Source organism: Callithrix jacchus, chromosome 17 (genome assembly GCF_049354715.1).
Source record: "Callithrix jacchus isolate 240 chromosome 17, calJac240_pri, whole genome shotgun sequence".
In the NCBI taxonomy this organism is placed as follows: Eukaryota; Metazoa; Chordata; class Mammalia; order Primates; family Cebidae; genus Callithrix; species Callithrix jacchus.
Genome location: NC_133518.1, coordinates 5,365,609 through 5,423,532, shown reverse-complemented (window position 1 = coordinate 5,423,532; position 57,924 = coordinate 5,365,609). Strand labels below are relative to the sequence as shown.

General features: G+C 40.8%; 1 protein-coding gene across 1 annotated transcript; it reads left to right on the top strand.

Moving 5' to 3' along the window:
* Positions 1-1,021: 1,021 nt before the first annotated feature.
* Positions 1,022-30,762, top strand: LOC128931306 (uncharacterized). Its single transcript, XM_078355010.1, has 2 exons — positions 1,022-11,127; positions 30,263-30,762. Exon 1 carries the CDS (start codon positions 1,022-1,024, stop codon positions 5,297-5,299), a length of 4,278 nt encoding a protein of 1,425 aa, XP_078211136.1. The 3' UTR covers positions 5,300-11,127; positions 30,263-30,762.
* Positions 30,763-57,924: the final 27,162 nt, after the last annotated feature.

Genomic DNA, 57,924 nt, shown 5'->3' with positions numbered 1-57,924 from the left:
TACTCCAGAGATGCAGCTCTAAGAGTGCCGCCGGCCAGCCACTGTGCTGTGCATACAGAGACATCCACAGAGCATGTGGAAGGGGTGGTTGATGCCTAAACAATAGCCATGTGGGGAGAGATAGGGGACCCAGCACTTTCCAGAAAAGAAGGAGGAGCTGTGGGGCCCCACAGGGGCTCATTATAAATAGGGCTGACCAGAAAGTCTCCCTATGTCTCTGTGCCAGGGAAATTCCCGAGAGAAGCTAAGTTGCCAAGTTATGGTTTCTAGTTGTTTCCCTGAGTCATGCAGGCACCAAGCCTACTCAGAGCCCCTTCCTGTAGAAGCCACTCCTCCCTCCCACCCACAGGCTCCTGGGGAGGCCATGGCTCCTTCTTCAGGGCACTGCTGGCACTGGCTCCCCATCTGAGAAGCACCCCCCATGCTCACCGATTTCAGGGGTTGGGAGTCAAGTGGAGGGGTCTACCCAGTGTACATTGCACGCTGCCATCCTCCTAAATCTGCCTCCATCACCCAAGGCAGCATCAAGCCTCCACTGAATGGGTGGGCATGGAGGCATGAAGGCAGGTGGAGCATAGCATTCCCCCAGGGAAGAGGCAGCCGGTCCTTTCTTCCCTTCCTTTGTGGTGGGAAAGGAGAGAATACAGACATGGGGCAGCAGTGCCTTAAGTCCTGTGGCTTCCTGGCCCCTTGGTGGCTGAAAGGCCACTCTGCTAGTCGTGCTCTCTACTGACATCCCGGATAGATTCTAGGAGGACAGCCTGCTCCACTTGTCCCATTTAGAATTAGACCCACAGGGAGTGATGTGCCGTGATTCAGCCGCATTGGCTTGAGGTGACCATGTGCTCCTGGTACCCGCTCACCCTTTTCCTCCCTCCCTCCTCTTCCCTGCCTGCCCTGTCCCTTTCTCCCTTCTCTCTTTCCTCCCTCTTTGTGTCTCCCTTCTGCCCTCCCTTTCCTCGCTTTCTTCCCCAGATATTTATTGAGAAATGTTTATATGCCAGATACCAGGAATGCAAAGATGAGTGAGACACGGCCACTGCCCTCAAGGAACTCGGAGTGCTGTGGGGGAGACAGACGTGGAAAGCAATGGCTGCAGGGCGAGAACTCGGAGTGCCCCGGGATAGACAGATGTGGAAAGAAATGGCTGCAGGGCGAGAACTCGGAGTGCCGCTGGGGAGACAGACGTGGAAAGAAATGGCTGCAGGGGGGAACTCGGAGTGCCGCTGGGGAGACAGACGTGGAAACAAATGGCTGCAGGGGGGAACTCGGAGTGCCGCTGGGGAGACAGACGTGGAAACAAATGGCTGCAGGGGGGAACTCGGAGTGCCGCGGGGGAGACAGACGTGTAGACAAACGGCTGCAGGGGGGGAACTCGGAGTCTCCGGGGGAGACAGACGTGGAAACAAACGGCTGCAGGGGGGGAACTCGGAGTCTCCGGGGGAGACAGACGTGGAAACAAACGGCTGCAGGGCGGGAACTCGGAGTCTCCGGGGGAGACAGACGTGGAAACAAACGGCTGCAGGGCGGGAACTCGGAGTCTCCGGGGGAGACAGACTTGGAAACAAACGGCTGCAGGGCGGGAACTCGGAGTCTCCGGGGGAGACAGAGGTGGAAACAAACGGCTGCAGGGCGGGAACTCGGAGTCTCCGGGGGAGACAGACTTGGAAACAAACGGCTGCAGGGGGGGAACTCGGAGTCTCCGGGGGAGACAGACTTGGAAACAAACGGCTGCAGGGGGGGAACTCGGAGTCTCCGGGGGAGACAGACGTGGAAACAAACGGCTGCAGGGAGGGAACTCGGAGTCTCCGGGGGAGACAGAGGTGGAAACAAACGGCTGCAGGGCGGGAACTCGGAGTCTCCGGAGGAGACAGACGTGGAAACAAACGGCTGCAGGGCGGGAACTCGGAGTCTCCGGGGGAGACAGAGGTGGAAACAAATGGCTGCAGGGCGGGAACTCGTAGTCTCCGGGGGAGACAGACTTGGAAACAAACGGCTGCAGGGGGGGAACTCGGAGTCTCCGGGGGAGACAGACGTGGAAACAAATGGCTGCAGGGCGGGAACTCGGAGTCTCCGGGGGAGACAGACTTGGAAACAAACGGCTGCAGGGCGGGAACTCGGAGTCTCCGGGGGAGACAGAGGTGGAAACAAACGGCTGCAGGGGGGGAACTCGGAGTCTCCGGGGGAGACAGAGGTGGAAACAAATGGCTGCAGGGCGGGAACTCGGAGTCTCCGGGGGAGACAGAGGTGGAAACAAACGGCTGCAGGGGGGGAACTCGGAGTCTCCGGGGGAGACAGACTTGGAAACAAACGGCTGCAGGGGGGGAACTCGGAGTCTCCCGGGGAGACAGACTTGGAAACAAACGGCTGCAGGGCGGGAACTCGGAGTCTCCCGGGGAGACAGACTTGGAAACAAACGGCTGCAGGGGGGGAACTCGGAGTCTCCGGGGGAGACAGAGGTGGAAACAAACGGCTGCAGGGGGGGAACTCGGAGTGCCCCGGGGGAGACAGAGGTGGAAACAAACGGCTGCAGGGCGGGAACTCGGAGTCTCCGGGGGAGACAGAGGTGGAAACAAACGGCTGCAGGGCGGGAACTCGGAGTCTCCGGGGGAGACAGACTTGGAAACAAACGGCTGCAGGGCGGGAACTCGGAGTCTCCCGGGGAGACAGACTTGGAAACAAACGGCTGCAGGGCGGGAACTCGGAGTCTCCCGGGGAGACAGACTTGGAAACAAACGGCTGCAGGGCGGGAACTCGGAGTCTCCGGGGGAGACAGACTTGGAAACAAACGGCTGCAGGGCGGGAACTCGGAGTCTCCCGGGGAGACAGACTTGGAAACAAACGGCTGCAGGGCGGGAACTCGGAGTCTCCCGGGGAGACAGACTTGGAAACAAACGGCTGCAGGGCGGGAACTCGGAGTCTCCGGGGGAGACAGAGGTGGAAACAAACGGCTGCAGGGGGGGAACTCGGAGTCTCCGGGGGAGACAGAGGTGGAAACAAACGGCTGCAGGGCGGGAACTCGGAGTGCCCCGGGGGAGACAGAGGTGGAAACAAACGGCTGCAGGGGGGGAACTCGGAGTCTCCGGGGGAGACAGACTTGGAAACAAACGGCTGCAGGGCGGGAACTCGGAGTCTCCGGGGGAGACAGAGGTGGAAACAAATGGCTGCAGGGCGGGAACTCGGAGTCTCCCGGGGAGACAGACTTGGAAACAAACGGCTGCAGGGCGGGAACTCGGAGTCTCCGTGGGAGACAGACTTGGAAACAAACGGCTGCAGGGGGGGAACTCGGAGTCTCCGGGGGAGACAGACGTGGAAACAAACGGCTGCAGGGCGGGAACTCGGAGTCTCCGGGGGAGACAGACTTGGAAACAAACGGCTGCAGGGCGGGAACTCGGAGTCTCCGGGGGAGACAGACGTGGAAACAAACGGCTGCAGGGCGGGAACTCGGAGTCTCCGGGGGAGACAGACTTGGAAACAAATGGCTGCAGGGCGGGAACTCGGAGTCTCCGGGGGAGACAGACTTGGAAACAAACGGCTGCAGGGCGGGAACTCGGAGTCTCCGGGGGAGACAGACTTGGAAACAAATGGCTGCAGGGCGGGAACTCGGAGTCTCCGGGGGAGACAGACGTGGAAACAAACGGCTGCAGGGCGGGAACTCGGAGTCTCCGGGGGAGACAGACTTGGAAACAAACGGCTGCAGGGCGGGAACTCGGAGTCTCCGGGGGAGACAGACGTGGAAACAAACGGCTGCAGGGCGGGAACTCGGAGTCTCCGGGGGAGACAGACTTGGAAACAAACGGCTGCAGGGCGGGAACTCGGAGTCTCCGGGGGAGACAGACGTGGAAACAAACGGCTGCAGGGCGGGAACTCGGAGTCTCCGGGGGAGACAGACTTGGAAACAAACGGCTGCAGGGCGGGAACTCGGAGTCTCCGGGGGAGACAGAGGTGGAAACAAACGGCTGCAGGGCGGGAACTCGGAGTCTCCCGGGGAGACAGACTTGGAAACAAACGGCTGCAGGGCGGGAACTCGGAGTCTCCGGGGGAGACAGAGGTGGAAACAAACGGCTGCAGGGCGGGAACTCGGAGTCTCCGGGGGAGACAGACTTGGAAACAAACGGCTGCAGGGCGGGAACTCGGAGTCTCCGGGGGAGACAGACTTGGAAACAAACGGCTGCAGGGCGGGAACTCGGAGTCTCCCGGGGAGACAGACTTGGAAACAAACGGCTGCAGGGGGGGAACTCGGAGTCTCCCGGGGAGACAGACTTGGAAACAAACGGCTGCAGGGGGGGAACTCGGAGTGCCCCGGGGGAGACAGAGGTGGAAACAAACGGCTGCAGGGGGGGAACTCGGAGTGCCCCGGGGGAGACAGAGGTGGAAACAAACGGCTGCAGGGCGGGAACTCGGAGTCTCCGGGGGAGACAGACTTGGAAACAAACGGCTGCAGGGGGGGAACTCGGAGTCTCCGGGGGAGACAGACTTGGAAACAAACGGCTGCAGGGCGGGAACTCGGAGTCTCCGGGGGAGACAGACTTGGAAACAAACGGCTGCAGGGCGGGAACTCGGAGTCTCCCGGGGAGACAGACTTGGAAACAAATGGCTGCAGGGGGGGAACTCGGAGTCTCCCGGGGAGACAGACTTGGAAACAAACGGCTGCAGGGGGGGAACTCGGAGTGCCCCGGGGGAGACAGAGGTGGAAACAAACGGCTGCAGGGGGGGAACTCGGAGTGCCCCAGGGGAGACAGAGGTGGAAACAAACGGCTGCAGGGCGGGAACTCGGAGTCTCCGGGGGAGACAGAGGTGGAAACAAACGGCTGCAGGGCGGGAACTCGGAGTCTCCGGGGGAGACAGACTTGGAAACAAAGGGCTGCAGGGGGGGAACTCGGAGTCTCCCGGGGAGACAGACTTGGAAACAAACGGCTGCAGGGGGGGAACTCGGAGTGCCCCGGGGGAGACAGAGGTGGAAACAAACGGCTGCAGGGGGGGAACTCGGAGTGCCCCGGGGGAGACAGAGGTGGAAACAAACGGCTGCAGGGCGGGAACTCGGAGTCTCCGGGGGAGACAGAGGTGGAAACAAATGGCTGCAGGGCGGGAACTCGGAGTCTCCGGGGGAGACAGACGTGGAAACAAATGGCTGCAGGGCGGGAACTCGGAGTCTCCGGGGGAGACAGACGTGGAAACAAATGGCTGCAGGGCGGGACCACAGGATGACTCAGAAATACCTGCGTCTGACTTACAGACAAAGTGCACAAGAGGGAGGGCCACTCCTTTTGGGTGGGGACAGGGGATGTATGGGGACTAGAGGTGCCTACTGGCTCTGAAATAAGCCTGCTTTAACGGGACTCTCCCTCGCTTACGTTCACACAGCGTGACAACGAGCAAGTCTCTTAATGTCTCCTGATCTCAGTTTCCTCAGTTATTAAAAAGAAAATGTTTGGAGCTTACCACAGAACGAAAAGATGTGAAAAGTCATGGGTTGTGCCGAGTATGAGGAGATAGTTAGCCAGCTCTCATTTGTAAAAACAGCGAATAGGACACTGGAAATTTTGGAGGCTGACAGGCTGCTCCTTCTCCTGCATCCTGTGTTATGAAATGTTCCTTAGCCCAGGAAAGGACTGTGGGCGCCTCGCAGGGAAAGGAGAGTGAATTCACAGTTACAGCCCACTCCTGTCTTCTGTCTCCTCTTTCCTTCCCACCAGAAGTATCCACTGGGTTGATGTGGCACGGCGTCAGTTCTAGAGATGAACCAAGTACCTTGTTTTTGGGGGACTTTGCATGGTTGTCAAGATGGGAAGGAAGCAAGGGCAGCCTGGGAGAGCTAGGGACCACAGGAGCCTGGAGACAGATCACCTGACTTTCTGTTCTCCCATTGACCAGACCAGAAACCTTCCCTGTCTCCACTGCGGGCTCACTCATAGAGTGGCCTCTGGTGAGCCACGGGTCTCTCAGGGCTGTAAAACCAGACTCTTCCCCTCCTGACATGTCTGGGCCATGGAGAAAATGAAACAAGACATGCTCAGAAAGAACCCAAGTCTTCTAGAATAAAGGGTGTGGGAGAGATGTAATATCATCTAGTCAGGTTTATACTATTCAAAGTAATCAAGTACTTAATGCATTATATGGTTATGAGTCCTGTTAACCAAGTTTATTATCGCCAGCTATTGTAGTAGAAAGCTCTGGACTTTATCGTGGGAAACTGCAGGTATTGTTTCCTGAATTAGAGCCACTTGAAAATTAAATCGCTTGGATTCATAGCGAGTGCCTAGGAGGCCACCCCTATGAAGCCACCCCTCTCATTGACAAGGCCAGCTTCTCAGTGGCCAAAACTTCATAGGGCCAGCCTTCCCCTCCTAGGCGAGAAGTTGGCTGCAAGGTGAAACAGTCGCTATAGTCCAGTGGTTCCAAGCCCAGACTTGGGAGCAGCATTCAAATCCCAGCCCTGCTACTTTTTTTTTTTTTTTTTTGAGATGGTGTCTTTCTCTGTCACCCAGGCTGGAGTGCAGTGGTGCCATCTCAGCTCACTGCACCCTCTGCCTCCCAGGTTCAAGCACTTCCCCTGCCTCAGGCTCCCAAGTAGCTGGGACTACAGGTGCGCACCACCACACCCAGCCAATTTTTGTATTTTCAGTAGAGATGGGGTTTCACCATGTTGGCCAGGCTAGTCTCAAACTCCTGACCTCGTGATCTGCCCATCTCAGCCTCCCACAGTGCTGGGATTACAAGCGTGAGCCACCGCACCCGGTGCTGCTACTTTTTAGCTGTGTGGGAACTTAACCTCTCTGTGGTTCTGCTTCCTCATTGCACAGCAGGGGTGACAATGGTACCGACCCTGCTGAATTGTAACTGAGTCCATTTGAAGCACTTGACCCTGTGCTCAGAGATCCTCTACCTGCTCTGTCCAGCCACTGCTCCTCCAGTCACCTCTGTCCCCTTCTCTAAAGCCAGGACAGACACCTGTGAAATCTCCTAAGCACTGGGAATTGGACTCTAAGGACATATTGTCTTTGGAGAAACACTTCTTAGCTTCTCCCACATAGCGACTTTCAGCTTCCCCCAGGCTGCAGAAGGATATTTATCTTGTCAGCAAAGATACCCATGCACGCAGCTGTACCCCACATGCACCCCTGTGTGTATAAGTGTATGAAAGAACACTTTTATGTAGCGCCTGTGTCAAGTACTTTTCCAAATGCTCCATGAATATTAACAAACGCAGTCCTCACAACAGCGATGTGAAGTGGATGCTGTTAATCATCCTCATTTTAAATTTAAGAGATGGAAGCAGGGAAGGACTAAATGGCTGAGTCAGGATTCTGATACTGTGTGTGTGCGTGTATTTTAACAAAAGGATCCCGAAATAATACTTATCCTTAGCAAGTGCAGTGTACACTATGTTCTATTCTGTTCCATCCAATTTTTAAAAATGCATTTCTCCTATGTGCCAATTTGGATTTTGTTTTACTAATCTGGGCTCCCGACCCACTGATGACTCCAAAGCCACAGTTTGAAAGGCAGGGTAGTGAGAGGAAAACTTCCGAGGAAAAGAAATGGCAGATTTCCTCCGTGTGGCCTGTGTTCAAAGGTGGGTGGAGCTCTAGCCGGGAGTGTTGGTGGGGCTCTGAGATGGATCAGAAGGTGCTTCCTGTTTTCAGATGTGAGATTCTAAAGAAAATAGGCCCAGACCCTCAGAGCTGGTTGAGGGGGCAAAGGCTACAGATGGGGCCAGGCTTGCATTCCTGGTTGGGCAGATGCTGCTGATAAACCTTCGGAAGAGGCCTGGCTGCCGGCACGTGCTGGTTGTTATCTTATCCTTTTCCAGAGTGAAATCAGGAAAGGCCTTGTAAGCTGGAGCCCCTGACTGGAGCTAGGACTCAGGGCTCAGGGCTGCTTGCTGTGCCTGGGGGCCTCTTTCGGCCTGGACTGGTATTCTATCAGTAGTATTCTATGCTTAACTTTTTAAGACATTTTTCTATTTACCAAGTTATTTTATGCTCAGAAGAGCTGAATTTGGCAAGCGTAGGTTCCATTCCATTCTACAGGTGGGGAGAAGAGGCCGAGAGATGCTTGGTGACTTGGTCCAGGCTGTAGGAGACTGGAAGGCACCTCCAGACATCCAGTTCTAGTTATCTCTGCTGCAGATGGTGCGGTAGATTATGTGATTAGCCTTGGAGACGTTTAAGGAGGAGACACGAACAGGAGGCCACTTTACCTGTCTGGGGTTTGTCATCTGGCTCCTCTGTTCTTCAGCTTCAGTTGCCCCTGGCAAAATACAGTAGGGTTGATTGAGGCCCACCCTGGGATATTCTAACTTGAGGCCAAAGGAAAGAGGAATGAGCTGATATCTCTGTTGATTCCCTAGTGGGAAATGGGTTTAAATAGGTACGTTTGATATCTGTCTTGAGTTCTCCAGTGGGGAATGGGCTTACGTTGCAGTCGGCCAGAGAGAAGTTAAATCAAAGACTGGGAGGCCAGGAAAGATGGAAACCGAGGGAAACTGAGCTTTTAGAAGGCCCTCCATCTCTGCGGAATAAGTTAGCTAAGTCAGTGTGCCAGTGAGTCGGGAGGTGGGGCAAGCTCAGCTCTGGAGGCTCAGCCAGCTCTGGGTGGTGCTGAGCGAAACTTACCCCTGCATATCCTGCACTGGTGCTGGGAACAAGGGGTTGGGTACCCCTGGACTCACCCATTGGAAGCATTTCTCCCATGTCCCTATTCTGAGTGGCCTGCAGCTGTCTTTCCCAGCAGCTGTCCCCTGAGCCGACTTGGGTTTCTTGTGGGCACAAGGAGTGCTCTGACACCCACTCTCCACATCCTGTATTGAGAAAGCCAGGTTCTTACCCAACAAGGGCCTCTCCTCCCCTCCTCAGTCCCGGGGTTTCTTTTAATAAAATAAAAAGTGAGAAAAATATTTTTCAGAGCTTCAGTTGCTCCTGGAAAAGTCTAGCTTCCTCCCACTGGGAGTGAGCCTTCAAGGACCATCTATCCATTGATCAATGAAAAATATTTATTGAGCAGGAGCCACTTCACGCATTGTATTATGTGTATCCTGAGACTCCACAGTCTGGTCCCCAAATACCCGTCCAGCCTCATTTGGTTGTGAGGAATAATCAAGCTCATAAATAGGAAGCATTCCCACCGTGTCCATAGTAAACACAGAGTAAATGCTTCTAGAATTATTGTTACTTCCCAACACGCACCTTGACCTAGTCTAGGGACCCCAGCCATCTCCCATCTCCTTCCTGTGACTCCCTCTGGAATGCCCAGCCTCCTCCTCTCATGCTGTGTGGCCATGCTGTGGCCTCCCCTGGGGCCTCCCTGGCTCCCCACTCAACGCTGTCCTCATCCCAGGCTGCCTCTGATGGGAGGATGGCTTTGTTGGTTTGCTTTTGTCAGTATCCATTCTCTAGGTTAGGGTTTCCTTGAGGGCAGGGCCCACCTCTCTGTTCAGTCTCTAGCACTGTCATGCTCAGGACATTTCTAGGGAATAACTGGCTAACCTATGCCTACAGCTTCACCATGGAGGGGGTTATCTGTGGGCTGGGGGTGCGTAACCGAGGCTTTCTGGAAGAGGTGGCATTCGAGCTCAGCCTTAACATGGTGTCCACCTTCCTTCTCCGGGAAGATTTGGATTTATAGGCATCTGGGGGAGAGGGAAGGGGAAAGACATAGCCAGAGCAGGAATGCCTAAGGTCTTTCGGGAAATATTGCAAAACTCAGTCAGGTTGAACTAGAAAACTGCCACATGGAGCCGTAGAAGATGACATTTGAAAGATGAGTGGGGACATGCTGCTGTGGGCCCTGGGTGCCAAGCCCTGGAGGTAGACCCTTCTGTAGTAGGCAGGGGAGGGACGACCCCTGAGGATTTCTGAGCAGGAGAGTCACTTGATGAAAACAGCTATTAAGCTGTGGTCAATGGAGAGGAAGTTGGCTTCAATTTTAAAGCCCAAGGACAGAGTCCTAAATGTCCTCTTATCACCCATTTCAAGTGCTTCTTGGTGTCTAACCTAAATCAGTCCTGCTGCAATCAAAGTCCAGTTCATCTCACGGGAGTCAGAAAACTGCTGGACAGGGCTGTGGTTCTCCTATTTCTGCCAGAGAGAACCCACATATCTTGGTGTGGAGCAAGACTGTGGGTCAGGGTTCTGAGCCAAGCTGGCAGAGCTCTGGGGCACGTGAGGGCACTGAGGCCTGTGTTGATACCTCTAGGGGTTGGGTTTAGAGCAGTTGAAGCCCCTGTGGAATGAGAACCCCTGGACCTGTCCCTGAGGTACTATTCCCTCCTCCCCAGTGCCGGCATACGTGCTGTCCCTGTTAAAAGCTTGTCGGCTTCCATACTGGCATCTCTGCTGCCCTGTGCCATTGTGGAGGTAGGAGATGAGGTGGATAAAGGTCTCTGAGGCGGGGAGATAAGGACCTAGAAGAAAAACAAGCTTGATTCAGGGAAGGGCACAGGAGAAGAAGTTAAGGAGAGTTCTCCTATTTTCTTTTTTTTTTTTTTTTAAGAGATGGAGTTTCACCATCTTGGCCAGGCTGGTCTTGAACTTCTGACCTCGTGATCCACCTTCCTCAACCTCCCAAAGTGCTGGGATTACAGGCATGAGCCACTGTGCCCGGCTGCTTCTGCTATTTTCACCCCAGCTTGGTTGGGGTACCCGTCTGACACCTGTGAGGTCTGCCAGGAGCTACAGAGGCAGCAGGTGTCTGTCTGTTCCCCTCCAGTCTCCTTGGTTAGACCATCCCCGGGCCAGGGGGAGTGGTGGCTGGTTAGGGTCAGTCTTGTCCTTCCAAGGTCCTTCTCTGCGTTTGCTGTTAGCCAGTCACTCCGCTGTCATCTGAAGGGTTATTGGATGGAATTCCAAGGACCTCGGTCTCTAAAGAAGAAAGCTTTTCTTGAACAGGAAATTTGTTTCTCCCCTGGGTTCACAGGGCAAGTGGAACATTCCATTTAAAGGGTGAAACAGGAACAGGTGAGCTACAGTGCAGACAACAAGACCTAGACACAGGTGAGGGGAGTGGCTGAGCCACTCACTCTGCCCACCTCTGCCTCTGCCATCTTCTTAACCTCTTGCTTCCTGTCCCCTGATCCCAAAATGCTAGGATGACAGGATATGGATATGGGACTCCTAAAGAAGCCAGGTAAGAGGGCATCCCTCAGAAGACCTTGTCCCTCCCCATCTGGGGACCCTCACTTTCCCACCCACCAGTGCTGCTGTGTCCCACAATTCTGGGGGCACCATTCATATTGTGCTATATGGGAATATTACCCCCTGGAGTTGTGCGGAGGCCAGGAAGTCTGTGCCAGCAGATAAGTAGGAGGGCAGAATCGGACACTTTTCTGTATTCTAGGCAAACAGTAGACACCTTTCCAGGAAGCTCAGGGGAGGGAGCTGCCTGTAAGAGAATCCCCTGGTGGATGCTCTGTGGGGTGGCTTGAACGGGTTTCTGCGTTTGCTGCTGCTTGCTTAATTAGACACCTACATGGTGCTCTCTGCTAATGACCATGTCTCCCAGGGAGATGACAGATAGATGGGTAGCTGCGAAAGTCAGGTGAAGCTCTCCGGGACAGCCACCTGAGGATGGGGGAATGGAGGTGGAGCATCATGTGATTTCCATGGGCTAATCTGGAATATAGACTGTCAAAGAGACCATTTTCTCCCCAGGACTGGGCAAAGAAGCAGTAGCCTCGAAATCTGATTCTGTCTTCAATAGTAACATCTTGTGTGAGCTCTGAACTCCTGGCTGTGGTTTGTGCTCTTGAGAAATGGAGAGGTCATCCCTATGTCCAGGGAATCACTGAGGCCAGATGAGCCCAGGAACGTGCATGTCTCTGGAGGCAGGCATCCTGGAGTGGAGGACAACCGGGTGTCTTTCCAGCACCCTGTATGTTAGGTTGAAAAGATGAGCCACGTGGGGAGGCCTGACTGCTGTGTGGAGTGCGTCAGGAAGATGGTGAGCTCCAACTGGACATATTTGTCAGGAAACATCCTGCGATTTGGAGCTGAGCTTTGGCTAAGGCCTGGGCAAAGTGGCTCACGCTTGTAATCTCAGTGCTTTGATGAGCTGAGGTGGAGGAACGTTTTAGGCCAGGAGTTCAAGACTGGCCTGGGTAACATAAGGCAACTGTCTTAAGAAATGAAGAAAAAGGAAGGAAGGAAGTGGGGGAGGGAGAGAGGGAGAAAGAAAGGAGGAAGGGAGATCAAAGAAAAAAGTAAAAAAGGGAAAGAGAAAAAGAAAGCAAGAGAGAAAGAGAAAGAGCAAGGGAGAGAAAAAGAGAAGAAAGAAAGAAAAATAAAAATTAAAAAGAAAGAAAATAGGGAGACAGGGCACGGTGGCTCACGCCTGTTACCCCAGCACTTTGGGAGAAGGTGGGTGGATCATGAGGTCAGCAGTTCAAGGCCAGCTTGACCAACATGGTGAAATTCTGGCTCTACTAAAAATACAAAAATCAGCTGGGCATGGTGGTGCGTGCCTGTAATCCCAGCTACTCAGGAGGCTGAGGCAGGAGAATTGCTTGAACCCAGGACACCCAGCCTGGGTGACAGAGTGAGGCTCTGTCTCAAAAAAAGAAAAGGAAAGGAAGTGGGCTAAGGGCCTTGGTTCAGATGCTCTGGAACTTCTCAGGGAGTGCACTAGAAGCAAATTGATTTCTGCCGATGACTCGGGAAGTGGCTGCACTTTGATGTTTGTGATTCTTCTGTGCCTGCCCCCAGCACACTCTAGCCCATCTTTGTAGAACTGGGATTGTTGGGTTATGGGGAAAGAGGCCTTGTGGTCCTCACCTGGATGAGCCAGCCAAATATTACCAAAAGCAGAGCTGCAGAGACAAGGTGCCAGGACCCGGGTTAATGTGTTTGTGCTGCCCAAACAATGCCATGCTTCATAGGCTCCTGAGCACCCCAGCCCTGTGGTAAGGCCTGGAGCCAGGCCCGAGCAAGGGCAGGTTGTAGGAAAGCATAGCCTGTGTGCTGCTTGTGAGCCAGAAAGGTGCCACTCTGCCCTTGAGTGTTTCCGGGATGCTTTGAACGGTCTTTGCTCTTGTTTCCTCTATCCCGGGAAGGCCTGAACACCTCCAGGGGGTGGAATCTGGAACGGGACTATAGGATTGCTGTGTGCTGTTTATCTCTACCATGCTTCTGATGGAAATAAGCATTTCTGCACATTTCAGGGACGGAGTGAGGTCGGCGGAGATGATCAGCTATCATGGAAACCTGGGACTGTAGGGGAAAGACCAAGTTTTGAAGCTGAGCCGATGTAACTGAATTTTGGCTGTGTCACTGGCTAGCTGTGTGGTGCTGGGCAAGTTAGCTAACTCTTCTAAGCATGAGTTGCTTGTGCTGTAAGATGGGAATACCACCACCCATCTCCAGAGTTCCTGTGGGAATTCAATGAGACAATATGTCTAAATTATCTATCCAGTGTTAGGCACTAGCGTTTTGTCGTGTAGCACCAACTTAACGCCTACAGTAGGAAGGGTAAGAAGTGGGCTGAGACCAGAGGAAGCACTTTGGCTTGAGAGGTTCAGTTTAGATCTTAGGATGCATTTCCTGTGTTTAAGGACTTAGGGCCCATGTGGCCATGGGTGATTGTGAAGTTTCGTCCTCTAAAGAAATAAAATGGCTGGGCGCGGTGGCTCAAGCCTGTAATCCCAGGACTTTGGGAGGCCGAGGTGGGTGGATCATGAGGTCAAGAGATCAAGACCATCCAGGTCAAAATGGTGAAACCCCGTCTCTACTAAAGATACAAAAAATTAGCTAGGCATGGTGGTGTGTGCCTGTAATCCCAGCTACTCAGGAGGCTGAGGCAGGAGAATTGCCTGAACCCAGGAGGCGGAGGTTGCAGTGAGCCGAGATCACGCCATTGTACTCCAGCCTGGGTAACGAGAGTGAAACTCTATCTCAAAAAAAAAAGAAAAGAAATAAAATTATTCCCTTCAGAGTGTAACCTTAGGGCTTTCATATTGAGAAGTAGAAAAAGGAGTGATATTCAGCTTTCTTCAATAAACATTTTTGAGCAAAGGTACTTTCAGTTCCAAAGAGTTGATGATTTTGGGTGTTTAAAAACCCTTTGAACGTCTTGGAAGAAAGAAGTATTGAAAACTGTATTATATTTGGCAGTTATCATTTGTATTTTTGTTACACACTCAAGAAGCCCTAATCTGCTTAGTTCTGGAGGTAGAAACAATGAGTAGAAGCAGGACTTTCTATCAGCACTCTTCAACAGTGGAGCAGGCTACCTTACAAAGTAGCAAGTGTGCTGTCCCCCAAGAGTGTGAGCGGCCCAGGGATAGTCATCTTTCATAGTTGTTGCAGAGGCCTCTTCCTACACCAGGTGGGAGGGCAGACTGCTTGATGCTGAGATCCCTCCAAAATGTGGGAGGCTCTCATTCTGGTATCACCAAAATCTCCCAGCTGAGGATAAGGGGTTTCCCTATACTGTATGCTAATGCTCTAGAGATTGGAATTAGGGCAAGTTCCTCCCCCAACCTGTACCACCACCAGAGGCCTTCTTCCTGACTTCCTTCTCCAAAGCAGAGCCTCTTTTCCTGCCTAATTGTCCTTTACTATAATTTCCGCCCCCAAAGTCTTTGAGATTTTGTGCACTCTTGCCCTGCTGCATGTCTCAGAACGAGCTTTTATTGTAGGTGAGTCTTTGCCCTGTGTTTCTAATCATCTCTAGCAGAATGAGCTTTTATTGTAGGTGAGTCTTTGCCCTGTGTTTCTAATCGTCTCTTGCAGGATGAGCTTTTATTGTAGGTGAGTCCTTGCCCTGTGTTTTTAATCATCTCTAGCAGAATGAGCTTTTATTGTAGGTGAGTCTTTGACCTGTGTTTCTAATCATCTCTAGCAGAATGAGCTTTTATTGTAGGTGAGTCTTTGCCCTGTGTTTCTAATCGTCTCTAGCAGGATGAGCTTTTATTGTAGGTGAGTCTTTGCCCTGTGTTTCTTTTTTTTTTTTTTTTTTTTTTAATTTTTTATTGGATTATAGGTTTTGGGGTACATGAGCAAAGCATGCAAGACAGTTGCGTAGGTACACACATGGCAGTGTGCTTTGCTTTTCTTCTCCCCTTCACCCACATTTGGCATTTCTCCCCAGGCTATATAGGTGGGTGATGAAAAATGAGAACACATGGACACAGAAAGGGGAGTGCCCTGTGTTTCTAATCGTCTCTAGCAGGATGAGGGTTTGACAATCAAGCAACTATTTATTGCATGCCTGCTATGCACAAGGCACTGGTATAGGAGCCGAGAGGGAAGGCAAGGAATTGTGATAGATAGTCCAATCCTTAAAGAGCTTCAGTCTCTCTTTTGGAAAGACTTTTTTGGAGTAAAAAGTCAGTTGAGTGTCAAGGTTGTGTGTAAATAACAGTTGAGTGGTAAAGACAGTAGCAGGAGTAGAAGAAGGGGAGGGATGATGGCCAGTAGGAGGCTGAGGTGCTTTGGTGAACTGGGCCAGTGGATTTCGGACCCGACTGCTGTTGGAATGAGAGACTGAGATAGGAGAGTAAAAGTTGACCTGGAGGTTATAAGCCTGTTTAACTGGGAGAGTTAACGTTGATATTGACAGAAGTAAGAGTCAAGTTAGATGGAGAGCCCCTTCATAATTGATTTTTTTTAACCATGCATGCATAGTAGTCAAACAACACAGAAAAATGTTCAGTGAAAGTCCCTCTCTTGATCCATCTCTGATCTACACCCAGTCCCCTCCTTGGAGATGGTCACTGTTACTAGTGTCTACTGTGTCCTTCCTGAGACGCTGTAAGCCAGGGGTGAGCCAACTGTGACTCATGGGCCAAATCCAGCCACTACCTAATTTTGCATGACTCTTGAGCTAAGAATGGTGTTTATATTTGGTGCTGAAAAAAAAAATCAAAAGAATGATATTTTGTGACACATGAAATTCAAATTTTAGTGCCCATGACTAGACTTTTATTGAGATGTAGCCACACTCATTTATCTGTGCTTTTTTTTCTGCTCATTTGTTTATTTATGGCGGCTGTTATTGCCCTATGATGGTTACACTGAGTACTACAGGGACTTACAAAGCTAAAAAATACACATCTAACCCTTTACAGAGAAAGTTTGCTGACTCCTGCTCTAGGCAAACATAGTGACATTGGCAGTTGTTAATAGAAATGATTTGTTAGTCCAAGAAATGTCATACAAAATTGATACTATCTTCATTGATCGTACCTTGGACAGTTCCTGCCTAATACGATGACGCGTTACTTAATGTTGGGGATACATGCTGAGACGTACATTTTTGTTTTGCGATGGAGTTTCGCTCTTGTTACCCAGGCTGGAGTGCAATGGCGTAATCTCGGCTCACTGCAACCTCCGCCTCCTGGGTTCAGGCAATTATCCTGCCTCAGCCTCCTGAGTAGCTGGGATTACCGGCATGTGCCACCGTGTCCAGCTAATTTTTTGTATTTTTAGTAGAGACGGGGTTTCACCATGTTGACCAGGATGGTCTCGATCTCTTGACCTCGTGATCCACCCACCTCGGCCTCCCAAAGTGCTGGGACTACAGGCGTGAGCCACCGCGCCCGGCCAAGAAGCACATTTTTAGGCAAGTTTGTTGTCGTGTGAACATGACAGTATACTTACACAAACCTCGACGGCTTAGCCTGCTACTCACCTAGGCTTCACGGTGTAGCCTATTGCTTAAACCTATGCAGCATACTGCTGTACTGAACACTGTAGGCAACTGTAACACAATAGCGTGTGTGTATCTAAACATAGAAAAGGCACAGTAAGGCCGTACACGGTGGCTCACGCCTGTAAGCCTAGAACTTTGGGAGGCTGAGGCAGGCAGATTACGAGGTCAGGAGTTCAAAACCAGCCTGACTAACATGGTGAAACTCTGTCTCTACTAAATATACAAAAATTAGCCAGGTGTGGTTGTGGGTGCTTATAATCCCAGCTACTCAGGAGTGTGAGGCAGGAGAATTGCTTGAACCAGGAGGCAGAGGTTGCAGTGAGCCGAGATTGCACCACTGCACTCCAGCCTGGGTGACAGAGTGAGACTCCATCTCAAAAGAAAAGAAAAGAAAAGAAAAAGTACAGTAAAATGCAGTGTTATAATCTTATGGGATCACTTTTGTATATGTGGTCCATCATTGACTGAAACGACCTTATGCAGCATATGATTGCACTATGAAATCATCAGTGAGTGGCTGGTCAATCTTAATTTGATCGTAGACATGTTGAGTTTAAGGTGCAGGTGGGTTACCCGCAGGACAATGCTCAGTAGGTGGTTTGGCTCATGGGACTGAAGCTTGGAACCTGGAGGTTAAGATGTGAGGACACCTGCAGGGAGTCTTCAGTGTGAATCTGTTTATGATATCAGCCTGCAGGTCAAAGGTTTCGCTGAACAAAAATGAAGCATTACATGCTGAGCACTGTACGAAGTACACTATGGATGTTAATAGAGTGACAGAAAGACAGTGAATGAGAAACATGAACCAGTCCTGAGGGAACAGTAAATACCACAGGCAGTTTAGAATGACCTTCCTGAGTCAGCTGGTAACTGGTGAGCAGAGTGGGAAGAGCAATGGGCATTTACTGAGTGCCTACTGCATGCCTGCTGTTGTATACACGTTACCGTATTTACTGTGACTCAGGTGGGATCCTTAGCCTCATTTTACAGATAAGGAAATAGGAGCTCAGAAAGGTGAAGTGATTTTTTTTCTTGCAATCCGTGATCCAAGTAAGTATCTCGTTGTATTAAAGCACGATTCCAACTGACCTTGACTGACTGATTGATTGATTGACAAGGTCTCGCTCTGTCACACAGGCTGGAGTACCATGGCATGATCATAGGATCATAGCTCGTGGGAGCCTCGAACTTCTAGCCTGAAGCAGTCCTCCAAAGAGTTGCGATTACAGGCATGAGCCACTGCTGGCTTTTAAGCCTCTTGTTTCCCTCCTACCATCCAAGATGCCGAATCGGGCTGGGAGTCACTCCTTGGCTTTGCCAAGCCATTTCATTGTCCTGGCCTCAGCTCTCTCATCTGCAAAATGAGGCATTTGTTACCACAACTGCTACAGTCCCTTCTGAGTCTCACCTGGCCTGATTCTATTATGGGTGGAAACGTAAGGGTCAGGGGTGCACCATAAGAATGATGTGCAGAAAATTGGGAGAGGTGAGGAAGGCGAATTTAGCAATTTGTATATGTCAGTCCCAGTTATCTGGAATCAGATCCTTAGGAGAATATTCCCTAATATGAAGGAATCGTCTAAAAATCTCTGCTCCCAAGCTGCAAACTTGCCTGTTGCCCTTATTACCAGGATCCTGAGTGCCACTTAATCACCTGGACTTGAGCTGCTGGAGGGGTTGGGGCTGGGAGAGACCGTGGACGTACCTGGCAGGTCTCTCTCCTGATGCCTGCTCCTCTGGGCTCAGCTCGGCTGGGCCTGCTGGGCTTAGGGTTTCAGGAGGAGCTGCAGCTAGAGGGCTGACTGATGTTTTCAAGGAGCAGGAGGGGTGGGGAGTGAGGGGAATGTGAGGGCCTGTAAGCCACTAGACCTGAGAAACTGGGGGTGTGAGTGTGTTTATATAGGACTCACCAACCTGCAGTTTCAGATTTCAGAGCCGGCTTTACTGAGAGACATCGTCTAGGTTTTCAGTTAGCACTGAAGCAAGGAGAGAGCTGACACCAGAGTCTTCCTGGAAGGCTGGAGGAATTCTGGAATACTGGGCTCTCTCCCTGTTTCCTTCCTTCTCATGGGTGTTGCATCGGCCACCCTTGGCAGTTTCCTCTGATCAGGAGTATTGCTTCACTCCTTCCAAGTTGGCAGTCTTCGTCTCCCAGTTGAGTCCTGACATCCAGCATGGAAGGTAAAATCTAGGGTCCTGGGGATCTCCACCAGGAAGAACTGGGTCCAGACAAACTTTCAGTGGAGAGGACCCGGGAGAAAAACACACATGTTGGACAAAGAGGAATACTTCACAGTAAGGCAGATATGAATGAGTGTGTGTGCGTGAGAGTGAGTGTGTGAGTGTGTGTTTGGTGCAGGTACTTCTGTTAACAGTTGGGACGCAAATCTTTTACCTCTTCTTCCTTCATTTATCCCCTTTCTCTGCTAGCAAATAAGAATATTGCATAAATGTTCATCTTCCTCAGGGTCTCTCATCAAACAGTTAAAGAAAGTGTCTGATTTCTGGAAGGTGGCTACCTCCTCCCTTGGGGGTAGGGGGCTGCAGAGAGAATTCAGGGATGTAAGTACAGACCTGTGTGTATCCAGAGGACTGATGCCCCTGGGGTAAGCCCTGGATTTTGTAGGTGCTTAGACCACTTCTTTCTTTTTAAATTTTAGATGGTGTGTGCAGGGTACACATGCAGGTTTGTTACATGAACATATCGCATGATGCTGAGGTTTGGGTCCCTGTAGAATCGGTCACCCAAAGAGTGAACATAGTACCCAGTACGTTGGTTTGCAACCCCTGCCCCCATCTTTTCCTCTCCCATTTCGGAGACCCCAGTGTCTGTCTACTGTGGTTATCTTTATGTCCTGGAACATTTCTGATAAAGCTACCTGTAAGCCCTGTAGCTGTCTGCTGGGAAGTGAAATCCATATGGATTCCAGCATGGTCTCCATGTGAAATTAGTGTGAACCAACCCAAGGGATCAAAGCTATGAGGGGCAAGTGGCAGAAGCACCTTCTTCCCAGTGCCTCAGAATTGGGCAGGATGGAGGCCAAAGCCTTGGAGAAGGGGGAAGAGGAATTGCCATTTTGCTGAATGCAGAAATTTGGGGGGGGCAGGTGATTGGTGGGGGGTGGGTAAGGCTGGCTGAATGTGGCCCCATCTTCCCAGGGTCTGTGTGGTGTTTCTTGGTGGCAAGGAGCAGCGATCAGAGACCTGCCTTGTGCAGGGGCTGGTGGGTGGGAGGCCTGGCCTGGCTGCTTCGTGCAGGGGCTGGTGGGTGGGAGGCCTGGCCTGGCTGCTTCGTGCAGGGGCTGGTGGGTGGGCGGCCTGGCCTGGCTGCCATTTGAGCAGTCACCAGTGCTGTGGGCAGCACACGCTGTGAGGCAGGGTCTTGCAGGAATGGTGGGTGGCCCAAGTGAAGGTCTATTTTCTGTTTCAGAGATGGTGCCTTCTTCCTGTCATCACATGGTAGAAGGGGAGAGCTGGTTTCCTGGGGTTTCTTTTATAAGTGTACTAATCCCATTTATGAGTGTAGGCCCTCATGACCTAAGCATTCGCCAAAGGCCACACCTCTTAATCCCTTACCTCCTAATACTGAATACTTCCTAATACCCAATCATCTTGAAGATTACAATTTCAATATGTAAATTTTAGGGGACATAAACAATTAGAACATAATATGATTATTTTTCATAAAGTATATATTTTTCTTTACTCTTAATGCTCCCCCTGTTTAAATATTTTGTCAGTTTCTGCTGGTAGTTCAGTGTCACTAGGTCTGAAGTTTGACTACTCTACCAGAAATCTCTCTGTGTTGTTCTTTCCCACAGATAAATTTTCAGTTTCTTGTTCAGCTTATTTTTTACTAAACTCTAGTTTTAGGAGAGTGCTAAAGAACACATTTCCATAGAACAGTAAAGAAATCTGGTGTTGTTTTCATGGCCTTGTGATATGGCCATGAAAGTGTGGCAGGCCCTCTGCTTCCTTCTCTCTGGTCTGATGCTTCTCTACCAGATCTTAAGGTTCAGCCTAACCCTGAGGTTATCATACTCCTAGCCCTTCTTGAATCAGAAATCCCCAGTAGACATGAGAATAAAAAACTTTTATGGAAATTAGATTGTTATCTATATAACTTTGAGCATCAAGCTCTTCCCAGGATCCCACCTTTCTGACTCTGTTCCCCATGAATTTCCACAATCCAAAAGGCAGAAATTATGCACAAATCCCCCTTGCTGAGATACAGAGAAAGGCCATGGCCTCACTTACATTGAGTTGCCACATCTTAGGAGCCGTTTGGCCCCTTAGGAATCCAACATCAGGGAACTGGCAGGAGAGGGGAAGGGAAGACAAAAGCTGTATTTCCTTTATGCAGAATTCACCCATTTTCCTTGTCACTTCCATCCCATCTCCTTCTATGAAGACCCTTCTGTACCTTCCTACATTAGCTTGGAGTATGCCCTTTGGGGATTTCCAAATGGCCCTATAAACATGGACAGTACTTTTTAAAAATCTAAATAGCATTTTCTTTTTAAATACCAATATTAAAAATGTCACAGTTTTTATATACAGAACTTCTAGATAGAACACAAAATATCACAATAGATATAATCAATATTTTATGATCTAGAGAGCTAGTTATCTTTACATGAACTGAGAAGGGAGAATTCAGTCAAATCTTTTGTTTTGTTTTGTTGTTGAGACAGAGTTTTACTCTGTTGCCCAGGCTGGAATGCAGTGATGTGATCTGGGCTCATTGCAACCTCTGCCTCCTGAGTTCAAGTGATTCTCCCCTCTCACCCTTTTGAGTAGCTGGGACCACAGGTGTGTGCCATCACATTCAGGTAATTTTTGTATTTTTAGTAGAGACAGGGTTTCACCACACTGGTCTTGAATTCCTGGCCTCAAGTGATATGCCCACTTCAGCCTCCCAAAGTGCTGGGATTACAGGTGTGAGACACTGCAGTTGGCCTGATAGACCATTTTTAAGGTTCATGTGTTATCATTTGCCTTTATGCTTTAAAAGACAAGGATTGGGGACTTCTGCCAAGTTGGCTGAGATTGGGCAACTCTGGAGTGCAGCTCCCAGTGAGTGAGACACAGAGGGTGAGTGGATTCCAAGTTTCCAAGCGAGGTTCATTTCGGTGGGACTGGTAGGACAGTGAAAATAGCCCAGGGAAGGCAAGCCAAAGCAGGGCAGAAGCAGCCCAGAGAGGCTGAACCAAGACAGAGCAGGGCGTGTCCCCACCCAGGAAGTGCAGCTGGCCCAGAGGGTTGGAGACTTCATGCCTTCTGTGGTCCGATTTAGATCCTGCGCTTCCCTCCTGCCTTCTGCAACCCACAGTCCACAAGAGCACCATTGAACTGAGTGGGGACACCGGTTTTTGACCCAAATCTGAGTGACAGCTCTGGCCCGCCCAGCACCACAAGTTGTCAACACGGATCTGGGAGGAAGTTTTGAGTAATTCCAGCAGGATGGAACTACCTGTCCCACAGAAAGTGGCAGAGTTGAAAGCAGGGAAATAGGCCATATGGTTTGACAGGTCCCACTCATAAAAATCCCAACAAACTGAATCCTGAGCGCTAGAGAGTTTTGCAGCCAATATACCAGTTTGACCCCAACTGGGAAGATGGAGCTCAGGGAAGGAAAGACACCTGCCATTGGGAAGGCGGAGCTAATCTCACCTGTGTAAACAAACTCCAGGGGAAGACTACCCAGAAGCCTGACTGAATCCTAGGCAGCCCATCAGCACCTCTACAGGCCAAAAAAAAAAAAGCCTCATACAGGAGATATAGCTCCAACTTCAACAGAAAGGACATCTACTCAGAGATTCCTCCCAAAGTCTCCAACTTCAAAGATCAAAGGGAGACAAATCCATGAAGATGGGAAGAAACCAATGCAGAAAGCATGAAATCATCAAAAACCAGAATGCCTCTTCTTCTCCCAGGGATCACAACTTCTCACCACCAAAGGAGCAAAGCAAAGGAGAATGAGTTTGATGGATTGACAGAAGCAGTCTTCAGAAGTTGGGTAATAAATAACAGACTTCTCTAAGCTAAAAGAGCATGTTCTACCCAATGCAAAGAAACTAAGAACTTTGTAAAAGGTTAGACAAAATGCTAACTAGAATAACCAGCTTAGAGAATAACATAAACAATTTGATGGAGCTGAAAAATAGTATGAGAAATTTGTGAAGCATACACAAGTTTCAACAGCTGAATCGATCAAGCAGAAGAAAGCATATCAGAGACTGAAGATCAACTCAATGAAATAAAACAAAAAGGCAAGGTTAGAGAAAACAAGAATGAAAAGAAATGCCTCCAAAAATATGGAATTATGTGAAAAGACCTAATCTACTCTTGATCGGCATACCTGAATGTGATGGGGAGAATGAATCCAAGCTGGAAAACACTCTTCACAATACTATCCAAGAGAACTTCCCCAACCTAACAAGGCAGGCCCACATTCAAATACAGGAAATACAGAGAACACCACAAAGATACTCCTCAAGAAGAGTGACCACAAGGCACATAATTGTCAGATTCACCAGGGTTGAAATGAAGGGAAAAAAAATCCTAATGGCAGCTAGAAAGAAAGGTCAAGTCACCCACAAAGAAAAGACCATCAGACTCACAGTGGATCTCTTGGCAGAAACCCTACAAGCTAGAAGGGAGTAGGGGTCCCTTAACCCTAACATCTTTAAAAAAAGAACTTTCAACCCAGAATTTCATTATCTGGCCAAACTAAGCTTCGTAAGTGACGGGGAAATAAAATCCTTTACAGAGAGGCAATTGCTGAGAGTTTTTGTTGCCACCAGACCTGCCTTACAAGAGCTCCTGAAGGAAGCACTAAACATGGAAAGGAACAACCAGTAACAGCCACTGCAAAAACATACCAAATGGTAAAGACCAATGACACAATGAAGTAACTGTGTCAACTAATGGGCAAAACGACCAGCCAGTAACAAAATGACAGGATCAAATTCCAACATAACAATATTAACATTAGATGTAAATGGCCTAAATGCCCCAGTTAAAAGACACAAACTATCAAACTGAATAAAAAGTCAAGACCCATCAGTGTGCTTTATTCAGGAGACCCGTCTCACATAAAAATACTCACATAGACTCAAAATAAAGGGATGGAAGAAGATTTACCAAGAAAATGGAGAGCAAAAAAAGAGCAGGGGTTGCAATCCTACTCTCTGATAAAACAGACTTTAAACCAACAAAGATCAAAAGAGACAAAGAATGACATTACATAATGGTAAAAGGATCAATGCAACAAGAAGAGCTAACTATCCTAAATATATATGCACCCAATGCAGGAGCACCCAGATACATAAAGCAAGTTCTTAATGACCTACAAAGAGACTTAGACTCCTGCACAATAATAGTGGAAGGCTTTAACACTCCACTGTCAATGTTGGACAGATCAATGAGACAGAAAATCAATAAGGATATCCGGGACTTGAACACAGATCTGAACCAAGAGGACCTAATAGGTATTTACAGAACTCTCAACCCCAAATCCACAGAATACACATTCTTCTCAGCACCACATTGCACTTGCTCTAAAATTGATCACATAATTGGAAGTAAATCACTCCTCAGCAAATGCAGAAGAATGGAAATCATAACAGTCTCTCAGACCACAGTGTAATCAAATTAGAACCCAGGATTAAGAAAATCACTCAAAACTGCACAACCACATGGAAACTGAACAACTTGCTCCTGAATGTCGTCTGGATAAACAATGAAATGAAGGTAGAAATAAAAATGTTCTTCAAAACCAACAAGAATGAAGACACAGTGTACCAGAATCTCTGGGAAACATTTAAAGCAGTGTCTAGAGGGAAATTTATAGCACTAAATGACCACATGAGAAAAAAGGAAAGATCTAAAATCGACATCCTATTGTCAAAATTGAAAGAGCTAGATGACCAAGATCAAGAAAACTCAAAAGCAAACAGAAGGTAAGAAATAACTAAGATCAGAGCAGAACTGAAGGAGATAGAGACACAAAAAGCCCTTCAAAAAAAATCAATAAATCCAGGAGCTGGCTTTTTGAAAAGATCAACAAAATAGACCACTAGCCAGACTAATAAAAAATAAAAGAGAGAAGAATTGAATAGATGCAATAAAAAATGATAACAGGGAGATCACCACTGATTCCTTGTAAATAAAAACTACCATCAGAGATTACTACAAAGAGCTCTATGCACATGAACCAGTAAATCTGGAAGAAACTGATAAATTCCTGGACACTTGCACACTCCCAAAACTAAAGCAGGAAGAAGTTGATATCTTGAATAAACCTATAACAAGGCCTGAATTCAGCAGTAATTAATAGCCTACCAACCAGAAAAAGTCCAGTTCCAGATGGGTTCATAGCCAAATTCTACCAGATACAAAGAGCAGCAGGTAGCATTCCTGTTGAAACTATTCCAAACAATACAAAAAGAGGGAAGCCTCTCTAATTCTTTCTGTAAGACCAACATCATCCTGATACCAAAACCTGGAAGAGACACAACTAAAAGAGAAAACTACAGGCCAATATCCATGATCAACATTGATGTAAAAATCTTCACTAAAATACTGGCAAACTGAATCCAAAAGCACATCAAAAAGCTTATCCATCACAATCAAGTAGCCTTCATCCCAGGGTTGCAAGGCTGGTTCAACATACCCAAATCTAAAAATGTAATCCACCACATAAACAGAACCAAAGACAAAAACCACATGATTATCTTAATACATGAGAGAAGGCCTTTGACAATATTCAACAGCCCTTTATGGTAAAAGCCCTCAATAAACTAGGTATCGATGCAACATATCTCAAAATAATAAAAGCTATTTATGGCATACCCACAGCCAATATCATATTGAATGGGCAAAAAACTGGCACTAGGGGCCGGGCGCGCTGGCTCATGCCTGTAATCCCAGCACTTTGGGAGGCCGAGGTGGGTGGATCACGAGGTCAAGAGATCGAGACCATCCTGGTCAACATGGTGAAACCCCGTCTCTACTAAAAATACAAAAAATTAGCTGGGCACGGTGGCACGTGCCTGTAATCCCAGCTACTCAGGAGGCTGAGGCAGGAGAATTGCCTGAACCCAGGAGGCGGAGGTTGTGGTGAGCCGAGATCGCGCCATTGCACTCCAGCCTGGGTAACAAGAGCAAAACTCCGTCTCAAAAAAAAAAAAAAAAAACTGGCACTAGACAAGGATGCCCTCTGTCACCACTCCTATTCAATATAGTATTAAAAGACCTTACTAGAGCAATTAGGCAAGAAAAAGAAATAAAGCATATTCAATTAGGAAAAGAAGAAATCAAATTGTCCCTATTAGCAGAGGACACGATCTTATATTTAGAAGACCCCATTGTCCCAGTCCAAAACCTCCTTAAGCTGATAAGCAACTTCAGCAAAGTCTCACAATACAAAATCAATGGCAGAAATCACAAAGCACTCCTATACATCAACAACAGACTAACAGAGAACCAAATCATGAGCAAACTCCCATTTACAATTGCTACAAAGAGAATAAAATACCTGGGAATACAACTAACAAAGGATGTAAAAGACCTCTTCAAGGAGAACTACAAAGCACTGCTCAAGGAAATAAGAGAGGACACAAACAGATGCAAAAACATTCCATGCTCATGGTCAGGAAGAATCAATACCGTAAAAAAGGCCATACTGCCCAAAGTAATTTATACATTCAATGTTATTCCCATTAAGCTACCACTGGCCTTCTTCACAGAACTGGAAAAACCACTTTAAACTTCATATGGAACCAAAAGAGAGCCTGCCTACCCAAGACAATCCTAAGCAAAAAGAACAAAGCTGGAAGAATCAAGCTACCTGACTTCAAACTCTACTACAAGGCTACAGTAGTCAAAACAGATATAATAGACCAGTAGAATAGAACAGAGACCTCGGAAACAACAACACACATCTAAAACCATCTGATCTTTGACAAATCTGACAACAACAAACCATGGGGAAAGAATTCCCTTTTTAATAAATGGTGTTGGCAAAACTGGATAGTCATATGCAGAAAGCTGAAACTGCACCCCTTCCTTACACCTTATACAAAAATTAACTCCAGATGGATTAAAGATTTAAACATAAGACCTAACACCATCAATACCCTAGAAGAAGACCTAGGCAACACCATTCAGGACATAGGCATAGGCAAGTACTTCATGACTAAAACACCAAAAGTGATGGCAACAAAAACCAAAATAGACAAATGGGATCTAATTAAACTCCAGAGCTTCTGCACAGCAAAAGAAACAATCATTAGAGTGAACTGGCAACCAATAGAATGGGAAAATTTTTTGCACTCTACCCATTTGACAAAGAGCTAATATCAGAGTCAACAAAGAACTAAAACAGAGTTACAAGAAAAAAACAAATCCATTCAAAAGTGGGCAAAGGATATGAGCAGATACTTTTCAAAAGAAGACATTTATGTGGCCAAGAAACATGAAAAAATGCTCCTCATCAGTGGTCATTACAGAAATGCAAATCAAAATCATATTGAGATACCATCTCATGCCAGTTAGAATGGCGATCATCAAAAAATCTGGAGACAACAGATGCTGGAGAGGATGTGGTGAAAAAGGAACACTTTTACACTGAATTAGTTCAACCATTGTAAATTAGTTCAGCCATTGTGGAAGACTGTGTGGCCATTCCTCAAGAATGTAGAAATAGAAATATCATTTGACCTAGCAATCCCATTACTGGTATATACCCAAAGGATTATAAATCATTATATTATAAAGACACATGCACACATTTGTTGCAGTGCTATTTACAATAGCAAAGACCTGGAACCAACCCAAATGCCCATCAAGGATAGACTGGATAAAGAAAATGTGGCATATATACACCATAGAATAGTATGCAGACATGAAAAATGATGAGTTTGCATCCTTACTAGAAACATGGATGAATCTAGAAACCATCATTCTCAGCAAACTGAAATAAAAACAGAAAACCAAACACCACATGTTTTCACTCATAGATGAGGAACAATGAGAACACTTAGGCACAGGGTAAGGGAAAAAAAAGACAAGGATTAATTACCTGCTTACGGAATGACAATAAAATTTAACATCATCTTTGTTTACCCCTTAATATAGAATATCTTAATACATCAACCTTCAGGTATTAAAGTAGATTCAGGAAACATGCAGTCTTTAAAACTGTAGTTCTCTTCTCACATGAAATTAACACACACACACACACACGCACACATACACACACATACGCAGAGGAGGAAGAATATTTCAGAAAGCATACCTTTAATCATTTCACATTAGATTTATCATTTTAACATATTTACTTATATTTGAACCATAACATTAGATATTAAATGAATTTATGTTTTCATCATACTTACATGTGAATATATTTAAATCATTTATAATTTATACAATTTATAATACAAGTCATAATTAAAATGCTGTTAGAATTTATTTATAAATTATTGATTTTAATCATCAATTTAAACCCTCTCCTCCCTCATCATGTAGTTTTACCAACTACATGCTCATTCTAGCTATTCTAAAATAATTTCAGAATTAAAAGAAAATGCTTTCATTTATACACCTTAATCTTGACTTTTATATGAAATAAATAAAAATCACTATAGTAATTAGTAACATGCTTTAGTGATAAAGATAAGTAATGATCTGAACTTGGTTATTTGGAAAAGATAACCACAAATTCATTGAGCTTATGACATTTAATAATGTTGTATTCCTGTTCTTTTAACAGTTTAAAAAATATATATTTCATCTGTCTAAAAATATGAAATAATGTCAAACGCACTCTTAATTAAAATTTAAACTAATATCACCTGATCTTGAAGAGTTAAGCAAATGTGTAGACAGATCATTTTTTCTTTTGAAAGAATCTATCAACCACCATAGCACACTTACTCTTTAACAATATGATTTAGAAATTCAACTTAGCATCTTATCTTTAGGGTTCCTCTATATAAATAATTTTTTAAAGCTACTAAAATGTGAGAGAATAAAAAGAGTGAGGATTCACTTTATTCATTTTGGACTAAACCATAGAAACTAAAGTTTGAAATAGCTAATTTTGGTTTATATCTGTAGAAGACATTGCAAATGACAGATCAAACAGTGATGAACCTAATCTGTGTTTTTGCCAATATGATCTTAAGAGGGACATGGTTTGCAAGCACAGGAGAATCTGATGGGTGCTTTCCTGGGGTGATTATTGAAATGTTATGTATAAATAAACAATCAGTACATACATTTATAAAGACTTCTAATCAAACACTATACCATCTGTGATTGCAATCAGTCTATTTATTAAGACTTGTTTATGACAATGAGACATGTTTTATAGCTAAGAGTTTTTATTCCAAATAAGGTTTTGCACATTATTTTATTTTTTTCTTAATTCATTTAATAGCATAGTTCAGGTTGATTGCTTTATTTTATTAGATTTGCAGTCTGGGGTCTTTATTCTTTATCTAAGTAGTAATACTGCTTGTTCAAAAGCAAAATATTAAATGCAACACAATACAATTTAGGACATGAATTCTAAAAAATGCAATCAAAAGCGATATTCCCATGAAAGGCCCCGGTGGTAACATAACAGCTGAAACTATTCTGGTTATAGTTAAGTTCTGAAAATATCATCCCATAAGCAAAATCACTTTGTGAACATCTATACTCTAACATAAACCTGAATAAAAATATTTTTCAATATACAGCTGTTACTTACAATAAGATGACCTTTCTAAAAATGAGTTTATAATGCTCTACTTCTTTACAATGTTCCAAAATCTTCAATCATGCTATTCAAAAACTCATAATGGAAAATGCCATAGTGTATCAATGAAATATTAATTTCTCAAGTTATCTGAGACTACTGCTTAGCTCTTCATAATATTACAAAGTTCCATCTTAAAATATAATCTATTTTTAGCATCTGTAGAACATGCCACTTTGAGTGATAGTTGCTAGATGCAGTAAATACTAAAACAATATTGTGAAATGTTAACTAATAATAAATAGTATTCTATAAGCATAATTTTGAGTGTGCAACATGGAATGTCTGTTTAGAAGTTCATGTATTAAGTTAATGATGCTACAACGTTTGGCCCATTATGGAGTCAGGAGGTGAAACAGAGCCTGGCAGTCTCTAACAGACTGGTCTGCTTACAACTTGTACTAAATTGGTAAAGGATAGACTAGAAGAGGAAGCTTTGAGTGTATTGTATGTTTTGCAGAATCACCTATTTCCTTATTTTTGTTTACTTTTATCCTCTGCAAACGAGAATAAATCCCCATTAAAAAGAATGTGAGAAGACAGAAGGTAATTGCTATGGTTTGAATGTATTCCCCCAAAAGCATGTGCCAGAAACTTGATCTCCAGTGCAACCATGTTGAAAGGTGGGCCCTAATGAGAGGTACTTAAGCCATGAAAGATCAGTGAATGAATTGATGCTATCATCTTCGGAGTGGATTTGTTATAAAAGGGGAAATTTGCCCCCACTTTACACACACCCATTCTATCTTTTTTCTCTCTCTCTTCCTTTCTGGCCCTCCCACCACCCACCATGGGATGATGCAGCAAGAAAGCCCTCTTCAGATGCTGACCCCTGTTTCTTGGACTTCCCAGCCTCCAGAATTGTAAGAAATAAACTTTTGTTCTTTATAAATTAATCAATCTTATTTCTGTTTCTTATAAATTACTCAGTCTTAGATATTCTGTTACAGTAGCACCAAGTGGACTAAGACAGTAATTCTGTATACTCACAAAGATTACTGGTAAGGAAGTGAATATGTTAAGACAGAAACTTCAGTAAAATTAAAATGTTATAGGGCATGATGCTAGTTTATTTTGTTATATGTATACAGTGAGAATAATGTATTACATGCTGCAAAATATATTTAGAAAGCAATATGTGTGTTATGTGATGCACTCTTACTCTGGGCTAAGAACATTTACCCACCCCATTGGTTTCACCACATGGCTTCCTTTGACCAGTGGAATGATATTGTGATATGAACTGAGGCTTTTAATGAATTCAGCCAGTTTAACTTACTACTTGCCTCTGGTGAACCTGCTTGAGAAGAGGATGTCCAAGTGGCCTGGAGCCTGGGCTTCTGCAATAGGAATAATAAGGGTCCCCCAAAGTCATCTATGCCCTAGTCTTAAGAATATGTGAATATGTTATCTTTCATGACAAAAACAAAACAAAACAAAACAAAAAAACCTTGCAGATGTAATTAAGAATCTTGAGATGAGATTATCTTTGATTATGTGGATGGACTCAATGTAATCACAATGGTTATAAGAAGAAAGAAGGATACTCAGATAAAGAGAGCGAAGGAGATGTGAAGACAGAGGCAGAGACTGGTGTGACACTAAGAAAGGGCTACTAGCCAAGGAAGATGGGTAGACTTTAGAGACTGGAAAAGATAGAAAACCACATTCTCCCTTAGAGGCTGTGGAAATAACACAGTCCTATCAACACTTAGTTTTTAAACCTCTTAACTGCCGTTAAGTATGAGATAATAAATTTTAAGTGGTTTAAGTCAATAAATGTGTAGTAATATTTTTTTTTTGAGATGGAGTCTCGCTCTGTCTCCCAGGCTGGAGTTGGAGTTGCAGTGGTGCAACCTCTGCCTCCTGGGTTCAAGAGATTCTCCTGCCTCAGCTCCCTGAGTAGCTGAGATACAGGCATGTGCCACCACGTCTGTCTAATTTCTTTGCATTTTTAGTATAGACGAGGTTTCACCCTCTTAGAAAGGCTGGTCTCTAACTCCTGACCTTGTGATGTGACCACGTTGGGCTCCCAAAGTGCTGGGATTACAGGTATGAGCCACTGCACCTGGCAGTGTGTGGTAATTTGTTAGAACAACAACAGGAAGCTAACAAAGCATCCAAGAACACATAAGACAGAGACCTGAACCGAAGAGCCTGGGCCCAGGCCCACTAGGTTTTGGTCTAAAACAGAGCCATCCTCGATAAGCCATAAAAGTTTATTTGTGAAGTTGAAATTATCTTTTTCTCTCTTTTTCTATGTAAGAGATATATATATAAAATATATTATATATATACATAATATATATTATATATATAAATAAATATATATCTATATTATCTATATATCTATATATTATTATTTATATATAATATAATATATATTATATATTCATATATATTATGTATATAATATATACAATTATATATAATATCTATAATATATACATATATCCATATGTATGTATTTACACATATATATGGAGATATACATACGTACACATATATACATATACATATATATGGATATATGTATTTTTTCTGTTTTAACAAAAACATAGGATTATAGACAGGTACATAACACATAAATTTTATCATAAACTTGCTGACAGCATTACTTAATACTGCATCCTGTACATCATTACATCATTTCATATCTGCTTATATAGATATATTTGTTCTCTTTAAGGCTCCGTATTATTAAACACCAGAGTTTACATAGCCAGTAGCCAAATGAGGAATTAAATTTAGCCTAACTGTCCTCTACCATATAATAAGAGAATATAGAATGTTGGTATAACTTAAACATGTTATAATTGAGAAAAGTTTGATTTAAAAATTACTTGTTCGGAATTTGTTAATTACAAATACATATAAATTTTAATTAATGACTAATTATCAATCCTACATCTGGCCTTCATAGTGGTGAATAAAAATTAGATGATAATTTACTCATAACTGAGAATTATATAATTTTTTTATTAATTAGGCTGAACTTTCTGTACTTATAGAAACAGAGAAATAGAATTTATATGTTTTGAAAAAATGATTATTTTTGAGGTATTTGTTATGTCATACATTATGTTAAAAAGATGAGTAATTTTTAAATTGAATTGTGTTTGTTTTGAATATAAGAGACTATAAAGTGTATATATTTAGCTAATTGAAGAGAATGTAGGAAATTTTATGAGGTAATTAAATACATATTTATAATTTAAGATTGCAAATTAATATTTTAAGTCATCTGAGTTGTTAGTTTTATTTTTGCCAAATCCTAGAAAAAGTGAGAGCTATATTCAATACTTTGTTAGTAATCTACTATTCTGATTTGGGATGAATAGAAAAATGCCCGGAGAAATTGTTAGATTAGTATACTAAAAATATGTGAAACAGGTCTTCAATTTAATAGTTTAGCAGCACTGTACCAGCACTGTAGCTCAACTGAAGCTGCATGCTTATTTTAATTGTTTTCCTGAGGAAAGAGATATGTATGAGCCTATCTCTTTGCATCTGTCTGTCTGTCTACTTATCCATTTATCTATCTACAACATTTTTGTTAGAGAAACTAAATGCTAAAATCAGTTTACAGGAACAAAGTATGGAAGAAAGGTGAAGAGCTAGTGAGTGGCGAGGGGTCTCTGTTTCTCCGCCGAACGTTCCTGTTGTAGTGATGAACGTTCCTGTTGTAGTGAAGTTCATCACAGGCCAGAAACTAGAAAAAAACACGCAAACAAAAGAAAAAACCTCTAGCGCTTTTTTGTATCATGGTGATGTAACTTTCTCCCTTCACAACACAAGGATGTCAAAGTTGTTCTGTGTGTAGTTCTCCCACAACCACATCACCAGATTTCCAGAGGTAACGAATTTGGTTCAGGGAATTCCCTGGGGATGGCATTCAACCAGGATAGTGTGTAAACACCAAGTGATATTTTGACATGCCAACATTTCTTGAGTTACTGCAAAATATGAGTAAAGTCCTATCACATGTTAATGGGCTGTGAGGACTGCCTTGGATCTAAGTGTGAGTCCTTTGAGATTGTGAGGTAAGTAATAACTATGTAATGAGGGGCTGAGCACTCCATGTGTTTCTAATGCAGAGCAATATTGCTTGCGATGCATCGTCCATTGATAGGAACGGGGGCGGAGAAATTCTAGGCAGACAGGAGCAAAGCCCCACCTTCAAGCTGAAAAGCCTGAGATCACAGCCCAAAATGAGAACTTAGTCCCTGTTTCCCTGCTCAAATGCTGCCTTTTCCTAAATCACCCATGCTCCCACCCCACCCCATCTTGTGCCTGTAAAGATCCCACACTCAACTGGCAGAGAGAAGCAGCAGCTGAACGTCAGAGGACTATGGCTGGATGTCAGGAGAGAAGCAGCTTGACTTCAGAGGGACAGCCTGATAGTGTAACTTCAGAGAAGAATCTGGTTAGAGAGGGCTGGACTCCAGGGAAAGACTACCTACTCTTCTTCCACCCCATCCCCTTTTCAACTCTCTTTCCCACAGAGAGCCACTTTCACCAGCAGTAAAATCCCCTATATTTACCATCCTTCAATTTATGTCTGCAACTTCATTTTTTCTGAACATCGGAAATTAACTCAAAAGGGCCAACTAGGCTGGGCGCAGTGGCTCACACCTGTAATCCCAGCACTTTGGGAGGCCAAGGAGGGCGGTCAAGAGATCAAGATCGAGACCATCCTGGCAACATGGTGTAACACCGTCTCTACTAAAAATACAAAAATTAGCTGGCTGTGGTGGCAGCACCTGTAGTCCCAGCTACTCAGGAGCTGGGGCAAGAAATTCGCTTGAACCCGGGATGCAGAGGTTGCAGTGAGCCGAGATCGCGCCACTGCACTCCAGCCTGACTTAAGCTGTAGGCAGACGGAAAGGCTAAAAGAGTATGTGACAGGGTCACTGGGAGTCACAGGCAGCTCCCCGCACCCAACTGCCAGAGTTTGCAGCTGCTGGCCCAAAAGTGCTCACCCGAGTTCCTGCACTCATTCATCTGTGTGCTCCCTCCTGTGAGTGGTGAAATACAGCAGGTCTGAGGGAGTGGAGTTCACTCCTGCTGGCGCCCAGGCAGCCGGCTGGTTTCAGTGCTTGCGTATTCCAGTTCCTGCCTTGTTTGCTCACGAGCTCCCTCCTGCAAGAAGTTGAGAGTGGCAGGCTGAGTAAACGAGGCAATCCTGTCGCGAGTCCCAAGAAAGGGTCAGGGAAAATTATCCTGCTTCACCGTGACTAGATCCACTCATCCTGTCTTACGCAAAGGACATCTTCCATTTCGGCAAATTCTCCAAAATGAGGTCCTGTGTTTGAGGATCTGTTAAATTTCTGTCCTTCTCCCTACACTCACAATCCACTCGAGTTCTGTACCACATCTACTCGATCCTTTCTACCTGTGCTTTATTTGCCAGAATGATTTTCTTTTCTTTGTATTCTTTTCGGGTACAGCTTGATAGGTTGTTAAACCCAATGCTCTAATTGTTAGCAATTTTTAAAAACTGACATTTTTTCCCCCTGAAGTGGAGGAAGGGCTTAAATCCCAGACATCCCAAATGTATGGGACAATATGAGCTTACCATTCTTCTCATGAAGCATGGAACAATTATACAAGAAAAAAGAAAAGTCAATTTATCATCAATTTTGTTACCTTTAAGTGTGAATGACATAGAGAAATATTTTCTAACAAATTCCAGAGTTGCTATCAGACATTAATAAAATGAAATTTGATGATTAGAGATTAGCAGTCCAATTTACCAGTTTGCTGTGGACTAGAAAGTCTGCCCACCAAACTAATATTTTAAGTCCCATAGCACATGGGCATCGTCAGAAAGTTGGAACTTCGATGGATATTTGCTTTTTTTGGGTTTTGATTGTGTATATCAAATATTTTACTTTTGTTTTTAAATGATAATTTATTTTTACCATTATTATTACAGATATGTTTACATAATTCTCAAAGTATTGTCCTATATTAGTTATACTTGAAGACATAGTCTCTCATAAATGGATGCAACTAAAATACAGTTACATACAACTTGGAATCAATGTAGCTATAGTAAAATAGTTTGATAATATTTAGGAAAATATAATATGGCTTTAAATATATCAATTATATATTATTTAATATTTTAAACCATTGAAATTGTTACCTTTCAATATTTTTAGTGAAATTATTACCTAAGAATTTGATATAATTTCTTAGCAGCACATTTGCTGAAGCTAGTTTATTTCTGCTTCTCTTTAATTCTTTGTTATCATTTATTCCTTTTGCTCTGTAAATTAAAAATTGTGCTGCATTGAATTTATTTTCTTGTATCTTTTTGCTCTCCAAACTCTCAAAAAATAGTTTGAAAGCTCTCCAATGAAGATTAGAATAACATAATCCACAAACATACAATTGTCCATTGGAACCTAGAGATGTGAGAGGTGACACCTCTTCCTGGGCCGTGATCTCATTGCCTGGTATGCATTACATATTGCTGTTCAGGCATCATCAAAGGGAGAACAGTGCTCTGCAGTCTCCAGACACTTCCATAAAATGCATTATGTCAATCAAGAAACTCATCCCACGGATAGGCAGTGTTTCTGAGTTACCAAAAATAGTGCAAAATGGCTAAAATTGACTACTTAAAACTGGAAATCCAGCAAAGAATAGATCTTTATGAACTTGATAATTTTTGTTTTTTTGTTTTTTTTTTTTTGATGGTGTGTTTTATCTTACTAAGTTTGTTGCCGCTAACGGAATTTCAAAAGAGATGCTGACAACAAATTCAGTCACTGAAAATAGATTCTGGTTCATATGGTGGGTATGCAAGTATTTTCAATTATTTATAATAGTAATGATATTTGTAACAATATGGTAGATCTATTATTTCAGGCATTTTTATTTGTGTATTGTTGGGTTTGTATATTCTCTGCATTTTGTTTATCAGAATAAAATAAAAAATATTTCAGTTGTACAGTTGAGTCAACTCATAAATCGTTATTAGAGTGGCTGTCTACATTTTAATCAGTGCACTAATTTACATTTAATGAAAAATATGTATAAATAGAGAAGAAGAAATTATATGCATATACTTTCTTGTGTTCAGAACTTTCAAGCATTGGAAAGCATGTTTATAAAATGTAGATCATGCACACAAACATTTTATTATATCACGATTGTTGATACATAGCATGAAATTAGCCAAATGATAATAAAACAGTTAATGCTTCACTTTACAAATTAACACTGATTTCTAATGGATTTTGCTATTCCAATAGTCTAGTTTTTAGTGTTTTCTTTTTTTTTATTTTTTATTGGATTTTAGGTTTTGGGGTACATGAGCAGAGCATGCAAGACAGTTGCGTAGGAACACACATGGCAGTGTGCTTTACTTTCCTTCTCCCCTTCACCCACATTTGGCATTTCTCCCCAGGCTATCCCTCCGCACCTCCCCCTCCCACTGGCCCTCCCCTTTTCCCCCCAATAGACCCAGTGTTTAGTACTCCCCTTTCTGTGTCCATGTGTTCTCATTTTTCATCACCCACCTATGAGTGAGAATATGCGGTGTTTCATTTTCTGTTCTTGTGTCGGTTTGCTGAGGATGACGTTCTCCAGATTCATCCATGTCCCTACAAACGACACAAACTCATCATTTCTGATTGCTGCATAATATTTCATGGTGTATATGTGCCACATTTTTCCAATCCAGTCTATTATCAATGGACATTTGGGTTGATTCCAGGTCTTTGCTATTGTAAACAGTGCTGCAATGAACATTCGTGTAAATGTGTCCTTACAGTAGAACGATTTATAGTCCTTTGGATATATACCAAGTAATGGGATTGCTGGGTCAAATGGAATTTCTATTTCTAAGGCCTTGAGGAATCACCACACTGTCTTCCACAATGGTTGAACTAATTTACACTCCCACCAACAGTGTAAAAGTGTTCCTTTTTCTCCACATCCTCTCCAGCATCTGTTGTCTCCAGATTTTTTAATGATCGCCATTCTAACTGGCGTGAGATGGTATCTCAATGTGGTTTTGATTTGCATCTCTCTGATGACCAGTGACGATGAGCATTTTTTCATATGATTGTTGGTCTCATATATGTCTTCTTTCGTAAAGTGTCTGTTCATATCCTTTGCCCACTTTTGAATGGGCTTGTTTGTTTTTTTCCTGTAAATCTGTTTGAGTTCTTTGTAAATTCTGGATATCAGCCCTTTGTCAGATGGGTAAACTGCAAAAATTTTTTCCCATTCTGTTGGTTGCCGATCCAGTCTAGTGACTGTTTCTTTTGCCGTGCAGAAGCTGTGGAGTTTCATTAGGTCCCATTTGTCTATTTTGGCTTTTGTTGCCAATGCTTTTGGTGTTTTGTTCATAAAGTCCTTGCCTACTCCTATGTCCTGGGTAGTTTTGCCTAGATTTCCTTCTAGGGTTTTTATGGTGCCAGGTCTTATGTTTAAGTCTTTAATCCATCTGGAGTTAATTTTAGTGTAAGGTGTCAGGAAGGGGTCCAGTTTCTGCTTTCTGCACATGGCTAGCCAGTTTTCCCAACACCATTTGTTAAACAGGGAATCCTTTCCCCATTGCTTGTTTTTGTCAGGTTTATCAAAGATTGTATAGTTGTAGATATGTTGTGTTGCTTCCGGTGCCTCTGTTTTGTTCCATTGGTCTATATCTCTGTTTTGGTACCAGTACCATGCTGTTTTGATTACTGTAGCCTTGTAGTATAGTTTGAAATCCGGTAGTGTGATGCCCCCCGCTGTGTTCTTTTTGCTTAGAATTGACTTGGCTATGCGGGCTCTCTTTGGGTTCCATATGAAGTTCATGGTGGTTTTTTCCAGTTCTGTGAAGAAAGTCAATGGTAGCTTGATGGGGATAGCGTTGATTCTGTAAATTACTTTGGGAAGTATAGCCATTTTCACAATATTAATTCTTCCTAACCATGAACATGGAATGTTTCTCCATCTGTTTGTGTCCTCTCTGATTTCGTTGAGCAGTGGTTTGTAGTTTTCCTTGAAGAGGTCTCTTACATTCCTTGTGAGTTGTATTCCTAGGTATTTTATTCTTTTTGTAGCAATTGTGAATGGCAGTTCGTTCTTGATTTGGCTTTCTTTAAGTCTGTTATTGGTGTAGACGAATGCTTGTGATTTTTGCACATTGATTTTATATCCTGAGACTTTGCTGAAGTTGCTTATCAGTTTCAGGAGTTTTTGGGCTGAGGCAATGGGGTCTTCTAGGTATACTATCATGTCGTCTGCAAATAGAGAAAATTTGGCTTCCACCTTTCCTATTTGAATATGCTTTATTTCTTTTTCTTGCCTGATTGCTCTGGCTAGAACTTCCAGAACTATATTGAATAGGAGTGGTGAAAGAGGGCATCCTTGTCTAGTGCCAGATTTCAAAGGGAATGCCTCCAGTTTTTGCCCATTTAGTTTAGTGTTTTCTTTAGCAGTTAGAAAGCAAATATGATTATTGGAAAACCCAACTTATTAGCTCCCTTAGGAAATTAATACTTGCTTTTTAGAGAAAAGTACATTAACCCTCTAAGTGTCCTGGCAGTCAAAGAAATATTTTCCTAAGGATACGATGAATGATTAAAGCAATTATATTCTATAATTCTTGAAGTTTTTTTGAAAGAGTGATGTATTTTATAAAAGTAGAATTATATTTATATAATTTTATGATTTTTGCTACAACATAATTACTTTGAAAACATTTTTGTGACCAGTTCATTTATATTCTCATAGTATATTGATTTTTAATGTTTTTTTGGAGAGGACACTTTACTTAATTCAGTGGTTTTGTACATCTCCAAAGACAATGATTTACTTTTGAAGAAATAGTGTTCTTCTCAGATAAATTACAAGTATAAAAGAGGTCGATATTCAGTACATTTGAATAAAGTTTTATTTTGCACAAAACACTGTGAAATACATAAATCTGCATATCACAAAATGTTTTAAGAATGTGTCTCTCAAACACCATATACCATCTTTGTCATAATTCTAAATTTTCTTGCTACTTTACAAATTCCATGAAAGCAGATCACTTTTCTTTTAGTAAGAGCAGACTGAAGTCCACAAGTTAAAATCGTTGATTTTAAACACTATTTCAGTATTTAACTGACCTGTCTTAATTTGTTATCTGTTATGTAAGCTGAAATAGGATACAATAAGATAAACAATGAACTTACTATAATGCATTTTCCAGACACAAGAGTTCTTAGCTTTATGCTTGTATGGTAGTATCAATATCTTTTTCTTTCTTTTTTTTTATTGCATTTTAGGTTTGGGGGTACATGTGAAGAACATGCAAGATTGTTGCATAGGTACACATGTGGCAGTGTGATTTGCTGCCTTCCTCCCCATCACCTATATTTGGCCTTTCTCCCCATGCTATCTCTCCCCAACTCCCCACCCCCCACTGTCCCTTCCCTAATTCCCCCCTCAAAATCTTTTTCTTAATTTTAATATGTAAACATATTAGATATATGTGTGTGTATATATATACATATATATGCATATATATGACCTACTTTTGAAAAAATAGTGGTCATCTCAACTTTAATCTCAAAATTATAGTATAATAGCAACTGATATTCAGTATGTTTGAATAAACTTCATATATATAAACTTTTGACATATATGAATAATGTGTAAAGATATATAATAAAGTTGGCTTCACTGTGAAGCCATATAAATATATGCATAAATGAAAAGTTTGATATATATGTATAAAATTGAATAAAGTTATATAAATAGATAATTGATATAGACTGAATGTTTGTGTCCCCTGGAAATCCACATGTTGAATCCTAATCCAAAATTTGATGTTATTTGGATGTGGAGTCTTTGCGAGTTGATGAGGTCAGGGAGGTGGAACCTTCATCAATGGGATTAGTGTCTTTGTAAGAGACATCTCAGAACTTACACTCTGTTTGCCACAGGAGGGTACAATGAGAATATGGGTGTCTGTAAACCAGGAAGAGGTTTACCTGACCATACTGGCACCCTAATATTCTATGGTGTTTTGTTACAGCAGCCAAAACTAAAACAATAATGTTTTATGCATGAAACACAATATATAATTCAATATACATTATGTCATGCAACATACATTTTATATATTTCACACATATATATTTTTTCAGATACATTTAATTTCCAAATATTGAGTTGATGTCTACATAATCCTAGTTTGTTCATATCAGGCTCAGTTGTTGAGATGAGCTGCTGCTGTCATCTAGTGAGTAGATACCAGGAAAGTTGCTAAACATCCTAAAATACCCAGGATAGTCTCCACAACAAAGAATTATCTATTCCCAAATTTCATCCATGCTGAGGTTGAAAGACCCTGATGTAAATAGTCAAGGGATGGTAAATACTAATTCTCTTAAAATATGAGAAAATAAGAACTTACTCTATAAATTTAATTGGACCAAGGTCTACAAAATACAGCAGGTAGAGTCACCATTATAACCCATGTAGTCCTAGAATCAAAATTGTCGTACGTTACCAGTAGACAAAACCTGGTATTAGTTTTAGGAATGTAAAGTGTAAAGGCCTTCGAGTCTCAACCACATTGTTTAGGTTTATATTAGTTACTAATCATCATATGCCTTAGTTTACTGATCTATAAAACAGTCACAATTGAACCTTCATTTATTTTTTTAAATTATGTATTTATTTTTCTATTTATTTTTTTGAGATGAAGTCTCACTCTGTCACCCAGACTGGAGTGCAGTGCTGTATCTCAGCTTACTGCAACCTCCGTCTCCCAGGTTCAAGTGATTCTCCTGTCTCAGCCTCCTGAGTAGCTGGTATTACAGGCTCCCACCACCACATCTGGCTAATTTTTGTATTTTTAGTAGAGATAGAATTTCACCATGTTGGCCAGACTGGTCTCTAACTCCTTACCTCCGGTGATCCACCCACCTCGGCCTCCTGAAGTGCTGGGATTACAGGTGTGAACCACGTGCCCAGCCAGCACCTATATTTTAGGATTAATGTGGTATTAAATTACCTAAAATGTAAATTCTTTGTATCAATGGCTGTCATACTTTAAGTGCTGTATAAACGTCATATATCTTGAATACTGAATGTTATAAATAACACAATGAGAGTTCTACATGTATATTGTTTTCAGGATATAAAAGAATCTTATTAATTCAAAAAAAGGGTTTGTTTCCTTAATTTGAGAGCATTTTGCATTAATAATATTTTGATTTGGAGGTTGTTGGCATGCTTCTTAAGTATAACATTTTTAAGATGCTTATAAAGTGAGAATACTTTAAATAATTATCTCTTAAGCAAGCAAAGCTACCAAAACATTGTACCCAAATGAGTAAGTTGCAGTCTATCCAAGAAGGGTCAATGTTTTTATATTGCTTATTTCAATAATTAATTACATTCTACAGAATGGTGCTAGTGTTTGACTACAATTTTAACATTTTTTGAGTTAAATGATGATAAAAATGACTAAAGTGTCCTGCAAAAAATGTGTAAAAAATTTAGTTACTAAATATATGAATATTTAAAATATAATGGAGAGAATTATTTCTATATAATTTTCAGTTTTATTAGTCATCTGGCACATAGTGTTAATAATATATACTTTCTCTTTATGTAAGAATTTACTTAGTGAGTTTGAGTATTATATAACGTCTTAGAAATATCCCAAATAAAGCTTATACTAGAGTTTCTCAAACTCCTTTTGTAGGCATTGTGCCATATATACATTGAAAAGTCCCAAAATGCCATATCTACTCCAGAACTGTATTCAATTTATAATTTAGCCAACACACAACCTTTATAAATAATATTATATTAGGGTATATCAGAATGATGCTGAATTCTTCTCCTTGAAAGTGAAAATATAAAAATAAAATGAAATGCTTATTATGTATAAATATCTGCACTCTGTGCTCTACATGGTACTATGCTATACAGAGCACTAAATTTGCAAATTTCTGTGCATTAAAGTGAGCCTCTAGTCATTACAAAGTCACACAAAATGAAAGCTGCCTGTAAATTTAAATGAATTGTCAGGAATAACATTTTCACACTTACCACCCACCCCCACAATAGAGGTATATGATACTCATTTTCCATGTGAAAATTTTGGATGAACTCGATAGAGGTTTTCTTGTCAACCTTCCAAATTACGTTTTAAACATACTCATACTTAATTTTCCCCATAATAATGTATAAATTTAAGTTTAATAATGTCTAAATTATCTTCTAATGTTGTAGGGATTTTTTTCATATATTTAGTGCTTAAATTTAAAAGGTTTTAAAATTCTGGATAAAGTTATTTTGTCATTTTTATTAATAATAGTTTTTACTTTAAAAAACTACATAATATTTTTAACATTTTTATTAAATTTTACTCTCCAGATAATTTATATTTGTATAAATTTGTATTTGGATTTGTGTTAAATTAAAAATAAGAGCAAAAGATCAAAACTCTACCTTATATAATCTCCTATCCAAAAATAAAAATAAAAAATAGAATTCATGAAAAGAACATCACTTCTTTTTTAAAAAAAAGTACATATTGTGTTTTAGGTTTTGGGGTACATGTGAAGAACATGCAAAATTGTTGCATAGGTACATACATGGCAATGTGGTTTGCTGCCTTCCTCCCCATCACTTATATCTGACATTTCTCCCAATGTTATCCCTCCCCAACTCCCCACTCCCTGCTGTCACTCCCCTAGTTCCCCGACACAGACCTCAGTGTGTGATGCTCCCCTCCCTGTGTCCATGTGTTCTCATTGTTCAACAACCACCTATGAGTGAGAACATGTGGTGTTTGATTTTCTGTTCTTGGGTCAGTTTGCTGAGAATGATGGTTTCCAGGTTTATCCATGTCCCTAAAAAGGACACAAGCTCATCGTTTTTTATGGCTGCATAGTATTCCATGGTGTAAGAATCTATGAAGAACTAAAACAGATTTACAGGAAAAAAGCCCATTCAAAAGTGGGCAAAGGATATGAACAGACACTTTACAAAAGAAGATATATATGAGGCCAACAAACATATGAAAAAAATGCTCATCATCACTGGTCATTAGAGAAATGCAAATCAAAACCACATTGAGACACCATCTCACACCAGTTAGAATGGTGATCATTAAAAAATCTGGAGACAACAGATGCTGGAGAGGATATGGAAAAATAGAAACACTTTTACACTGTTGGTGGGAGTGTAAATTAGTTCAACCATTGTAGAAGATAGTGTGGCGATTCCTCAAAGACCTAGACATAGAAATTCCATTTGACCCAGCAATCCCATTACTGCATATATATCCAAAGGATTATAAATTGTTCTGTTATAAGGATACATGCACATGAATGTTCATTGCGGCACTGTTAACAATAACAAAAACCTGGAACCAACCCAAATGCCCATCAATAATAGACTGGACAAGGACATCACTTCTATGCTCTTCCTCCAGTAAAACATTAACCCTAGTCTAATCATGAAATGAACGTCAGGCAAACCCAAATAAAGAAACATTCTAAGAAAGTCCACATCAATATTCCTTAAAACTCTTAAGATTACCAGGAAGAAGGAAATTCTGAGAAAAGTCACAGACCAGGGGAGGCTAAGAGGATGTAATAACTAAATGTCAAGTGTTACCCTGGTTAGGATGGTAAAACGGAAAAAGGACATTAGCCAAGATGGAATGAAATCCAAAAACTGGCATCTAGCCAGTAAAAATATACCAGCTTTGTGACAAATGTAATATTCATTTCCTTGATTCTGACAAATGTGCCAAAGCAATATAAAAAATTAATAATAGGGGTAACTGAATGTAGTATATATGGGAACACTGTATTCTGCAATTTTCTGTAAATCTAAAATTATTTTAAAATAAGCATTTGCATAAAGTATCATTCAGAAGGTATCAATAGATTATACAAATGAAATTATAAAGGAAAATTAGCCATTAAAAAAATTGATTTTTTAAACATCTTTCATCATTTCGTGGGATGAGGAAATTCAGGGCCTGGTCACGTATAAGACAGGAAGTAAAAATAATATCTTTCCCAGGTAGAATTAAGTAAGGGCCATAGGGAAATACACAATTCACAATTAAAATTCAGAACTTAGAAAATTGCAGCTGTATCTGTCTTAATAAAACAGCCTTCTGTCTCTCCATTTGGAGATACTGCAAATTAAATAAAATTAATGAGCAGAAGACAATATGAATATCTATTCTAAATTTCATTTTCTAATAACTTGGCTTGTCCAAATTCCTAGAAAAATTTTGATTACTCTAACGGTATTTTAATTAGCTACTCTGAAAGCAAGTCAGTACAATTAGAGGTAAAATCAACTTGACTGTTTTCTCAGTCCCAACAGTATTATGACCCCATTCTCAGTGAGGAATCAATCACATCGTGTTGTGAGAGCAATCAGACTGTCGCAATTTGGAGAAACAGACAATAACATGTACAACTAAAGTAAATTAGTTCATTTCTTGAAAGGATAATGTATTTCTGGTGCCCATGCAAATTCATGCTGCACCTGGAAAATATGTTTGCTTATAGCACTCATAAAATAGTATTGCTGCATTTGCAGTAGAAAAAAATCTATTTGTTACCAAGGGAAAAAAAAAACACAATGTAACCTTTAAAAAGATGGAGAATAATGGCATCTTTCTCACACTTGGAAAGAAGCAACCAATGCCTGCTGATAACAGGGCTTGCACTCAATTTGTTATAACAGGTTAGCCATGGCAACCAGTCCTGATGATAAAATTTAGAGGAGGGAGAGGAAGATTAAGGTCTTTGGCTTGTAGACCAAATTTATTTTTCTCCAACCATTAGTTCTAGAAAAGGTGAAAATACTCTGACATTTCTTTCCTCCCATCAATTTGTTAAAACCCAACTTCAATTTTACATAGATTGGTCATTCAATCCCATGCAGGGATCATTCAGATATCACAGGAAAGAATTTTGGCGTCAATCAGACACTATTTCAAAATGACTCTACCTCTGTGTACCAGGAAGACATTACAGCAAGTAAACCATTTCTCACTTGGTAGGAAGTCCCTTGTAAAAGGTTATAGATTAAACCTAATGGGAATGAGAAAACACCACTGTGATAAATGGTACTCCCCGGAGGGCTCCATTAACTCAGGCACAGTCAGCAGAAATACTGTACGAACCTCCCTTTACCCAGGCAATGGGTTACCTAGTGGTGCCTCTATAGTCCTTAATATAGGAGAATAGATGGATTCAGGAATGTCATTTGAATGAGAGAAATGGCTCCTGATGCAGCATCACAAAGAGAATTGAGATACAGCAAGTGGCTGTGACATTTCAAAAGCAATGAATGATGCAGTGATTTAAATGCTTCAATCAGCTCAAGTTTCCTGAGTAGTCAACCCAAAGAAGTGGTGATTATCTTTCGGATGTGCCTTTTTCCTTCTCAAAATGTGCTGAATTCAGTGATCTTCCCATGTGGAAAACATTGGGAATACTACCCTGCCACACAAAGGCTTCCAAGTCCAAGTGGTCTGATGAGGGAAATGGGAAAGAAAACCTCTTCTCCATCTTATATGAGGTGTATGTGTGACACAGGGGGCAAATTCACCTGCTTAATATTGACTGGGAGAAGTTTCTGTCGCAAGATTTTTACACCATGCTTGTATTTAACTTCTCGGGGCCACTATGAAACATACAGCTTTCAAAAGCCTAAAAGTAAAATGAAATAAGGTCACTTGAAACTTAGATTTGGTAAAATAAAAAGCATACTGACAATAGAGTAATCCCAATAGTAGTAAAACACCCCAAATTATACAATTTTTTTAAAAAGATGTTTTGAACTTGGAAATTATTTGATTTAGCAGATAAATGTAACTCTGGAAACCGTTATTCTCAGTAAAACCAAAAAGAGGGAAAAAAAGAAAAAAGAAGAAAAAATAAACACACATGACATTTCTGGCATTTCACTTTTGCAAACCACATTTTAACAATCTCAAACTCTGTCATTAAGAATTAGCGATGGAATGAAACTAGAAACTCACACTGAGTAAATTAAATTATTTACTTTGTTAAAAATGAAAACATGTTAATAGTACATAGGATAATGTGTGTTTTTCAAATGTAACCAGCAATTTTGTTTTATATTTAGGCACCGTTGATAGGTTAATACTGATATATTTAATATCCTGGATTAGGGGATCTTTAAAACACATAGATTTGTGTCTGGAATTACACGTGTCTTTATGCTGAAGAACAAAAAAAAGATGACAAACCTGCTACGTATTTAATATTTTATGCTTAATTAAAAATTCCTACTGGAAAGATCTTCTGGGAATAAGATGCATAGTACAATTCACATGTGCCCACATTCTGTGTGTAAAGCAGCCACTTACCAGTCCCATTTAGCCCAACATGTTGTACACTATAATTCATATGAAATATTCAAACATTATACTGTCATCAGAAACAAAGGAATTTAGAGAATGAACTTTCAACAATTTACAGAATGAACTTACAGTAACTGATTTCTTAACGGCAGAAAAGTTGTTTTGTATTACAAATACAGTGTAGTATGAAACAATAGAAATGTTATTTTTTCTGATTTTAGCTGATACTTTATTGAATCACTACATATTATAGTTCTTAATCCTCTCAATGCCATTTTTCTTTCTGCAAGGTATGTTCTACATTTTTTCTCATTGACAAAATTTTTAATATTTTTATCATGCATGTCATGATATTTTGACATATGTATACATTGTGGAATGGCTAAATCAAGTGAATTAATATATGCATTGTCTCACATAGTCATCGCTTTCTTGTGGTAAGAAATCAATACCTGCTCTCAGCAATTTTCAAGTACACAATATATTGTTATTAACTATAGTTACTCTGACATACAATAAATCTCTTGAACTTATTCCAACACTCTTAATACATTTAATTTGGAGAACTTCCCTCACTCCCTGGCATTTCTTAGGCGACATTCTTCACATTAAGTGTAGGTGAGGCAGAACTTTTCTATAACGTTCCAGCTCATTACACTTTTTAAGTAATTTTTATTCAGTAAATTAGATACCTTTCCTAAAGTTTATTTTTGGATAAGCATAATAAACATTTAAAAAATGTTTATTGTGTCTTTTCACCCAAATGAAAAAGTATATATTAAGTAAAATTATACATGTTAGAGGGTTATTACAAAGTAAAAACTGAAGGCACCACCAACTAATTACAAATAATTGTTGGAACTTTTAATATGACTTACCACATTAAATGATATTCTTTCACCTGAATTTTAGGAAAATCATTTACTGTATATTTATCATTTGTTTTTATTGCACCTTAACATTTACAAGCACAATTCTTAATATTCCTAAACACTTTTAGTTCAGTTTTGCCTGTTTTACAAATCGATAATAAGTGGAAACATGTGTAATGTATATTTTTGTGTCTGGCTTCTATACCTAAATTTCATGTTTGTGAGGCTGTGTTTTTTTCTTTTCATTATTGTGTGCATTCCTCTGTAGAAATATGTAACAATTTATACATTCTGCAGAGCTAGATGACTGGATGGTTCCAATTTTTGACCACTGGGGGAAAAATGCACTATTATCAACCCTCAGCATGTCTTTTGCTGGTTATATAACGATAAATATAAAATGTATTGACGTTTTGTCTGCCAAATTTTTGTCAAAAGGGACTGTACCACTTCAAATTTCCTAGTCAAATGGTAATTCCTTACCATACTTGTAAACAGTGTTTTAAATTTGCACGTAGTAATTATGAAGTGTGTATTTTATTTTTTTAACTTCCCTACATGAGGTTACACAGATTTCTGTAAGTTTCCACGTTTATTTGTTACTTAAGATATTCTCTTTTTTAAAACAGTATGTTAAATTAATGCACACATTTGTAACTGTACTGTTTCTCTTTTGATTTGTAGAAATATGTTATACCTTCTTAAATGAGCTTTCTTTGGAATGATGCAAAGATGTAATTTTTACATATTTTCTTTCAGAATCCTATTTTAATGTTTTCTTAATTTCTGTTTTGATAAGTAGACTTCTTAATTTCTCGTAGTCAAATACATAAAACTTTTCCTTTAAATGGTATATTTTAAGAATTTAAACCTTCTCTTGCATGTGGTTTAATACTGAATTACATCAAGCAATTTTATGAGCTGACTTATTTTTTATTTATGTATTTAAATTTAAAAATATACTGATTGTGAATAATGACAATGTTATTTTTTTTGAAATTCATTATACATGCTTTTTCTTGCCTAAGCACATTGCCACGCACCTGCTCTAAAAGATGTACTAGAAGTGGTAATAATATATATTTTAATTCAATTTGTGTCTTAGAGGAAACATTTTACTATTTCATCATGAAAAATGATGTTTCCCATGTAGGTTTGTTAAACCCTGTATCACATTATGTACAATCCAAATAATTTAAGTTTACTAACAGGATTTTAAAAATCACAATTAAAATTTGAAATTTATAATACCATTTTTCATCATCTATCATGAATGAATTATTTTTCTTCCATTGAGTCTTATCAAAAACGCAAATTACAACAAATTTAAAGATCTCCATTGGCTTTATTTTTGATTCTAAAACCGATCAACATTTTATTCCATAATATAGGTGAGAGTTCCAATGAACTGACCAGAATAGGTTGGGCTTCATTATATAGAGAAGAAAGACAAAGCCATAAGTAAAAGGTAGATTGGTCCTTTAAAGTTAATTTTCTTGTTAGTCTCTAACAGAGGAAAAGAACAATAGAAAATTAACTAATTGGTTAACATTAGGTTGTTTCAGGTTAAGGATTAAAGCAGAAGGAACTTCTTTATCATGGCTATTGAAGATTGAAACTGGCCTGTTTTAGAAATTGGCCATAATCTCTCTCTCCTGATTTCTCCTAAGATCGAATAACAACTCAATTTACGTTTGACAATATAGACCTTTAGCAGAAGTGACTCCATTCTGAATTTTCGTCTGGTCTGTTGGGCCTAGTGCAAGAACTTAGTCCAAAACAATGTCTTCCTACAATTGTTATTTAATAGATTAATTTGGAAAATTGTGAAATATCATGATTATTTATACATTTCAATCAATATAAACTTATATCTGGCAAATGCACAGATGTTTAATGTATAGTCCTTTTAGCTTTTGACAAATGCATACCCTCTTAACTCACAAACTTTTAATATAGAACATATCTAGAATTTTAATATAGAACATAGTATAAAACATATATAGAATTTTTCTATCAGTTCAGAATAATCACTCATGCTGCTTTCCAATTAATTAGTTTGGTGAGTTCCCAAAAATTCCTATATAATGGAAACTTTCAGTATACATCTGGCTTACTTCACACAACATGATATGTTTTAAAGTTCAATGATGTCCTGTGTCTATCAGTAGCTTTTTCTCTTTATTGCAGACTTGAAATAGATTGCATGGTTAAGCAGAGCATTTTTCATTCAATCTTCAATTATTTTAGTCTGTTCCAGGTGCTGTAACAAAATAACATAAACTGGGTGGTCTAAACAACAGACAATTCTCACAGCTCTGGAGACTGGGCAGCCTAAGGTCAAGGTCAGTTCCTGGTGAGGGATGCTTCTTGGTTTGCATACAGTTGCCTTCTTGGTATGTTCTCACCACAAAGGTGATCTCTTTCTCTTCTTCTTCTTCTAAAGCATTAATCTTATCATGAGAACCCCTTCCTCATGACATTTTTCTAGCCCTAATTACCTGTCAAGGGCTACATCTGCAAATATTATCACCATTAGCAGATAGAGCTTCAATGCGGATTTTGATAAGTCACAATTCAATTCATTGCCTTTCTCCTCTTTTCCTTCAAAATTCAGGTCCTCCTTCTCACCTGTAAAATATACTCATTCCATCCCAATAACCCCAAAGTCTTAACTCATTCCAGCATCATTTCTAAAGTTCAAAGTCTCATTTAAATATCAACATCAGATATTGCAGAGACTCAAGATACAATTCCTATGGAGGCAAAATTTCTCTCCAGTTGGGAACCCGTAAAATCAGACGAGTTAGTTAGGTGTTTCCAATATATATATTGTTGAGACAGGCATAAAACAGACATTTCTATTCTCAAAGAAATACATAGGAAAAAGGAAGGAGTGATATGTCCCAAACTAGTCCCATGCTTAGCAAGGCAAATTCCACTAGATCCTAAGGCTTGGGAATAATCCTCTTTGGTTCAACTGTCTGCCTTGTGAGCAGGGGGTCCCTCTGCTATCTGGGGCTCTGCAGAAAAGGAGTTATAACCTAAGGTTTCAAGACACCCGTATCACAAGGTTTGGCAGGGATTGCCTTGCCCCAATGCTCTGGTTGGAAGCTGCTGGTCTTTGTAACCAAGGCAGTGTCTCTGATGATATCTGAATCACCTTCAGGGTATTTTTTACTTTTAGACAGAGTCTCGCTCTGTTGCCAGGCTGGAGTGCAGTGGCATGATCTCAGCTTACTGCAACTTCCGCTTGGATTCAAGCACTTCTCCTGCCTCAGCCTCCCTAGTAGTTGGGACTACAGGGGCACGCCACCATGCCCAGCTAATATTTGTACTTTTATTAGAGACGGGGTTTCACCATGTTGGCCAAAATAGTCTCCATCTCTTGACCCGGTGATCCACCTGTCTCATCTTCTCAAAGGGCTGGGATTACTGGCTAAGCCACCCTGCCCGACCTGGGTTCTTTCTTTTTCCTGAGGAATAGTGCTCACTCTCCACTGAATAGCACCATGGTCCCCTCCTGTAGATTCTGACCGTCTTCCTTCATTTCCTCTCCTTTTACTTCTATCTCCTTTCGTTTTAACTGGCAGTGCCTCTGCTATAATCCCATTTCTATTTCTGGTTTAAATTGAAGTGGCTGGTTAAGCCCATGTGTCACACCAATGATCTCTTTATCAAATGAATCTCTAGACACACCCTTAGTGTATTAGAACAAGTCATCTCAATTTTAACACCGTACTTTTTTTTAAACATTTCTTCCTCAGTTTGAACTAATTCTTTTCTACTACTAATTTGGTTAGAATTATTACTTCATGAATGATTATTGATATTTGCCAATTATTTCTTAAATTGATTGATATAATCTTTATGCAACAAATTATATTGACTACTGTTCTCATATTAAACCAGCTCTGTCTGAAGGATAAGTCGTATTAGAGCATGATGCATTATCCTTTTTATATTGTATTGGATTCCATTTGGTGGTATGTCATTGACCTATGTTCAAGAGGTCAACAAATTAGTAATTATCTTTAAAAATAATGCAATTTTTGATTTTTAAAAATCAAAATTAATTATTGTAGCTATCTTAACCTGAGTTTTTAAAATTGTATTTTTTTGTAATAAATGTTTTAATAACTGTTGATTTTAATAGATACATTAATATGCAAAAATTTTCAGTTTTCTTGTTTTATATACAAATTTACATGCAGTTGTTAAGTGATCCTGTGTATCGTTGACCCAATTGCTCCAGTAGTAACATTTGAAAATCTGTAGTATAGCATTGTAAAAATGTATTGACAATGATAGGATTCACTTCCTTTGATTTATTCAGATTACTTTTACGTGTGTGTGTGTGTGTGTGTGTGTGTGTATTTCTGTACCACGATCTCACATGTGGAGGTTTGTACACCCATTAACGCAGTCAAGATGCTAAAGATGCTCCTTCTTGCATTTTGATAGCCACAAATTTCTCCCATCTGCTATCATTCAGATTGATATTATCCTGTAGACAATGTGTCATTTCTCTCTGGCTACTTTGATAATTGGGATTTTTTCCCTCTAGTTTTCAGGAGTTGGATTACAATAGCTCTTGGAATGGGTTTATGAAGTTTATGTTTGAGATCTGTACAGAAGGTTATGTTGGAGTCTTTAAATATGCACATTTATGGTTTTTGCCACTTTTGAAAGCTTCTGGCCATGTTTCTTTAAACACTTTCAAACCCACTATTTTTCTCTGTTCTACAATTCTTACACTAACAGAACTTGATCTTGTGTTACAGTGCTACAAATTCTTGGGCTTCTTTCATTATTGTTAGTCCACTTTCTCTGTCGTTCAGTGTGTATTGTCTATGTTCATCTACCCTTAACTTCACTGTTTCTATCCTCTGTTTTCTCTACTCAGTATTAAATTTGTCCAGCAAATTTTTAAAAATTATTTGTTTATTGTGATTCTAAGACCCATAATTTGCATTTGATTTTCTTATATTATTTACATTTTTTGCTCATATTTTTATTTTTTGCATTTTGTTTCATGATAATGTGTAATTGACAAAGTATTTTGTAACAGCTGCTTTGAAATTTCCATTGGGTAATTTACATTTTTTGCTCATGTTTTCTATTTTTTGCATTTTGTTTCATGATAATGTGTAATTGACAAAGTATTTTTATAACAGCTGCTTTGAAATTTCCATTGGGTAATTCAAACATTTGATTCATCCTGGTGTTGGCATTGTCTTTTCTCTTTCTTATTGTGATTTTCTTAGTTTTATTTATGACATGCACTTTTCAACAGTATCTTAGACCATTTATTTTTTATATTGGTAGACTCTAAGACCTATTTAAATACTTTGTTTAGCAGGCATTCACTTTATTTAAGATTGTCACACATATATTGGCCTATATTTGTGGACTCTTGCTCCAATTGAAATTTTAATTATCATGACTTTTTCACTGTTATTTTGATCTGCTTGCTTGTTTTTGGTGTTGCTGGACTGACTGTCTAAGCCAGCATTGGGTGGGATATGTCATAGATGTTGGGAATCATAGGCTTTCCCGGCTGAATGTTTACTGTGGAAGGAAACAACTCCTTGACTAGTGCCTTCTCCACCCCACCTTCCTTTCTCTGACCCATAAAGTGGATTGATAAAGTTCCTCAGAGTTAAAGAGATTTCCTAGCATAGGTTTCTTACAGTGGTGGGGTACCTCTTGCAATTTCTACCCACTTGAAATTATTTTAAACATAAATAATAAATAGAAATACTATTTTGTATGTATTTGCCCAGATACAATTACACATGCTCTTCATTACTTTATGTAGATTCAGATCTTCATCTTTTATTGTTTTCTTTCTGCAAGAAGAATTTTATTTAATATTTCTTGTAGTTAATTTGGCTGGTGATATATTATTTCTGTTTTTATATATCTAAGTAAGTCTGTATTTCACCTGTATTTTTAAAAGATGTTTTCACTTGGTTTAATTTTCTACGGAGACATGTATATTTTCTTTCACTATTTTAAAAACGATCCAAAGATTTCTAGTTTGAATTTTTTTTTCTAAGAAATCACTTGTCACTATTTTCTGTTTCTCTTAAATAATATACCTCTTTCTTTGGATATATTTTTTAAACCTTTTCTTTTATTATTTTCTCTTTATCTAAACAATTTAGTTATAACATCACTGTGCATTTTTCCTCAGCTTTTGTGAGTGTTTACAATTTCTTGGAATGCTTTAGATTTATGGGGTCCTAATTTTAGTTAAAATTAGAAAAAACAGGCCGGGCATGATGGCTCACACCTGTAAGCCAAGCACTTTGGAGGCAAAGGCGGGTGAATCACTTGAGTTCGGGAGTTCAAGACCAGCCTGACCAACATGGTGAAACCTGTCATTAAAAAAAAAAAAATTAGAAAAAGCAATTGGCCTATGCCTTGTCCTTCAGGAAACTATTAATGTTTTCCAATAGACATACATTTTTCCCTCTGTATTTTTCATTTTGTGTAGTTTTTATGTCTCCTCATAATCTTTGCTTCTGCAATATAAGCTACTGTAAATCCTAAAGAGCAAATTTTCCATCTCAAACATGCTAAGACTCCTGAGTCAATCTGGATGTCTTTATAAATCTTCTATAGCTCTACTTCTCAGTCTTTCTCTAGTTTACTGAATATATATAGTATATGTATGAATGCATGTTCTGTCTAATGTTATAATTTATGCTAGTTGTGGATCAGTTTTAAATAATTAATTTCTCTCCTTTTTATGGTTATACATTCTGACTTATTTATTATGAATTTTAACTTTTTAAATAATGGACATTTGATACACCAGCTGATCATCCCTAATTCATAAATTTGAAATTTGAAATTATCTGAAATCTTCAACTTTTTGAGCTGTGACATCATACCACAAGAAGAAAATTACACATGTGACCTCATGTTAAAACACACTGTAAACATTGTTTTATGCATAAAAATATTTTAAAATTGTATAAAATTTGCAAATAAATTTTGTGTTTAGGCTTGTGTCTTATTTCTAAGATATTTTATTATATGTATGCAAATATTCCAAAATCCAAAAATATCCCAAATCCCAAACACTTCTTGTCCCAACGTTTCAGATAATGAATATTCAGTCTGTACTTAAATATATATTCCTAAACTTTTTAAAGTAATAATTATGTTGGCTAAGTGCAGTAGCTCACACTTGTAATCTCAGCTTTTTGGGAGGCCAAGGTGGGCAGATCACTTGAGGCCAGGAGTTTGAGACCAGCCTGGCCAACATGGCAAACCTCATCTCTACTAAAAATACAAAACAAACAAACAAAATTAGCCAGGCATGGTGGTGGGTGCTTGTAATCCCAGCTACTTGGAAGGCTGAGGCAGGAGCATCTCTTGAACTTGGGAGGCAGAGGTTGCAGTGAACAGAGATTGTGCCATTGCACTTCAGCCTGGGCAACAAGAGCAAAACTCCATCTCAAACAAAAACAAAAACAAAACTAATAATTATGTTAATGGAAAACATTTTAGCCATTTAATATTTTGTTTTTAAACTTTAGTTATATGGAAAGAGATGTTTAGTATAATGCTTATTTTTTCCGAACACCTTAGGAAGAACATTCTAAGTATTTAAACCAATATTACATGAAAAGCAAAATTTTACTTTTAAATACCTGCAAGAAAGAGAATTTAAAAATATTAAATAACACTAAATATTAGCTTAATATCTTATTTTGTGCTTTAAATGATTTTTATTTTTGTGGATTTATCTTACAATATAATTTCAGAATTTATTCTAAAGATTACTGATTTCTACATAAAAACAGAAATGAAGTGCTTATTAGAATGTATCCATTCTAGCAGTCATCTTTTTTTGAACATCACATTCTGTTAAATATCAAAGGTATCTTTACGGCTCACGTACACATAGTCTTTCCTATATATTTTCATCAAATAATATTAAAACAATTTCAAAATTTATGTGTGTCTGAAAGAGTACTATTTGTGTCTGTCATGAATCATTTTTCTTCAGTGTACCCCATTCATTCATTTACACATATTTATATATATATGTATATTTAATATATATTTTATTGCACTTTAGGTTTTAAGGTACCTAAAGGGAAGAACATGCAGGATTGTTGCCTGGGTACATTCATGGCAATGTGGTTTGCTGCATCCATCCCCATCACCTACATCTGGCATTTCTGCCCTTATTATCCCTCCCCAATTCCCTACACATATGTATATTTTAATCATTCTCTTACCCCTTCATTAATCAAAATAAAGCCACAATAGTCCAGAAAACTGGCTAATGGAAGAGATAAAAATATTGGTCTTTAGTCTAAAATATTGTTAGGATTTCACATGTCTACATTTGTTCACAAAGCTGGTTACATTGACCCTCCTAACACATTTATATATATAGAAAGTTTTCCGACGTTTTATATGATGCTGACATAAAGACTCTGGTATTGCCTTCTGGAAAGGAAAGCACAGTATGTTTCAGATCACTTTCATCTATGAATATTAATATAAACATCTTGAATAAATTAGTATCATATTAACCCAAGTACTATTTGAATAACATGATACATCAAGAGAAAGTGGTATTTCTTCTATGTATACAAATGTAATTCAAAATTAGGAGATTAATCTAATGTATAATATTTATTACCTCTAGAGAGAAAAAATATATCTGATGATACTAATATATTTTAAACAGGCATTAATAAAAATCCATAGTATGCTGAATAGAAGTGATGAGAGAGGGCATCCTTGTCTTGTTCTGGTTTTTAAGGGGAATGTAGTATCCAGCTTTTGTCCATTCAGTATCATGTTGGCTGTGGGTTTATCATAGAACACTTTTATTATTTTGAGGTATGTTCCTTCAATAACTAGTTTATTGACAGTTTTTAAAATGGAGAGTTGTTGAATTTATTGAAATACTTTTTTGCATCTATTGGGAGAAAGAAATAAAGGACATCCGAACAGGAATTGAGGAAGCCAAACTATGTCTGTTTGCAGATGACATGATTTTCTATCTAGAGAACCCCATAGTCTTGGCCCAAGAAAAAACTTCAGCAAAGTTGCAGGACATAAAATCTGTGTCAAAAAATTGCTAGCATTCCTATCCACCAATGACAGCCAAATGGTGAGCCAAATCATAAAGGCAATTCCATTCACAACTGCCACAAAAGGAATAAAATATCTAGGAAGACAGCTAACCAAGGAGGTGAAAGATTTCTACAATGAGAATTACAAAATGCTCCTCAAAGAAATGAGAGAAGACATAAATAAGTGGAAAAACATCCCATATTCATGGAAATAATCAATATCATTAAAATGGTTATGTGACCCAAAGCAATTTACAGATTTGATGCTATTTCTATCAAACTGCCAACAGTATTTTTGACAGAGCTAGAAAACACTATTTAAAAATTCATATGTAACCAAAAAAAAAAAGAAAAAGATCCCAAAACCACAGAAATCCTAAGCAAAAAGATCAAAACTGGAGGCATTATGTTACCTGACTTTCAAACTATACTATAAGGCTGCAGTACTGAAAACAGCATGGTTCTTGTACAAAAACAGGCACATAGACTAAACAAAACAGAATATAGTATATAGAAATATGGATGCATATCTATGACTATCTGATCTTCTGCAAAGCTGACAAAAACAAGCAATGGGAAAAAGACTCCCTATTCAGTAAATGGTGCTGGGATAACTGGCTAGCCATATGCAGAAGATTGTAACTGGACCCTTCCTTACACCATATTAAAAAAATCAACTTTGTTACAATTAAATACTTAAATGTAAAACCCAAAAGTATATAAACCCCGGAAGACAACCTAGACAATGCCATCCTGAACATAGAAACAGGCAAAAATTTCATGGCAAGGACACTAAAAGCAATGGTAACAAAAGCAAAAATTGACAAATGGGATCTAATTAAATGTAAGTGCTTCTGTGCAGCCAAAGAAACTATCAACAGAGTAAACAGACAACCTACAGAATGGGAGAAAATTCATTCAAACTATGAATCTGTCAAAGGTCTAATATCCAGTGTCTATAAGGAACTTACATAAATTTACAAGAGAAAAACAAACAACTCCATTAAAAAGTAGGCAAAGAACATGAACATACACTTTTCAAAACAAGACATATATGCATCCAGCAAGCATATGAAAAAAAAAAGCCTACATATTACTGATCATTAGAGA

Excerpts from the sequence above, each read along its gene's own strand:
- LOC128931306 (XM_078355010.1), top strand. The coding sequence starts at position 1,022 with ATGAGTGAGACACGGCCACTGCCCTCAAGGAACTCGGAGTGCTGTGGG.